The following is a 72,089-nucleotide window of genomic DNA, read 5'->3' on the forward strand; positions in this document are numbered from 1 at the left end:
ACCATAGGCTGATGTGTAACAATGCTGTCCTGTGATATCATAGGCTGCTGTGTAACAATGCTGTGCTGTGATACTATAGGCTGCTGTGTAACAATGCTGTGCTGTGATACTATAGGCTGCTGTGTAACAATGCTGTGCTGTGATACTATAGGCTGCTGTGTAACAATGCTGTGCTGTGATACTATAGGCTGCTCTGTAACAATGCTGTGCTGCGATAATATAGGCTGCTCTGTAACCATGCTGTCCTGTGATACCATAGGCTGCTGTGAAAAGTCCTGTATATGATATGTGTGTAACCCATGCTGTGCTATGATACCATATGCTGCCCCCTGCACCAGACAGGAGATGTAGGACTGGCAGCAGATTATAATTGGGCAGCTAGGGCTTTCCGGCAAGAGACACATATATAATGATTCCCTCCCCTGTGGGGGCACCATGGCTGCGGGTAACTGTGGGAGGAATAGGAGCAAATCAATCTGCGTTTCTCGGAAAAGCCTGCGCTTAAAAGAAGGAAGCTGAGCTGTGGCCCCGCCCACCTGTGGGTAACTCCGCCCTACTGGCTGTGGGTGTCAGGGGTTGGGCGGGCTCTGACTGTATTACATGGTAGTAGGGTGTCAGAGGTCTGCATTCAGCATACAAGACTGAGGACAGCACTGGCAGAGGTAATAATGCACATTACACTGCAATACGGGCTGGAAGCCTCTGTATATCTATCACTGGGTCTCTGTACTATAACTGTTACAATGTATCACTGTAGTGTTACAATGTATCACTGTGCCTCTGTACATATCTCTCTAATCACTGTACAATTATCACTGTAGCGTTACATTATATCACTGTGCCTCTGTACATATCTCTCTCTAATCACTGTACATTTATCACTGTAGTGTTACATTATATCACTGTGCCTCTGTACATATCTCTCTAATCACTGTACAATTATCACTGTAGTGTTACATTATATCACTGTGCCTCTGTACACATCTCTCTCTAATCACTGTACAATTATCACTGTAGTGTTACATTATATCATTGTGCCTCTGTACATATCTCTAATCACTGTACAATTATCACTGTAGTGTTACATTATATCACTGTGCCTCTGTACATATCTCTCTCTAATCACTGTACAATTATCACTGTAGTGTTACATTAATATCACTGTGCCTCTGTACATATCTCTCTCTAATCACTGTACAATTATCACTGTAGTGTTACATTATATCACTGTGCCTCTGTACATATCTCTCTAATCACTGTACAATTATCACTGTAGTGTTACATTATATCACTGTGCCTCTGTACACATCTCTCTCTAATCACTGTACAATTATCACTGTAGTGTTACATTATATCACTGTGCCTCTGTACATATCTCTAATCACTGTACAATTATCACTGTAGTGTTACATTATATCACTGTGCCTCTGTACATATCTCTCTAATCACTGTACAATTATCACTGTAGTGTTACATTATATCACTGTGCCTCTGTACATATCTCTCTCTAATCACTGTACAATTATCACTGTAGTGTTACATTATATCACTGTGCCTCTGTACATCTCTCTCTAAGCACTGTACAATTATCACTGTAGTGTTACATTATATCACTGTACAATTATCACTGTAGTGTTACATTATATCACTGTGCCTCTGTACATATCTCTCTCTAAGCACTGTACAATTATCACTGTAGTGTTACATTATATCACTGTGCCTCTGTACATATCTCTCTCTAATCACTGTACAATTATCACTGTAGTATTACATTAATATCACTGTGCCTCTGTACATATCTCTCTCTAATCACTGTACAATTATCACTGTAGTGTTACATTATATCACTGTGCCTCTGTACATATCTCTCTCTAATCACTGTACAATTATCACTGTAGTGTTACATTATATCACTGTGCCTCTGTACATATCTCTAATCACTGTACAATTATCACTGTAGTGTTACATTATATCACTGTGCTTCTGTACATATCTCTCTCTAATCACTGTACAATTATCACTGTAGTGTTACATTAATATCACTGTGCCTCTGTACATATCTCTCTCTAATCACTGTACAATTATCACTGTAGTGTTACATTATATCACTGTTCCTCTGTACATATCTCTAATCACTGTACAATTATCACTGTAGTGTTACATTATATCACTGTGCCTCTGCACACATCTCTCTCTAATCACTGTACAATTATCACTGTAGTGTTACATTATATCACTGTGCCTCTGTACATATCTCTAATCACTGTACAATTATCACTGTAGTGTTACATTATATCACTGTGCCTCTGTACATATCTCTCTCTAATCACTGTACAATTATCACTGTAGTGTTACATTATATCACTGTGCCTCTGTACATCTCTCTCTAATCACTGTACAATTATCACTGTAGTGTTACATTATATCACTGTGCCTCTGTACACATCTCTCTCTAATCACTGTACAATTATCACTGTAGTGTTACATTATATCACTGTGCCTCTGTACATATCTCTAATCACTGTACAATTATCACTGTAGTGTTACATTATATCACTGTGCTTCTGTACATATCTCTCTCTAATCACTGTACAATTATCACTGTGGTGTTACATTATATCACTGTGCCTCTGTACATATCTCTAATCACTGTACAATTATCACTGTAGTGTTACATTATATCACTGTGCCTCTGTACATATCTCTCTCTAATCACTGTACAATTATCACTGTAGTGTTACAATGTATCACTGTGCCTCTGTACATATCTCTCTCTAATCACTGTACAATTATCACTGTAGCGTTACATTATATCACTGTGCCTCTGTACATATCTCTCTCTAATCACTGTACAATTATCACCGTAGTGTTACATTATATCACTGTTCCTCTGTACATATCTCTCTCTAATCACTGTACAATTATCACTGTAGTATTACATTATATCACTGTGCCTCTGTACATATCTCTCTCTAATCACTGTACAATTATCACTGTAGTGTTACATTATATCACTGTGCCTCTGTACATATCTCTCTCTAATCACTGTACAAATATCACTGTAGTGTTACATTAATATCACTGTGCCTCTGTACATCTCTCTCTAATCACTGTACAATTATCACCGTAGTGTTACATTATATCACTGTGCCTCTGTACATATCTCTCTCTAATCACTGTACAATTATTACTGTAGTGTTACATTATATCACTGTACAATTATCACTGTAGTGTTACATTATATCACTGTGCCTCTGTACATATCTCTCTCTAATCACTGTACAATTATCACTGTAGTGTTACATTATATCACTGTGCCTCTGTACATATCTCTCTCTAATCACTGTACAATTATCACTGTAGTGTTACATTATATCAGTATGCTTCTGTACATATCTCTAATCACTGTACAATTTTCACTGTAGTGTTACATTGTATCACTGTGCCTCTGTACATATCTCTAATCACTGTACAATTATCACTGTAGTGTTACATTATATCACTGTGCCTCTGTACATATCTCTCTCTAATCACTGTACAATTATCACTGTACAATTATCACTGTAGTGTTACATTATATCACTGTGCCTCCGTACATATCTCTCTCTAATCACTGTACAATTCTCACTGTAGTGTTACATTATATCACTGTGCCTCTGTACATATCTCTCTCTAATCACTGTACAATTATCACTGTAGTGTTACATTATATCACTGTGCCTCTGTACATATCTCTCTCTAATCACTGTACAATTATCACTGTAGTGTTACATTATATCACTGTGCCTCTGTACATATCTCTCTCTAATCACTGTACAATTATCACTGTAGTGTTACATTATATCACTGTGCCTCTGTACATATCTCTCTCTAATCACTGTACAATTCTCACTGTAGTGTTACATTATATCACTGTGCCTCTGTACATATCTCTCTCTAATCACTGTACAATTATCACTGTAGTGTTACATTATATCACTGTGCCTCTGTACATATCTCTCTCTAATCACTGTACAATTATCACTGTAGCGTTACATTATATCACTGTGCCTCTGTACATATCTCTCTCTAATCACTGTACAATTATCACTGTAGCGTTACATTATATCACTGTGCCTCTGTACATATCTCTCTCTAATCACTGTACAATTATCACTGTAGTGTTACATTATATCACTGTGCCTCTGTACATATCTCTCTCTAATCACTGTACAATTATCACTGTAGTGTTACATTATATCACTGTGCCTCTGTACATATCTCTCTCTAATCACTGTACAATTATCACTGTAGTGTTACATTATATCACTGTGCCTCTGTACATATCTCTCTCTAATCACTGTACAATTATCACTGTAGTGTTACATTATATCACTGTGCCTCTGTACATATCTCTAATCACTGTACAATTATCACTGTAGTGTTACAATGTATCAGACTGCAGGAGACACATACTGTATAATGATTCCCTCCCTGTGTGGGGCACCACTATAGAATGATGCAGATGATCCCATCAACCCGACAGTTGCTGCTGTTGGTTCAGTCTGTTATTGGGTATGGGTACCTAGGTCGAAGGCATGTGGTCTGTGGGTCTGTAGCTGGTGTGGAACTAAAAGTCCCAGCAGGTTGCCTAAGCCTGAAGAGTAGTTCCATTAAAGTTTGTACTTTGCTTATGGCAGAACCTTTCTGTTGTCACTGCTGCTCCTGTTGTCTCCCCCATTCCTGGCGTGTAATACTAATACTAATAATATTACTACCATATGGGAACAAGTCTAATGTTCTGAATTTTATCCCGAATTGTACTTTACTTAAATATGTAATTTCCGTGCAAAAGGGAAAGAAAAATCAATTATTAAAGATTGACTGGATCAGGGGAGGAGTACTGAGGCCCAGCAGAAGAGATATATATGTAGTTATTGGTAGGGGATATTATAATATACATTTATAATGTACATAAAGTTGATTTAGATTTTTGCTGCGATATTTGCACAATCCTATCTACATCCTTCAGATATTTTCTGCATATTTTGCATCTGTCTATGACCTTTGGGGTCTTCAGTAACCAAGATGGCTCATTAGCTGGTGTGGAACTACAAGTCCCAGCAGGTCTGTTTAGTGAGCCACAAGTTGCCTAAGCCTGAAGCATAGTTTTGTGATGATACAAATGTGTATTAATCAGTATTTAGATGTTTAGGAAACAATGTGATGTGTAAAATAGAAAGGTCCAGAACAATCGTTTATTATGTACTAATCCAGTGACATGAAAGTGTAAAGACAGGGCCTGCTGGGACTTGTGGTTCTACTGGAGAGCCACAGTATACCTCTGATCTGAAGCCCAAAGTACAGCGGATCACATTGTCTATTAGGAAATAATCGTCATCACAGTTTTATCATTGTTTTCTCTGCATGAGAAAGGAAGACAGATATCTCAGCTATAGACAGTAAGCTTGCCGGCAGCATCCTCTTACATATCTCAGCTATTTAGTGTAAGCTTGTGGGTAGCACCCTCTTACATATCTAAGCTATAGAGTGTAAGTTTGCGGGCAGCACCCTCTTACATACCTCAGCTATAGACAGTAAGCTTGCGGGCAGCACCCTCTTACATATCTCAGCTATAGACAGTAAGCTTGCGGGCAGTACCCTCTTACATATCTCAGCTATAGACAGTAAGCTTGCGGGCAGCACCCTCTTACATAACTCAGCTATAGACAGTAAGCTTGCGGGCAGTACCCTCTTACATATCTCAGCTATAGACAGTAAGCTTGCGGGCAGCACCCTCTTACATATCTCAGCTTTAGACAGTAAGCTTGCGGGCAACACCCTCTTATATATCTCAGCTATAGATAGTAAGCTTGTGGGCAGCATCCTCTTACATATCTCAGCTTTAGACAGTAAGCCTGCGGGCAGCACCTTCTTACATATCTCAGCTATAGACAGTAAGCTTGCGGGCAGCACCCTCTTACATATCTCAGCTATAGACAGTAAGCTTGCCGGCAGCATCCTCTTACATATCTCAGCTATAGAGTAAGCTTGCGGGCAGCACCCTCTTACATATCTCAGCTATAGAGTGTAAGCTTGCGTGCAGCACCCTCTTACATATCTCAGCTATACCGTAAGCTTGCGGGCAGCACCCTTCTACATATCTCAGCTATAGAGTGTAAGCTTGCGGGTAGCACCCTCGTACATATCTCAGCTATTAAGTTTGCAGGCAGCACCCTCTTACATATCTCAGCTATAGAGTGTAAGCTTGCAGGCAGAACCCTCTTACATATCTCAGCTATTAAGCTTGCAGGTAGCACCCTCGTACATATCTCAGCTATTAAGCTTGCGGGCAGCACCTTCGTACATATCTCAGCTATTAAGCTTGCAGGCAGCACCCTCTTACATATCTCAGCTATTAAGCTTGCGGGCAGCACCTTCGTACATATCTCAGCTATTAAGCTTGCAGGCAGCACCCTCTTACATATCTCAGCTATAGAGTGTAAGCTTGCGGGCAGCACCCTCTTACATATCTCAGCTATTAAGCTTACAGGTAGCACCCTCGTACATATCTCAGCTGTTAAGCTTGCAGGCAGCACCCTCTTACATATCTCAGCTATAGCGTAAGCTTGCGGGCAGCACCCTTCTACATATCTCAGCTATAGAGTGTAAGCTTGCGGGTAGCACCCTCGTACATATCTCAGCTATTAAGTTTGCAGGCAGCACCCTCTTACATATCTCAGCTATAGAGTGTAAGCTTGCGGGCAGAACCCTCTTACATATCTCAGCTATTAAGCTTGCAGGTAGCACCCTCGTACATATCTCAGCTATTAAGCTTGCGGGCAGCACCTTCGTACATATCTCAGCTATTAAGCTTGCAGGCAGCACCCTCTTACATATCTCAGCTATTAAGCTTGCGGGCAGCACCTTCGTACATATCTCAGCTATTAAGCTTGCAGGTAGCACCTTCGTACATATCTCAGCTATTAAGCTTGCAGGCACCACCCTCGTACATATCTCAGCTATAGAGTGTAAGCCTGCGGACAACACCCTCTTACATATCTCAGCTATAGAGTGTAAGCTTGCGGGCAGCACCCTCTTACATATCTCAGCTATTAAGCTTACAGGCAGCACCCTCTTACCGCTTTGTATGTCTGTTAGTATTCAGTCTTGTTTTCCTGCTGTTCTTGTCACATATTGCAAAACTCTATTGAATATGCTGACGCTGTATAAATACATCTATGCCTCAACTGCTCATTACACACCAGTCTCCATCAATAGGGCAGTGTGGTCAATTCAGGACTGAAGATAAAGTAAAGTGAAATTGCTAAGTAAAAGCCGTACGGGTACACGGGGCCATCTTAACCTAAAGGCACACTGGGCAGCTGCCCAGGGCTCCACGATTCTCTGAGATTTCAAGCAGGGGCAGGCTGGACCGGGGGGCATCTACATGTAATGTGCGTCCGCTGGCTCTGTACATAGGGCAGCTGGCTGAGAGGCAGACAGAGAAAGATGGTCCCCGGCCACTCTGATTGGGCGTTACACACAATAAGAGCGGTCAGGGAGATTTCTATACCTGCAGCCACAGAGTCAGATTGAGGGGGGGCGGGGGTACAGGGGAATCCGTAATCCCTGCTTTACATCATGTATTTTAAGAGTAAACATTGAATTTGTTAAAAGTGCCAATAAATCTAAAGGTTTAATTTTATTGACCGTTTACATTTGTATTCCCGAATGGATGGGTAGGGACCCTAGTGTATTTCGTATTGCTTTGCCCAAGGCCTACAATGCTGATGGGACGGCTCTGTGGGTACTCCGTTTCTGTGTAGTAATGACATTCTTGCAGTTACTGTACATTTTATTTCCAATGAGAAATATAAATGTGCCATAATGTCATTCTAACACGCGGTTTGGGAGGAGGTCGTATTCCTGGTTTGATAGATGTCTCAAGTCCCTTTTCTTACATTTCTTGGCAATCGGGTGACGGGTCCCATCTTCAGGAGTACCGGTTATCTGCGCCCAGCGGACGCAGCCATATCGAGGTGGCATTAATATTAATGTCAATGAGGTCTATCCATTCACTGGGAGCCTCAGTGACATAACTACATCCCAGGCACTTTATAAGTTGCATTCTCCTTAATATTAATGCTGCCCAGAGAATGACTGAAGCTATAGAGCAAGGCGATGGGTGCACTGGGGCCATTTATGCTTAAATTCATATTATTCTTTATATATGTGTTTATACAGCATGAATGCACATTGTTATTGCCTTTCACATGCTGTCTTGCTTTTGCTAAATATAATTCTCTTTATCTCTACTTCCTTCCTTCTACCATGCAATGCTGTAATGCATGCAATACTCTCATCTGGCAGAGCTCTCTATTTCCATTGCCCATGGATATGACACAGAGCCGCTGCCTGGAGATTGTCATATCCAATGCAGAGGCCACAGCGAGGTTGTGTCATATCCCAGGACAATGTATAAGACATAGATTTTCCTGATGGTATACATAGAAGAGACACAGTGGGAAATCTGCTGGAGACTGGCCTGGGAAGTGTTACAAGTGCTTTGTGTGGTGGCAGCAGTAGCTGCATCGTGTCAAAGGGACAGTGCAGAGATCAGAAGAACCCAAAGGTCCATCTACCCTGCTCTTTTTATTATGGGGAGTGGTTTATTTTTGGGGTGGAGGACTATACGAACATTCCCCTGTTACACACCACAGAAAATGAAAATAAGAACACTGCTGTCACACTTCTCTTGTTTCACTCTGACGCTGTCACATAAACTTTCCCTCAGAGTAATCTTACATAGCACCCAGTGTAGGAAAACCTCAGCGAGAGGACCCACAATGGGGACACAAAGACGCTGTCTCTCTGCTATCTGGTGACGCCACCGGTACCCCTATACCTGACAGGGGTCCTGCTGTCCGCACAGACCCTGCACTATATTCCCAGTCACGTGTGATTCCTGCACTACCTGCCTAATAACAAAGTCCACGCACAGAGAGCGGCCCTGCGTCCAGCGCAGACAGTTAAAGAGACTGAGCAGTACTGATAAATAGGGATATTCCTGAGGACAAATCTTTAAAAACTGGGACTGGCCAATCAGAGGGGCAGTTGGCATATATGAACCCCAACATGTTGGCATGAGACATCACTACACCCAGGTGACCTGAAGTGTGGTCAGAGCATAGGATCCACTGTATACTTCTTTCATAGTCGCCGACTATTCAGAGCACTCCTCTGGGAGATGATGATGATGATGAGGGGTGTGGATCATTAGGTCTACAATAAAAAGGTAGACAATGTTTGCATAGACAATGGAAGTTAGACAGGCAGTAGGTCAACAGGGTCTGAAGGCCGAGAGGGTCATTAGGTCGACACACAAATAGTCGACACAGACACTGTAGACCTAATGACCGGATACTGATGATGAGAGCTGCAGGGTTCCACCCATGGGCGTAGCTATAATGGATGCAAGGTGTGCGGTACACATGGGGTCCTGGGTCCAGGGGGCCCACACTACACACTCTGCACCCACTCACAATACTGACCCTGCCATCGGCACCACGGATATCACCGGGAACATGGAGCAGATGTCCGGGAGATCCACGCTACTAAAAAATCACAGGGAAAATGGCCCCTGCACCATTTTATTGGAGATCGACGCATGCGTGGTAGATCCTGACACGTTATCAAAGTCTCCTGAGGACATGCGCCAGCAAGAGAAGGGGGACTGCATGGGGGCAGCACGCAGGCCCTTCCCTGTCTAGATCCGCCCCTGCTCCCACCCACCATCGATCTCTCTGGCCCAGGTTTAGAGAAAGTTCCTGTCTCTATTTTGAGTCTCGGAGATCACCCACTATTTTGGGAATCTCATGGACATTCCGGGAGAGGCGATAAGTATGACTTCATTTTATGATACTGAATAATAATCATAGTAATTAATACACATAACACCCGTTCTCTACTTCCCTCATGGCTGCCTGCAAGATGGCGAATCTTTTTCATGACTGGCTCACTGACAATAAAAGCCCAACATAGCCAGGGTCCAAGGTACCCAGCGCAGCGTCTGAGTCTTTACACCCCCCACTCACTTACTTCCACCTGCAGATGAGGGGCTATTAGCAGTACCTACAATCTCCACACTTCATCTGGGGGTCCCGCTTTCAGCTTTGTGGCTCTGACTCTCTGGAACTCAGAGACCCTTTTATCAACGAGTTTTGTCATATATGCAACAAGTTTTAAAATTGACATATGACAATGATGTTCCAGCCAATCAGCTCCTGGCTGTCATCTGTTTGCAAAATGACAGTTGGGAGCTGATTGGCTGGAGCACCATTTATCATTACTCCCTTGCGCTGCGCAGTACGAGAAGCCTCCACACTAGAATCCTTGAAAGCAGACTCATGACTGACCTGTTTGCTCACGCGTTTCATTAGTGCCCCTTTTAGTTTTTATAAAATAAATTACAACCCAAATGCTTAGCTCTCTTTTCTGTAGATACTAATTTAATTTATATTCTATCTTGTGTGGTTTTTGTTTTTTTTTAAATGTAAATCACTTTGAGTAAATCTGGGAGAAAAGTGCTATATAAATAACATCATGATTATTAATAATGATAAATGAGAATCCCATGCTACATGTAACCCATAATTAGTGAGAGTCTTGTCTTCCTCTGTAAGATGTGTGACCGTAACGGGGGCAGGCGCCTGCGGCAATGGCTGATTGAGCAAATCGATAGCTCGCTGTACCCCGGGCTTGTGTGGGAAAATGACGAGAAAAGCCTCTTTCGTATCCCATGGAAACATGCCGGGAAGCAGGATTACAACCAGGCAGTGGACGCCTCTATATTTAAGGTAAGTAAATGGCTGGGAATTATTTTATTGAGATTTTCCTTTTAACTAAATAAAAATCAGGAGCTGCTTAGTGAAAATATCCCATTGGTGGAGCGCAGTAATGTAAAGGTCTCCGGCATTAATCACTTGGCACCACATAGATGGAATGAGTCACTAATTATCAACTGATTTTTTTTCCACCACTATAAAGTAGTATCTTGTAATTTTCACAAATATATGTGTAAATGTTGTAACACCAGGATATAGCATAGGATGTGATATTTTATGTGTCTGGTCCTCAGAGCTGACTGTAATACATACTAGCCTACTTTTGAAAAAGCATTTCAGGGAGATTGTAAAATCAACACCTACGAGCGCGGTGGTAAAGTGGGCTGTACTGCTACATCTGAGAGGCGTGTCATACATGTGATGGACGTGTACTGCTACATCTGAGAGGCGTGTCATACATGTGCTGGGCGTGTACTGCTACGTCTGAGAGGCGTGCCATAAAATTGATTTAAATCCAAATGTAAATGAGCCCCAAAGCAGTTAGTAAGATCTACGTGTTGATGAAAACACACTGATACATTACAGAAAATACATGTAGCCATAGGGATCACTGGGCCTGATTCAGAGCCGGACGCTATGACAGAGCGCTCGCTGTGAATCAGGGCCATCCTTCTTGATTTTTAGAGCGGCCTCCTGGCCGCTCGTATAGCTGTGGGTGACCACCCACAGCTATAGCGAGCGACCAGGAAGATGGTCGCGATGGTCAAGACCATCGCGACCGTCGGGCTTGCGACGAGACCCTTGTGGTAGGGTCTCGTTACCGCAAGCCCAGGAGTGCTTTCGGCTCAAACAGTGCCGAAATCTCTCCCACTGACATCACAAGTGATGTCAGTGGGACTGGCCCCAGACGGTAGGCGTTCCCATGGGAACGCCTTTGTCTGGGTAGCCACGCCCCCGGCACGCACACCAAAGGGGGCGTGCTGTCACTCAACATCAACAACATGCCCCCTTTGGTACGAGACCCGGAGCGACTGTTTGCCCGTCGCTATCCGGGTCGTGCGCATGCGCACTGGGCCACCATCGACCTGCTTGCGAGCGCTCAGCGCTCGCGAGCGGGTCTGAATCAGGCCCTCTGTGCCTTATACCCAATGCAAGGAAATTATACTAATGATCCTATTGGAATGTAATTATATATCTATGTTTTTTTTTTTTTTTATAACTACTTCATAATGGGGACAAGGTGCAATCAGGGAGATTGTTATCCTCTTCAGGGAGTCAGGGAGATTGTCATAGAGACTCCCTGAAATAGCAGCAATCAGGGAGGGCTGGCAAGTATGCTGTAATCTATATTTTCTGTTGCTAAGTAGGGCCTCTTCCATGACACATAAAGACAGGAAGTCTAGAGTCCACTGACATAATGCTTCCCCACATGACCGCAGCTCTGCCATTAAATACATTCTTGAAACATTGACATATATGTCTGTGAAAGGACCAATAACTAAATGACATGTTTGGTTTAGAAGTCCGAGTGTTTGCCTGCGGGAGGGGTGGGTGGAGGGGGGAGGGGGGTGTGGGGGGTACTGCTGCTGATTTATTGCTGACCACACACCCAAAATAACATAAGTCGACATTCTCATGATGGCGTTATTGTCGACAAAATATACCACACCCCAGTTTATAACTCCTAAGAATGACACATGTAAGTTCGTTGTCATTGACGTGTTGTCTGGTGATTTGTCTGGCGTGTAACCAAGGTTATGCAGTGCCGCAGAGCGTACAAATCACTGCTCGGTGTAACAATGGATGGAGAAATGGGCGTATCCCTACCTGTTACCTGCTCAGGCCACGGCGACTGTAATCTCAGCAACAGAGAAATATAAACCACTTCCTCTATTAGTTTTAATAGGCCACTCAAGTTAAAATACATTTTATCATATGCGTACAAGGGCTACTAATGTAATTCACACACATATATTAAAAATAAGAACATGAGATAATTAAAAAAAACTATTTACGTTTGCAAGGTCGGCTGAGCTGTTATTATTCTCTGTTATCAGCTTGCTTATTCAAATAGTGGTTAAAAAAGGCCAACTGGAGTCTTTCATTGGGGTCACTTCCAGGGAGTCAGCTGTATGCAGGACCGGCACCATTAGACATTTTGGGCTCTGGTTCCTGGGGGAGAACCAATTGGCCCCACCACATTGCAGATAATGGGCCCCTCTGTTCGCGGCAGCGCATTGCTGAATGTGGGGTGACGGCTCCCTTGCCGGCAAATTCGATTAGCCCTGATAATTTACCGTGTGTGAAAAAGGGTAGTAGCCCGGGGCTATTCGGTTAGAGCCCCTATTTCTCGCCTGGTAAATTAACGGGAGCTAACGCATAGAGGGGAAGATGTATGAATGTGCGTTAGAGGAATAGCTGGTAACTGCGCACGCTATGTGCTGCAGTTACCGTTCCTCCCCCGTGTAGTAATGTGTTCACTTGTGCATAATGGCAGGGGCGTTCTGCGCTCCATCATTATCGGCGCTCCTATCTTCAAGATGGAGCACCGATGTGCAAATAAATGTATGAACGGTCGGTCAGTGGCACTGACCCATTCTGCAATGTATCACTCACTTTTCCGTCCGTCCAGGGTTGGACTGTCCCACAGGGGTACAGGGGAAATCCCCGGTGGGCCTCACTGCCTGGGGGCCCCACCCCCCTACTTTAGGTGTCAGGTTCCAGACCTCAAATCATACATTGTTACGCTATTAGATGGTCAGTTACCTGGTACCACTGATTAACATAGGGCTTGGTTCCTTTCTATAGAAACTACAGTACAACAAGATTTGCCTATTGGGTTAGCCAAGCGCCCATTAAGCATGGGCCCCTACCACTGCATTTCCCCGGTGGGCCCTTCATGACCCAGTCCGACACTGCGTCCATCCTTGGTTGTGTTTTTTGTTTTGGATAATAAAGTTTTTTCTTCAACAAAGTTGCTGGTACCGCTGGGTGGAAAAGACCTTGCACCTGCGCAGTGTAACAATACACTAAATGGGAGCCTGGGACATCTGACAGGGGGAGAGCGGAATGCGCCGGGCAGGTGAATTTGCGCTCTCCCTTTTCAGCAAAGCAAAGAATAATACATCCTGCCGAAGTCTGGACCTGCTTCACCACCATGAATGGGCAAAGCAGGTCCAGACAAATACCGATGGAAAGCCACCTGATAGTACATCTACCCCAGAACCTGGGATAAGTTCCCGGCCCTATGTGTTATCATGGTGGCGGCACCCAAAAACAGGCTATTTATTGGAGATATCTTCTTGGGCCAGCTCAGGCTAAAAAAAAAAAAAAATCCCCATTAACTGCAGCCTGCGGGGCTAATTGACTAGTCTAGGGGGATCAATTAGCCCGGGGTCATTTACCGCAGTCAATGGAATCCCCATGTCTTCCCTCCTATCACAGCTCATACAGACCCAGGGCCTGATTCAGACCCGGACGCTAAGCTGCGGACGTACGCTATGGGCGATTATTGCCCGTATGTGTATGCATCGCAGTGTGCGTGTGCACAAACCAATCACTGCGATCGGGAATCCTGCGCTCGTAGCACAAAGGCTGAGCGCTACTTTGAGTGACAGTGCCATTTGTGGGTGGTGACAGGGGAAGGTGCTTGTGAACGGGGGAGTGGATGTGCGAACGCAGGTGTGTCTCTGCGTCTAAACGGCGTCTTATGGGTGTGTATAATTAGCAAAGATGCGTCATTGTACACGTCGCTTGGTTGTATTTTAGACAGCACTAATCGCAGTGCTTGCGATGGGGTAGGGGCTACCTCGAGCACTGCGTGCAGCTCCGATGGCTCTCGATGTCACCAATTAATCATACACTTCCTGGAGATGACGTGTGGTAAGTAAGAAAGGTGGGCGTCTTTAGACCGGCGTACGTTCGCTCTGCCGTCGCTCTCTAAGGCATAGAGGGCGTCCTTCCACCAGACAGTGCGATCGCGGCATTTGCATACCCGGCCCCTTTTGGCTGCGTTTGTTCGCGGCTTAGCGTCCGGGTCTGAATCAGGCCCACAGAGCTGACAAACTCCTGAAACATACATATTTGTGAATGCTGTTATTAGCTCTGTTATACCTGCATTCTAGGTTTAATAGTTCTCAAAACAGAACTGAGAGGCAGAATAACCAGCTGCCGTTGTTTGCATACTGTGCTTGTACGGTGGCCGGCATTAACAAGGAACAAATTCAGCTACTTCCCTATTGCTGGGTAAATAAACATTACATTCAAATAGTCTGTGTCAGGCCAGGATTTCTGTATGTTCCATATTTACTCTGATAGTTTTACATCACTGCTTCCCAAATACCATGATAGTAAAAGATAAAATAAAATAAAAATCAACAACCATGAATAAGGAGCAGCTTAGTGGGGTGCGCAGGGCTTACTTCCCGAAAAATGGGAGTGGAAACATTCTTCCCCCCCCCCCCCCCCCCCCCCTCGCCTCCCTCTTATTGACAGCCCCATCACACTGCCAGGTATACACTAAGCAATAATCGGGCTGGTCATCTGATTTCCAGCTGCTCGGCCCGATAATCCCAGATCGTGTGGACGCTGCACCACGGGTGATTATGTTCCCTAACCTGTCAGATCAGACAACTGGATCTGACCTGCTGCACGACATTTGTCAGAAACGATGAGCCGACATTGTGCACAAGTGTGTATGAAATTCCTATTGTCAGTCCGATATGTCTGCCTGTAGTCGTGCCGGGCAACAGGACAGATAATCGTTGGGATCGGACTGATAAATTAGTGGCGTGTACACTAGAAATCGGATAATCGCTTCATCACTGAGAAAATGATAACGTTTGTGGAATCATGAGTGATATCGTTCAGGTGTGCACCTAGCGTTAGGGTCCCACATGTACCTGCATCGCGCTGCTGCTGCCTCCCCGGTAATTCTCACCCTGATGTTTGTACAGTCACATCTGTACTAGTACCAATTCCTACATATATATATAGTTACCGAGATTTCCCCTCCACTAGCTCATCATTAGTGGGTCTCCCTCCTCTCCTTCCCCGCCATTCAGTAATACCCAGCATACACCGGATCCTCAGATATTTATATATCAGGGCGAACTTTTAATTGATGAAAAACGCCAGTAACCATTACTAGCATTTATTTTTTTTGACAAACTCTAGATTGGGGTGACACAGGATTTTTATGTGGTTGTGACCCTGTAATATATTGCACATAATTATACAAAGACAAGTCTTCTGCTCTGTCGCTGCTAGCTGTGAGTAGGATATGGGGGAGCAATGTACCATCACAGCACCTGCTTGTCCTCATGCACACAATCTACAGGCCCTGCTCTGTCTTTATAGGCCTGGGCGCTATTTAAAGGGAAGTTCAAAGAAGGCGACAAAGCGGAGCCAGCGACGTGGAAGACCCGACTGCGTTGCGCTTTAAACAAAAGTCCGGACTTTGAGGAGGTAACAGACAGATCCCAGCTGGATATATCTGAGCCCTACAAAGTGTACAGGATCGTCCCAGAGGAAGAGCAAAAGTGTGAGTACGAGGGCAGGGCAATATATTGTACATGATGAAGATACCCCAAAATAGGGGCAGTGTACACCCCACCTTCTTATACCTTCTATACTACCCCCCCGCTTCATTTACAGGTAACGGGAAAACAATAATATATAATGTAATAGGAATCCTATTCCGCCCCAGCCAGGCGTATAGACGGCCTATAAAATGAATAAGTTCTCTCTGTATAAGTGCTGGGGTCAGTCACTTTATATACAGTCTCACTGATCAGTGCAGGCTCTATATAAAATGCATGGCCCAGTCCGTCTCTGTCTGTCGTGGAACTTATCATTACAGCATATGTAATATGCCAGCTGGAATGTAATAGGCTCCACAGCCCAGCAGTGATGACATACTGGTCCCATTGGCTGTGTAAGTAATTTGTTGCTTTGTCTCTGAAGGTAAGATGGGGTCCGGCTGTCTGAACGAGCTGCCGGAGATGGACTGCAGTTCCTCGGAAATGGAGGTGAGCAGGACGGGACTGTACATAAAAACAAGGCCGTCAGCGGATTCTACATACATATAGGAAGGAAAATGTCCTTGGTCATTAGACATTGGTATAATGAAAAATTAAAAAAGACAATTTAGAGTTAAACACCTCCCTGTATATGTCTTACATCTGGGGTCCATCAGTTATTATGGCGGAGCCGGCATATCTCTGGCATGACTGTGGTGCAGAACCGGCTGTTCTCATGCTGTGAGACCTCTGCGCTCAGGACACATGTAATAATACTACAGAGCGGCCCAATATGCTGCAAAATAGATGGAACCCATAATAGGGAAATGGATATTTTATTCTCGGGAAAGGTAGAAATCATTAATGCAAGGACTGAAGTGGAGTCTGTGAGTTCCAGCCAGAAGATGTAAATCATCCGCTTACACTAATATCTCTTTTACCCACTGTGGTCTCTTATTTCAGACATCTACAGAAGATTATTTGGCTATAATTAAACGCAGCCCATCCCCAGCAAAAGACACATGTCAGAAGCCTCTTCTGCAAGATTGGTGCATCTACCCTCCGAACACAGGTAATTGTACTTACTGAGGGCATAACCCACGATGACTGCACTTTGAGTAACCCACGCTGACTGCATTCCGAGTAACCCACGCTGACTGCACTCCTTGTAACCCACGCTGACTGCATTCCGAGTAACCCACGCTGACTGCATTCCGAGTAACCCACGCTGACTGCACTCCGAGTAACCCACGCTGACTGCATTCCGAGTAACCCACGCTGACTGCATTCCGAGTAACCCACGCTGACTGCATTCCGAGTAACCCACGCTGACTGCACTCCGAGTAACCCACGCTGACTGCATTCCGAGTAACCCACGCTGACTGCATTCCGAGTAACCCACGCTGACTGCATTCCGAGTAACCCACGCTGACTGCATTCCGAGTAACCCACGCTGACTGCATTCCGAGTAACCCACGCTGACTGCTTTCCGAGTAACCCACGCTGACTGCTTTCCGAGTAACCCACGCTGACTGCTTTCCGAGTAACCCACGCTGACTGCACTCCGAGTAACCCGCTGACTGCATTCCGAGTAACTGCCTTTACACTGAGTAAATCACGCTGACTGCACTCTGAGTAACCCACGCTGACTGCACTCTGAGTAACCCACGCTGACTGCACTCTGAGTAACCCGCTGACTGCACACCGAGTAACTGACTGCACACTGAGTAAATCACGCTGACTGCATTCTGAGTAACCCACGCTACGTGCCCTCTGAGTAACCCACGCTGCGTGCCCTCTGAGTAACCCACGCTGACTGCCCTCTGAGTAACCCACGCTGCCTGCCCTCTGAGTAACCCACGCTGACTGCACTCTGAGTAACCCACGCTGAGTGCACTCTGAGTAACCCACGCTGAGTGCACTCTGAGTAACCCACGCTGACTGCACTCTGAGTAACCCACCCTGGCTGCCCTCTGAGTAACCCACGCTGACTGCCCTCTGAGTAACCCACGCTGACTGCCCTCTGAGTAACCCACGCTGACTGCCCTCTGAGTAACCCACGCTGACTGCACTCTGAGTAACCCACCCTGGCTGCCCTCTGAGTAACCCACGCTGACTGCCCTCTGAGTAACCCACGCTGACTGCCCTCTGAGTAACCCACGCTGACTGCCCTCTGAGTAACCCACGCTGACTGCCCTCTGAGTAACTCACGCTGACTGCACTCTGAGTAACCCACCCTGGCTGCCCTCTGAGTAACCCACGCTGACTGCCCTCTGAGTAACCCACGCTGACTGCCCTCTGAGTAACCCACGCTGACTGCCCTCTGAGTAACCCACGCTGACTGCACTCTGAGTAACCCACGCTGACTGCACTCTGAGTAACCCACGCTGACTGCACTCTGAGTAACCCACGCTGACTGCACTCTGGGCCTGATTCAGAGGTGCATGCTATTGCGGCCTTGACTGCGTCTTTTGCTGCCACGCGACTGCGTCTCTATGCTAATCCGCCACTGAAATGCCTATAAAATTGCCTGTCTCTGCATCCAAATTCATTCTTCAGCTCTGGGGCGGGAAGCATGACGCATCGCACTCGGGATGCGATACATTCCGCCAGTCATCGCAAGCATACCGGCGTTGGTAACGCCGGTATGCATGACGATCACCGCAAAGGTCTGCTCTGTCGGTAAAAGCGGCTCTTTGCGATGGAGGGACTTCTGGGTCTATGACCCAGCAGTCCCTTCGGAGTCCTTCTGCGCATGAGCAAAAGGACGCGCGTGCCGCAGGGGGTGCTGGGAGGGATTCGATAGGAATCTTCTATCAGCACTTTGCGGAAAGAGGCCCATAGGCTTCTGTCTCTGCTGTTAGGGCCCCCCGAGTGTTTCATATGGCTAATCCTAAATCTTCCCCTTGCATGCTATGAACGGTGGCTTTCCGCGGTTTTAGCGTTTGTACAAGTGTGACGCAGAGTTGACTTTTGATTCCTCATCTGTTCAGGAGAACGAAGCGATGCTTAGGCCCCCGAGCAGCCTTGAATCCGTGATCCAGTTTACGTGCGCTGTCCGTTGATTGGTACTGAAGGTGCTAATCAGAGTTTCCATAGAATCTTCCTCAGCCAGCCAGGGATAGTCCTGTACAATAGTATAGACTTGGAAGAGCTTATTAATGACACAGAACTGTTGAGCTGATGTCTCCTTTTCTCCGTCAGGCCCGCACGGAATGGACGGGTACGCCACGTATATGAGCGAGCCAGTGTCACACGGTAAGACCATTATATAGTCTATGCAGCTTCTCCAGGCGTAAAATTACACAGCCTCAATATATTTGTTTCTTCTCAGTTATTTAGTACAAGTCTGTTCATTTTTCTTTTACAGCCATTCTGACACGATGCTTTTATATAGTATGTGCCTTTATATTCCACATATTTAGATTTTCAATCATAAAAAAAAGAACTAGAGTAAAGATTGTTTATCCTCCGCGAACGCCCATCTCGCCCTCTTGGATGGTGCATGCACTAAATCAGTGTTGGCTAACCTTGACACTCAGCTGTTGTGGAACTATATATCCCAGCATTCCCTGCCACAGTTTTAGCATGCCCTAATAGCAAAACTGTAGCAGTGCATGCTGGGTTATGTAGTTCCATAACAGCGGGAGTGTCAAGGTTAGCCAACACTGCACTAAATGGTAATACAGTCCTAGGGTGACCTGTCCTTTCCCTCGCTAATCAGTATAACTGGAGGTAATGTAGAAACTAAGGGCCATGATTCACTACGGATCGCTATTGCGATCGCAGCTGCGATTACGCACGAAGAATATGCTAATGTCTGCAATTGCAAAGCCAGCATAGAGACGCCCACTACCGCTTTCGCACATCCGTATTACCTCGCAATCCGGCGTATACATCGATAACATTGAGTAACATCGGCCCCTCGCGCACAATTACAGCAGCTCTGACCTGTCTCAGACATTGCTAACTTCGCCGCACGCAGTGAGTACACAAGCTGCGTATGCCGTCACAGTGACTAATTTATGCACGCCCGTGCAACGGCGTTCAAACAGATAGGCACGTCTGCTTTTCTCCGACCACTCCCCCGTCTCCAACCCCAAAACGCTGATGTCCCGTCCATTGATCTGCGATGGCTTTGTATCTGGGTAGGTGATCGCAATGCCAACTCACGCACGCGCACTGCGGTGAATATGCATGTGCAGCACGCACCATCGGCCGATCTGCGTGCGCTGTTGCGATCTGTGATGAATCAGGCCCCCTGTGTTTGTCATTTAAGAGTTGGTTGCTATGGGCAACTTCTCTTCTAAATCTCCCTTCTAAAAACTCTCATTTTAGTAAATTTACCCCGGAGTCCCATTTAATATTTTGCTGCCAGGAAGTTAAATGGAATCTGTATCTGAATAATGAAAAGCTGATTTGAACATCAGTTTCCTGTGCGTTACCATGAATGGATTATAATGATGGATTATAGAGCACAGTATATTGTTTTACTGCAAGAATACTTATATTCCTTCCTTTACTCAAACACTCAGAGCTGACTTTTAATACTGAATTAGCTTTTATACAGCTCTAGTGACCTTCTATTGTAATAGTTTCACATACATTGTACAATCTGGCAGCATTCTGGCATTTTCTAATTTCTTTCTTCAAAAATTACAATTCAAAACTGTTACCTTCAGTGGTACTTGCGGCCTGCATTCCCAGCGGTGCTGTACTTCTTCATTTATTATTACCCATTAGCTATAATATTATTATACCATATACTCATATAGCGCCAACATAATTTATTACCCATTAGCTATAATATTATTATTATACCATATACTTATATAGCGCCAACATAATTTTTTGAGTTTTACAAGTGGGAATAAAACAGTAATCAGATGAGACTTGCTATTTACTAAGCAGTGTTAGGAGACAGAGTGAAAAGTGATAAGGTACCAGCCAATCAGCTCCTAACTGTCATCTCACAGGCTGTGTTTGAAAAATGACAGTTGGGAGCTGATTGGCTGGCACCTTATCACTTTTCACTCTGTCTCCTAACACTGCTTAGTAAATAGACCCCTATGTAATATAACACATAAGACAGTGAGGTGATAAGGCCCTGCTCGCAGGCTTACACTCTATAGGGATCTGGATATTCTTATATATAAGTATGATCTGGTGTCATTAGTACATTACTGAGAATTTATGGAATGGTTTCACTTATTGCATTGCAAATAAGGACAGCAATACAATATACAGCATTGAGGTGACTTTGGGGTAATAATGCATAATGCCCCCTGGTAACCTCCACCCTAAATGTTGCTATCCACACCCACTGCAATATCACATGTGTGACATGAAAATGACCGAGATGCCCAATATTTATCCACTGAGATTATTACACAGATTTGATACACACCGTACCTGTATGCCCCCCTTCTGCGGTACCAGGCCCCAGTCATACTCCAGGAGTCAAATGACTAAATCTCATCCAATCTAACCACTGTATGTGTGGCCAAATTGTATAATGAGCCTACTACTTAGAGCTGACGATTATATTATTACCGTCTGTGTATAGATAATTATTTTATGTAGTCTGGACTATCACTGACACTGTCCCAGAGCTCAAACTGTAAATGAATTAACTTAGAATTGAATTTGCTAAAGGAATATAAACTCTCTTATCTACATTTATGACAGAACGTTTCTGGTAAGTGAGGCTGTTGGATGATAAGACAAGAAAGTGAAAGTTATTACAGCTCCTTACTGGAAGTTGTGTGGACATTGATAAGCAGCGAGCCAAGGACACACAACAACATTTTATTATTATTATTATTATTATTATTATTATTATTATCCTTTATTTATATGGCGCCACAAAGGTTCCGCAGCGCCTTACACAGTACATAAATGAGCACACAAGAAAAACAGTTAATAGTAATACAAAACAATGCAGGACAAGGACAAGGTTATAAACTCAGCTGCAAAACACAAGCAGCAGGACATGAGCAACCAGGTGGTAGGTGCCATTGTAGGGAGTTAGGAGTAAATTATACTATAAGTAGGGGGAGGAGAAGCACGTGAGGATGAGGGCCCTGCTCGTGAGAGCTTACATTCTAAAGGGGAAGGGCAGACAGACAGGGGCGACACAGAGGGGTAGATAGTGAAGAAGGAGCATGGAGCAGTGGGTTAGGAATGGATATGTGCTGCGGAATGTGTGTGTATAAGACGACCTGATGTTATGTAAAAATTAAGTCCTTCATACATCTATCTCTATGATAGAAAATAGATTGTTTGTGTTATTTACATGAGAGATGTACAAAGTAAAGTAGAAGCACTTTAATTTGTGTGTTACATTTTAGCATCTATATACAGCCTGACAAGAAATTCAGCTATTATGGGACTGTCCCGCCATCCTAATACAGTAGTGACTACTTTAGTTCCAGCTGCTGGGTGCTATGCCATGCTCCTGTGAGTGGGTGCATCTCACATGCTAGACCCACTCACAAATGGGTGCAGCCATACATGATGTGGTCCCACAGGATGTTGCAGTACCCGGGCCCAGAATTTCTCTTGGCAGCCCTGGAGGTGACAGACAGAACGAGGAGGGAATGGGGCTTAGTAGTGGGGTAACAAGACCATGGAGGGAGGTGGTTGAGAGTGGAGGTATAGGAGAGGTGGGGGAAAGAAGCAGAGGGTTGGAAGCAGACTGATGAGAGAAAAAAAGGAAGAACAGCAAGTGAAGGAAACAGGAGGGGGAAGAGAGGGACGGATAAAGTAGAGGATTATGTGGACATAGAATATGGGGGTTGTGTGAAGTAAGGGTGTTCATGCTGTGGACAAGGTAATAATTGAGATGTAAACTGGAGTGGAGGCTGTGAGCTATAGAGTCAGTGTGATATAGAGACAGTGTAATGTGGAGGCTGTGTGATGTAGAGACAGAGAGATATAGAGTCAGTGTGGATTAAAGTTGTTAAATGTTCAAAAATACATGTAAAGAACAGTGCTGCTAATGTATGAGCGCAGCTCCAAAAGTGATATATAAAGGAGAGGTATGTGAGTAGTGGGTGCAGGAATTAGTTTATAAACAAATGATTAATGTGGATAGATGTGGCACAATTGGAAAAGGCAATACAAAATGAATGAGGACAAAATTACAATGTACCCGAGCTGATCCAGTCCAAAGTGTTCTGATCAACAAAGATCAATCAACAAGAGCAGTACACAGACAGGGGAGCACTTGCAGTGTCCAAGCAGTGAGTGCAGTAAGTAGTTGCCTGGATACAGCAGAAGATGTTGATTTTGTTCATTCACATAAGTATGTTGCTTCTTGTTGTTCAGAAAGTGTTCTGGTTTTGAGTTTCGTTTTCCTCCAGTTCCTCCAGAATATCTAAGTATTCATAGTGCTAGATGTGGGGGTAGAATATAAAGGTTGGAGGAGGTACCTGCACCTAGGAGCTTCATCATTTCATCTCATTATTCATAGTGCTAGATGTGGAGGTAGAATATAAAGGTTGGGGAGGTACCTGCACCTAGGAGCTTCATCATTTCATCTCATTATTCATAGTGCTAGATGTGGGGGTAGAATATAAATGTTGGGGGAGGTACCTGCACCTAGGAGCGTCAACATTTCATCTAATTATTCATAGTGCTAGATGTGGAGGTAGAATATAAAGGTTGGGGGTGGTACCTGCACCTAGGAGCTTCATCAGTTCATCTCATTATTCCTAGTGCTAGATGTGGGGGTAGAATATAAAGGTTGGGGGATGTACCTGCACCTAGGAGCTTCATCATTTCATCTCATTATTCATAGAGCTAGATGTGGAGGTAGAATATAAAGGTTGGGGGAAGTACCTGCACCTAGGAGCTTCATCATTTCATCTCATTATTCCTAGTGCTATATGTGGGGGTAGAATATAAAGGTTGGAGGAGGTACCTGCACCTAGGAGCTTCATCATTTCATCTAATTATTCATAGTGCTAGATGTGGGGGTAGAATATAAAGGTTGGGGGAGGTACCTGCACCTAGGAGCACCAACATTTCATCTCATTATTCATAGTGCTAGATGTGGGGGTAGAATATAAAGGTTGGGGGAGGTACCTGCACCTAGGAGCTTCATCATTTCATCTAATTATTCATAGTGCTAGATGTGGGGGTAGAATATAAAGGTTGGGGGAGGTACCTGCACCTAGGAGCTCCAACATTTCATCTCATTATTCATAGTCCTAGATGTGGGGGTAGAATATACAGGTTGGGGAGGTACCTGCACCTAGGAGCTTCATCATTTCATCTCATTATTCATAGTGCTAGATGTGGAGGTAGAATATAAAGGTTGGGGGAGGTACCTGCACCTAGGAGCTTCATCATTTCATCTCATTATTCATAGTGCTAGATGTGGGGGTAGAATATAAAGGTTGGGGGAGGTACCTGCACCTAGGAACTCCATCATTTCATCTAATTATTCATAGTGCTAGATGTGGGGGTAGAATATAAAGGTTGGGGGAGGTACCTGCACCTAGGAGCTTCATCATTTCATCTAATTATTCATAGTGCTAGATGTGGGGTAGAATATAAAGGTTGGGGGAGGTACCTGCACCTAGGAGCTTCATCATTTCATCTCATTATTCATAGTGCTAGATGTGGGGGTAGAATATAAAGGTTGGGGGAGGTACCTGCACCTAGGAGCTTCATCATTTCATCTAATTATTCATAGTGCTAGATGTGGAGGTAGAATATAAAGGTTGGGGGAGGTCCCTGCACCTAGGAGCTTCATCATTTCATCTAATTATTCCTAGTGCTAGATGTGGGGGTAGAATATAAAGGTTGGGGGAGGTACCTGCACCTAGGAGCTTCATCATTTCCTCTCATTATTCATAGTGCTAGATGTGGGGGTAGAATATAAAGGTTGGAGGAGGTACCTGCATCTAGGAGCTTCATCATTTCATCTAATTATTCATAGTGCTAGATGTGGGGGTAGAATATAAAGGTTGGGGGAGGTACCTGCACCTAGGAGCTTCATCATTTCCTCTCATTATTCATAGTGCTAGATGTGGGGGTAGAATATAAAGGTTGGGGGAGGTACCTGCTAGGTGCGGATTAGGGGCACCGGTCTGCCTAGTAGAGCACTGAAGTGGAAATACGAAATTCCATTTTGCGGGATAGGGTTATAATATACATTACCTGGTGCAGGTTGTAGGTGTCCCCAAATTGGTTTAAGGGCAGGGGAACCATACTGTCATCTCCACAAAAGGACTTTGGGAGGGATGTTTCAAACCTTCTAAAGAGAACCGATGGAAAAGTTATAGCAACAAATCAGCTTGTAGAATGTACTAGTGTAATGATAGCCATAAGATGATTGGTTGCTGTCGGCAACGTCTCCCCGTCCCACTTTCATTTTCTGACTGTCAGATGTGCTGGAATCCCAACCAGGTTGGACAGTACTTTGTAACATATGAATGATAAATGTAGGTGCAGGTTGTACTTACGTGGAGTTTGTAAGGCGCGGGAAGTGGGCGTGGGAGGAGGAACACTTGGGGAAATAAAGAATACTGTAGCTGCTGGTCCACATATTTTGCAGTCTGTAAATTAACAGTTTTAAAGAGCAGAAAGTGTTTTGTGTGGATAGAAATGTGCACAATCCCCTTTGTTGTCCCTTTGTGATTAGTCAGTAGGTAATTTCTTATTAATATTTAACTAGCAAAATAGTAAAACATAGAGAGACTCCTTAAAGTCACAGAAAATCCAGATTGGTGGCTAATTTGGCCACAAACGAGGGGATCTCCAGACTCTGCAATCTCATTGCTCCCAGCTGACACTACTCTATAGTTTACAAATGTAAAAACCCCGCAGTGTCCATAATAATGCCCCTGAGAATGTCAGAGGGTCTATGGAATGCCCAGATACCATTGTGTCAGTCTGAGGAAACACCTGTTACTCTGTGAAGGAAGAAACGGTCCCTGATCACTGGAGCGCGGCTGAAGGAAACATCGTGCACACATGGCAAGCGAGGCTTAAAGGGGAAACGCACAGCAACGTGTAGGAACTTTTATACCATGTAAGAGAGACTCTGTGTCTGAGCTGTGCTGTGTACAAATAGACAAGCTAGAATTATATGGGTTTGTGTCACATTTATGCCACTAGGGGCACTGCGGTTCATATTATAGCAGCAGTATTGCAGGAAGTAACAAGGCAACTCCCAATCGTGTTATTGGAGACAAACATACTGAGGAATAATGTTTTGTGTCTAGAAAGACATGTTTTGTGTTTTGCTGAATGGTCAGTATAAAGACAGCTAAATTAACCCCACTTTTATATATTATATATACTATATTGAGTCCTTAAAGTGAAAAACATTTCCTATATGTTGTAAGTCAGTTACGAGTGACATGTGCGTTGTTGGGGGGGGTTAGGGATCAGCCCTCATTTTTATTTAATGGACAGGTAAAGCATTGAGGACCTCATTCAGAGTCGGTCGCAAGCACCGATGCACTCGTAACCGATTCGATGGTTAGTCCTGCGCACGCGCAGCGGCCGCACTGCACGTGCGCAAGCCCCGGAGCAACAGAGAAACTCTGTCGATGTTGATCGACAGTTCACCCCTTTTTGTAGGCGGGCCGGGGGGGTGGTTTCCAAAATGGAGGCGTTCCTTTACGAACGCCTACCGTTTTGTGGGCGGCCGCACTGACATCATCAGTGATGTCAGTGGGGAGTTTCCTGCTCTTTCAGAGCAGGAAGCTCCCTGGGGCTTACGAGTGCCCAGACCCAACCTTAGGGTCTGGTCGTAAGCCCCGATGGTCGCGATGGTGATCACCATCGCGACCATCAACCTGGTCGGTCGTTAAGCTGTGGGTGGTAGCCACAGCTTACTGACTGACAAGGAGGCGGTCGCTCAGGATGCAAGCGGCTGCCCTGATTCAGAGCGACCACTTGCATCTAACGACCGCCTGTGAATGAGGTCCTGAGTCCTATTTGGAGAAAAGTGCTATATAAATAACATTATTATTACAAATAAGTACAGTGACAAGTTGAACTTTTATGTTACAATAAGTGCCAGATCCTCAGATAACCGTAACATCGCCTCCAGTATGTACAAACGTCCATGGCGGTAACTAGGGCGACGCAACGTGTGCCATGGCATAGAACCCGTGTTTTATTATCACCCACAGAAACAGTAACTGGGTCCTGTCGCTTCTGCCTCCACAGCGTTCTCCCAGATCATCATTCAGTTTTACTACAGCGGGAAAGCCGTCAGCCAAGTCACCACGTCGCGGGTGGAAGGGTGCCGCCTCTCTGTAAACCAGCCCGTTGCCGGCGAGAAGAATTACGGGACGGAGAGTTTAGAGAACATCAGGTTCCCATCGGCTGACTTCATCGGCAGCGAGCGCCAGCGGCAGATCACCAAGAAGCTCTTTGGCCACCTGGAGAGGGGGGTTCTCCTGTACAGCAACAGGCAGGGACTTTTCATCAAGAGGCTGTGCCAGGGGCGAGTGTTCTGGAGCGGCAACTGCATGCAGTACAAAGACCGATCCGCCAAGCTGGAGAGGGACGAGGTCATCAAGATATTCGATACCAATCAATACATAAGAGGTGGGCAGCTGGTATCTCTGTGAATTAAATTCCTATCGTGATGAAGATTAATGTGCTTATAACAACGTATTTCAGGGGCAATATGTCAATATTCTCCCTCTGGCAGCCCACGTGCGCAATGGCATCACTAGGGGGGCTACAGACGCCACCAGGTGTCACCAGCCAAAATGCCGACTCCTCCTCAGTGACAGGGAGCCGGGCGCTGCACGCTAACGTCACCAACCGCCACTGCATTTGCGTACCTCCGATATTTGCAAAGTGATACATTTGTAATGAAGACAAATGCTAATAGATAAAATATAAATGGAATAAAAGCACTAATTATCCCCTAAATCTCCCACCCCCTCCCTGCTATTACAGAACATGTTTGGCATACCCTTGAACGTCATAGTGTACCCACGATTTTTCGGGTAGTCCCACAGAATCCGGGAAACGTGGGTGGATCTCCCGCAATTAATACTGGGAACGGCTGGAGGGGTGGTGCTGAAATGACACAATTTGCATAATTTTAGCTTTTCCCCTTCCCCGTGGACTTTTATTTACGGCATTTTGCTGCAACAGGGTTGTGGCCCTAATCATGCAAAGAGCCCAGCCACCAATAATGGTCGGCTGCATCTCCTGTCCGGGATTTTCCCAGGAAGGAGCAACTAAAAGTCGATTGAGAATCACTGATCTGGTTTTAAGTTTGTGATTGCTGACAAAATATCATACCCCTGTATACTGTACTGCGTCCTGGAATGGGAACAGTCACTCCTGGTTATTATTCAGCTTTAGTGCTACCTTATCTTTCGAACTTATTTGGTTGGAATGAGTTAAACAACATGTGGCGTCAATCCACAGCCCTCAACCATCTGGGGTGCCTTTGGTATGTGGCCACACTTTTTAAATAAAAAAAATCATATAAATCTCTCTCTTTCTATACAATACTGTGCAAAAGTTTTAGGCAGGTAAGGAAAACATGCTGCAAAGTAAGAATGCTTTCGTAAATAGTAGTGTTAGTTTATTTTTATCAATTAACAAAATGCAAAGCGAATGAACAGAAGAGAAATCTAAATCAGATCAATATTTGGTGTGACTACGCTTTGCCTTCAAAACCATCAAATGCATCCTGCCGCAGGACAACGTCCCCAAACATACAGCCAATGTCATTAAGAACTATCGTCAGCGTAAGGAGTCCTGAAAGTGATGATATGGTCCCCACAGAGTCCTGATCTCACCATCACCCAGTCTGTCTGGGATTACATGAAGAGACAGAAGGATCTGAGCAAGCTACATCCACAGAGCCCTGATCTCAGCATCATAGAGTCTGTCTGGGATTACATGAAGAGACAGAAGGATCTGAGCAAGCTACATCCACAGAGCCCTGATCTCACCATCATAGAGTCTGTCTGGAATTACATGGAGAGACAGAAGGATATGAGGAAGCTCCATCCACAGGAGCCCTGATCTCACCATCATAGAGTCTGTCTGGAATTACATGGAGAGACAGAAGGATATGAGGAAGCTACATCCACAGGAGCCCTGATCTCAGCATCATAGAGTCTGTCTGGGATTACATGAAAAGACAGAAGGATCTGAGCAAGCTACATCCACAGAGCCCTGATCTCACCATCATAGAGTCTGTCTGGAATTACATGGAGAGACAGAAGGATATGAGCAAGCTACATACACAGAGCCCGGATCTCACCATCATAGAGTCTGTCTGGAATTACATGGAGAGACAGAAGGATCTGAGCAAGCTACATCCACAGAGCCCTGATCTCACCATCATAGAGTCTGTCTGGAATTACATGGAGAGACAGAAGGATATGAGCAAGCTACATCCACAGAGCCCTGATCTCACCATCATAGAGTCTGTCTGGAATTACATGGAGAGACAGAAGGATATGAGCAAGCTACATACACAGAGCCCGGATCTCACCATCATAGAGTCTGTCTGGAATTACATGGAGAGACAGAAGGATCTGAGCAAGCTACATCCACAGAGCCCTGATCTCACCATCATCCAGTCTGTCTGGGATTACATGAAGAGACAGAAGGATCTGAGCAAGCTACATCCACAGAAGGTCTGTGCTTAGTTCTCCAAGATGTTTGGAACAACCTCCCTGCTGAGTTCCTTCAAAAACTCTCTGCAAGTGTACCTAGCAGAACTGATGCTGTGTTGAAGGCAAACGGCGGTCGCACCAAATATTGATTTGATTTTTCTACTGTGCATTTTGTTAATTGATCTATCTATCTCATATATATATATATATATATATATATATATATATATATATATACATACACACACAGCACCAGCATATTTAGCTGCACTATACAGTAAACACAGTAATTGAACGAGACTGGGTATTAACAGACACAGAAAGCAGCGAGAGGGAGCTGGTCACAATATTAGATACTCAGCAGCCAGCTGGTGCCTCTAGGAACCGTGCAGATAGTACATGAGCTGCAGGAAGTGTCACTGTTATCTGTCACTGATCTTTATGTTTTGCCAGTATTACAAGTAACCCATGGCTAAGCGTGACAGAGGTGGCTTATATAGGGCATTAGGGCAAAGGTGATTCTGTAACTAGGATACAAGAGCGTTTATTTACACTTCTGTTCGTGTTTATACCACATACGGCTAGTAAAAGCTCTGCCCCTTTAATTATTGGGCATAAACACAAGCAGAAGTGTTGGGATTTACAACCTGACACTTCGTAAATAAACCCCAAGGTCTGTAAGTTGTGGGTGTACTGGTGTATGGGTACTGTCGTAGCTATAGTTACTGGTGAGCAGGGATGATATATTATAGTACAGTTTTACAGTATATACATATATTTACCTTATTACCTGGCAGGTGCAGTGACACCCAGGGGCATCTTAAGAGAGGAGGGGGCCCGTGTGTATTCCCCCTGCTGGGCCCCCTCCTCTCTTCCCGGCGGCTGGCCGGCCACCGCAGAATCGGTAGACTCTGGGCACTAGAGTGTGCCCAGAGTCTACTGCGCATGGGCAGAACACCGGAAAAATGGGCGCGGTTGTGTGGCCCGGGGGCCCGTGGGCACCGCACACCCCTGGTGACGCCTGCAACTAAAGCAATCAGACAGGAAATAAGTGCTGTCTGGCTTCTAAGTGCCGTATAACAGAGTTACTATCCCCCAGTAATTTAGGATATTGACGGTGTTATTTGTTTCTAGCTGTGTGTAGTACAGCATGATCTATAGGCCTGATTCAGATTTGGGAATAGAGTAAGAAAGAGCAAGTAACTGTGCATCTTGGTGTCTTTACTATTATCAACAATTAATGTAGCAGGCCAGATTAGCAGGATGCAGCTGTTCAGCGCACAGACCGCAGGTGTGGCGAGCATTAGTCATACCCAGTAGTGTGAATGATATCGTCATTTACCAAGATGCCCTATATAATCCCCTTTACTTTGTTCGGCTGATCATCCGGTATCAGTCCTGTTTGTGGTCCCCACACCCTGCGATATTGGGTCAGTTGCTCATTATCGCTGCATGTGTGACCAGCTCATCGGGCATCAGCTTCCTATATGGCTATGAGTGAATGCAGCAAGAGATATAATATAATATCACAGTGATACTTGGCTCCTCCAATGTCATATTGAGGAACTGCAGACACTGTGATTCCAATCTATGAAACAGAGATAAAAGCTTTAAGTTGTCTCGCTATAACATTAATTACAGAAAGTACTCCCAGAGGTACCCAGCTCCACTACCCAGCCGCCAAAGTGATGAAACTTTGTACTGTGCCCTCAGCAGCGCCAGGTTAAGACGCCATGGGGCCCTAGGCAACACACTGGTTTGGGTCCCAAACATAAAGATGGGTTAGGGGAATCTGGGCCAAGCACCAGCTTGTAGAAGCAGACATTTATATTATCTTCTATTATCTTTCCAGAATTCCAACATTGTTACTCCAACCAGCTGAGACTCCCGGACAGCAAAGTCACGTTGTGCTTCGGCGAAGAGTTTCTGGATGCCACCCCTGTGCACCTAAAGCTCATCATTGTACAGGTGAGAAGATGACAGGTGGCCTGACTACATTGAGACACTGCTCACAAGTCCTCGTATCGATGGGGAAGGAATCCCACCTTCCACATAGGCTGGGCATGATGCTGGCATATGTACTTTACCACAAGGGTATGCTGTGCCAACTATATGCCAGCATCAGGGCTTAGTTATTAGTATGGTATGGCCAATGCAATTCTGTGTGATATTCGGCTGTGCACATATTTGCCTACACAGCAGGCCATGTACTGTAAGATATCCTGCGCACCTCGGTGGGGTGTGAGGTAAAACGTGCGATGTTGATTTCTGCAGTGTGAGTAGCGCCTCTCAGACATTGCGCAAAAGTAAACTGAATCCAAAGAGTCTGTGAGAACCAGAAACCAATTGCACTGTAACCATCATGTAGGTTGTGCCCGTGTCGGCTGGGCATTTTCTGTTCCTCAGTCTGGGAGTGTACCATGTGGCTATGACATCATAGCGCTACGCTCACAGACCATCACATACAGGGAAAAGCAGCAGGCGGTCACTTGCTGTGGGGGGCATTGAAAACAAAGTATGAGTTAGTGGTACTGTGCCAGATTCGGTGGTGCACGTAGCGGCCGATGCTTTCAGTCTGCGCATGGTTCAGTCTCACGCTGCGTCCTGATGGTTAGTGAAGTGACGGGATATCGGCTAAACCCGTCTAAAGTCCTGGGTAGCGCGCCCAAACAGCAGTTTGGGTGCACAGAACCAGGACTTTTCTCTGATTCCTGCTCACCACCTGCGGAGGAAGAAATCTGTGCACCCGCAGTATTTGCGCCCGAAAGGGGCAGCAATTGAATTGCTCCATCGGGCACCCATTACTCACAGCCGCGGGTGAAAACAAATGAATTCTCCTCTAAGATGCAGATCGAAATTGCACGCAGAAAGATGCAATGTCTGTGGGCGTTTCTGGGGGTAGCAGGTGGTGGCTAGCCAGAGGGGGTTGCACCGACACAGGCGGCCATGTTCAGATGGAGATTCTGTGCCGCCGTAGGGCTGGTGAAATCTCCGATGGTGCGATTGATGGTCCGTCTTAATACGCAAAGCGATGGATTAGCGCTGGCAGGCGTCTCAGTAGGAAGACTATCGGCCACTGCATTAGCATAGACACGCAGTCGCACCTGTATCACTGTTTGTAGTGGAGGGTAGTGATGTCACACATGACTCAGCGTGACATCACAGATATATACTGTCAGTGAAGCAGAACGTACCTGGATGGCAGAATCCTCTCATGCGGGCATCCTGCTTAGCTTCACCTGGAAACTGCTCTGCGACTACGCACCATTAGGCTCTAACCAGCAGATGCGCGGCACACAGATAGGTGTCATGTCTGAACTGTTTATTCCCAGTTCTGCCACAGCCCCCCAGCCCCTCGCCACCCCATCTATTGTGTGTGATGTGACGTCTCCTCTCTGCTCTCTCCAGATTGAACAGCTTGGCCTGAAACAACTAATAGATAACACGGTAAAGAATTACAACACAGCGAGCCTGCATTTACTGCCAGACCCCCAGATGGATCCCGTCCAACGCCTCCTCCCGGACCCCTGCACATCGCACCAGCGGGCCTTCTACAGAGAGACGCCGCAGATCACCGTCTGAGCCCGCACTATATGTGACCAATTGTACATAATAAATGTTTATTTTTATAGTTTCTTTATAAAAGTACTGTGTATAGGGGGACGTGGGAAAAGGTAAAGGGGCATCAGTCTATCCCATCTGTAGAGAAATATTATGTGTTGCTCTCTGACTTTGCTCTTCTCAAATCTCCTTAGTCTTCCTTATATCTGGAGAGTTCAAGGGGATGTAGCTAAATTGCCAACACTTCTGCTGTTGTCAGTCGACAGGAGAATGCTGACAGGTAATAATGTTATTTAAAGCATTTTACACGTGTCAGCATTTTGACTGTCGACAGCACCAGTGTTGGCAATTCGTATACGTTCCTTTGTTACTGTAAATGTATATTTCCCCGTATGTAATACATATCTGGATTATCGGTCCAGCTGAGACGGGTAGAGCTGGAAGTTGCCACAGACGGGGCCCCTGACAAGCCGCCTTTTGCCCTATAAATGACTTTGTCCAGCAGCAATAGCCCAAGTTTCACAGCTCAGTCTATTAACAATATGACATTACATTTACAAATCTGTTTTTTTTTTTTTTACTTTATACACTCAGTTATTGTCCTCTGTCATCAGAGATTTGTCAGGGAGCTATCAGACGGTGGCCAGGACATGGTCACCACTAATTGTCCAGAAATAGGTCAGACAAGAAGCTACAGTACTTTGCCTCGGGGAAGTACACACAGAATAGGTACCGGCTCTCTCTTGCAGGGAAAATTCATTATCCAAAACTTATTTGGATTCGCTTGTCCCTCAGTCATCTATTATTTCTTTTATATTGTTGGGATGAGTTGTTTGTTTTGTTGCCCTGTAATATCACCGCATAAAGCTGCATCCTGGATACTACTGTGTTCACATGCAGAGATCAACAACAGAACATTGCCTGATACTCTATAGACCTGGCTAAAAAAAATACAGGCGGGAATCAGGAATGTGCAGCAATTAGTAAAAGTTGATGAAATTTGCATCATCTGTGTGATGCCTTTGTGGGTTACATTGTGTTTCATAGTCCAGATACGCAGAGATAAGGAGACATCGGTCCGCACGTTAAACCTGAGCCTATTGTTCTGTGTTGAGATCCGTTTTGCATTTTGAAAGTAATACACAAATTCAGAATTCAATGTTTCTCTTGATTGTGAGAGACTGATAACTGACCCCCAGACATGACATGTGTACGCCTCATATGTAACTAATGAACGTGATCTATGTGTTTCGGGTGATATTTCTGTACGATGCTATGAACTACTGAAGATGGATTCTGTAAGTCTATGTCAGACATTATTGCTTTATTTGACAGATAAATGATATGTTTGGTTGGAATATTGGGACTTTATTGTTGAACATCAGCGAAACGCGTTGTATATCACTAATCAATGACTCTCTTGCTAGTGTGAATTGTTTGAACACATTTTCTGTTTTATACTAAGGATGCAGCAAATCTTGGATTCAGTTCGGAACTTGTCTAACTCCTATGGATGCTTGACAAGGCTCTGGTTTGGCCAAGTCCTAATGTTAAAATAAATCTATATGGGCATTAGATGTTCAGTAGCTAACATTACAGCTGAGATTTCATCCTGCTAAATTGCAATATGCTTATTATGGTTTAAATTCAACAATAGTCACATTTCAGATTTGATCCAGAGCATCCTTAGTTTATAAATATATTTTCCTGTAAAGACCTTATATATCAAGGCCCTACTATTTGATGCAGATATATTTATTTGTCACAGATAAGGGCACATTTCTTATTTATTTTGAATATTGCTTAAATAAAATAAAATTTATTAATTCTTATTACAGAGACTTTTATTTATTAAAGTAAACCAATGTAACCATTAACTTCACTCATAAAGCTTGATATGCGTAACAGTACTTAGATACTATCCACACGGAAGTTGGGATTCGCAAGAGTTTATCCAGTTTATTGAAGGTTATGCATAATTGTGGTAGATAATAGTTAGCAAGATACAAAGGAATAGGCAGTGTACAAGGTCAAACAGATCCCAGGTCAGGACAGGCAGCAAACAAACAGTCAAAAACCGAGTAGCAGTCAGCAACACAAGAGCAGTATAAAACAGCCGAGTCCTGGAGCAAGGAAGAACAACTGAGGCTGAAGCTATCAACAGCACTGTGACCCAATGAGAGACTGATCACACAGCAGTGTGTGATCAGATTCAGTGTTACAGGCGACAGCTACATACTAATGCAGAGCATCTCACTTGTTAGTCAACTGTCCGGGACATAGCACTGCAATCCGTGACTCACTACTAACGAGCCACCTCGTTCTAACAGGAATATACAATTGCGTGTTGCTAATACTTGACAGACAGTACAGTAATTTCTGGGTGAAGGTCTTAGTTATCTCAGGCCCCAATATTGTCTATACTACGAGTCTGAAGGGCTGAAAAAAATCTGGTCTATTTCACTCTCCATTCTAGAGATATCTATCGAATAGATAGATCTAAAAACATAATCTTTGTCAATTATTATATTGATGATCATATAATTGGCAGAAGCACCTCACAAGTTGTGGATGACCTAAACATTTATTTGAATATATATGCAACTAAGACTTGTTTCTACTTCGGGGTCCATAGGGTATCCACAGGATACCTTGGGTATAGGTGTGACGTCAGTCATCGGGCACCAAAGAGTTAAGCTTTTAGCCTCCCAGGATGCACTAGGTCCCTCCTATACCCCGCCCCCGAGCCAAGGCACCTCAGTTTAGTTTGGTGCCCGGCCGGAGTCGGGTGCACCTGTCGGAGTGGGGGCTAGAAGAGCCCCTGAAGCTTTCTTCTATGCAGCTGTGGCTGCACATCTGGATGTACAGCATGGACAGTCAATCCTGACGTCCATGCCGTCTTCCCTACACCCCCGCCGGTACCGATCCGGGGATGCTGGTGAGCATCTGGGGTCACAGCTAGCGTTGACCCCAGATGTTCCGGACCATGGCCGGATTCAAGGGGGACAAAGGTAAGCAGCGGGGTCCCGCGGTGGGTCCCCGCTGATCACATGGTCCTGAGTCCCCAGGCAGGGGGCTCCCTGGGGACTGGCTGCAGCGTGGAGCCAGGCGACCAACCTGCGCTTCCACTACCCCCTGGGACAGCGGACCGCAGCAGAGGGGTAGCGCTGCGGCGTCCCAGGGGTTAAATGCATGCCAGGGGAGCGCGCCTTCCCTGTCTCACAGCTGGCGCCTCCCCCGCTGCACACAGCCCTCTCTGCACGCTGCCGACTGGTCCTGTGGCAGCGCTCCTCCTCCAGGCCAGCCTCCTCTCTGCTCCTCGGCGGCCATCTTCCTCTGAACGCATGGTGAACGCTGCTGGAAGCCTGGACGGAAGCATCGTGGTCTGGGTCCCCCCCGCATACCTCTCCTCCGATTTGGGTCAGGTCTGTGTATGCTGCGCTGTGTCCTACCAGGCCCTGTGTCTGCGTAGTTGATTGATCAGCGCTGTTAGTGCAGGAATTGATATTTCTTTGCATTCTATGTGACTGTGCTAGCGCTGCTGCCTGTAACTTTTCTTCTAAACTGTCAGCTTTATTACTATCCCTGTTCTTTCTGCTAAGCCCTTGCGGTGCGGTGCGGTGCTGCAGGGTGGTCTCTCGCCTATTTGATATATAATTGGTGAGAGGGGTCACATACTTGGTGCCATCATGTCTGAAAGTGATTTTCCTCTCCGTCTACAGTGTACTACGTGTAAAGTACCGTTAGCGGAGGGGGAGGGTAGTGCGGAGGGCCTCTGCCGGCAGTGTTTGTCCATGGCGCAGCCTATTACGGTTACAGCACCGGTACAGGAGCCGCCCTGGGCTTGTTTCGCTCAGGCGCTTACAACCTTAGTGGGCCAGTTAGCTCTGCAACCCGCATTTACACCGATGGGTTTGTCCCAGCAGTCAGTGGTGTCGTCACCCATGCAGGGTTTCCCACGACAATTGGTGGTACCCCACAGTCTCCCTATTTCCCCGCTCCCGGTTTCTCAGGAGCCGGCGTGGGTTAACTCCCTGACGAGCTGTACAGCACTTGTCGGATGTGTTGCAAGGGGAGTCTGTGATCCGGCCACATAAACGGCCGGTGGCGTCTCTGTCGGCTCCTTATGAGGATGACGAGGGGACATCTGATGATGGGGAGATTCTGGATCCTTACGATCAGGAACCTCTCCATACTAAGGACGCTGAGTCCAAGGTATATATTCCTGGACTTATTCGGGCAGTCCGCACAGACTTGGTGATTGAGGACGAAGTTCCCCTAGCAGCTAAATCCAAGTACGCCTTTTTTAAAGATGTGAAGGGCGATGCCACAGTCTTTCCTCTTTCGGGTCAGTTGGTGGACCATTTAGAGGCGGCGTGGAAACAGCCTGGCAAAAGATACCAGCCGCAGAGGCGCCGGGCGGTGGCTTATCCGTTCGCGGATAATTATTTTGCGAAGTGGGAATCCCCTCCACAGGTGGATTCTCACGTGACCCGTCTTGTCCGTAGTGCCACATTGCCGATGCCATCCATGTCCTCCCTTAAGGATGCTACGGACCGCAAGGTGGAGATCTGCCTGAAGTCCGCTTATTCCCTTGCGGGGGGGGGCAGCACGACCGGCTATGGCCATTTGCTGGGTTGCCAGAGCGATGGAGTACTGGGCGGATTAATTAGAGGCATCTTTTGATTCCGACTGTCTGGCCGAACAGGCGGAGTTGATTGGTAATCTCCGTGATTCGGCCACTTATATCAACGAGGCGGCCTTAGACATTAGTACTCTGGTGTCTAGAATTTCTTCAGCAACGGTGGCTGCTCGTCGCACCTTGTGGCTGCGATCCTGGAAGGCGGACGCAGATTCCAAAAGGGGTCTGGAGGCGTTGCCATTTACTGGAGAAGTTCTCTTCGGTCCGGATCTGGATCTGGATAAGATTGTGGCCACGCTGGCGGCAGCCAAATCGGCTTGTCTCCCGTCGGCCGCTGCTCCTTCTGGTTCTGGACCATCGTCCTTTCGGTCATCTAGGGCCCAGGGCAGGCCCAAACCACAGTCTTTTCCTCGACAGGCTGGCCCTAAGAAATCGGCCAAGCCCCGGAAGCAGGCATGGAGTACCAGACGTCCAGCCCCCAAGCCAGATGACAAGCCTGCAGCCTGACGGTCCGGGCCTCCCTTTGGGGGATCCCAAAGTGGGAGGCCGCCTGCTGCAGTTCGCCCAGTGTTGGTCGGTCACTACGACAGACACTTGGGTTCTCGAGGTGGTCTCCCACGGGTACGCCCTCTCCTTCCGGCACAGACCCCCAGCTCGATTCTTCACCACGGGTCTACCATCAGACCGGAACAAGGCTACGGAGCTGCGGAAGGTATTGCACACTATGCTCCAGGCTGGAGTTATAGTGCCTGTTCCATTCTCCCAGAGGGGCCAGGGTTTCTATTCAAATCTTTTTTTGGTACAGAAACCCAATGGGTCGTATCGTCCGATTCTCAACCTCAAAGCTCTCTCTTTGCGGGTACCGAAGTTTCGGATGGAGACCCTACGGTCCATCATTCTGGCACTGGAACCTGGGGACTACATGGTGTCATTGGACATACAGGACGCTTACCTGCATGTCCCTATTCTTTTGCGCCATCAATTCCTCAGGTTTGCAATCCGCAGCGACCACTTCCAGTTTCGGGCGTTACCTTTTGGCCTGGCAACAGCACCACGTGTTTTCACCAAGGTGATGGCGGTCATGGCGGCTTCTCTGCACTGCAGGGAGTCCGCATGTTGCCGTACTTGGACGACCTTTTATTAGTGGCAGGATCTCCAGAGCTCCTTCTACGCCACTTGGGCCTGACCATTGCACTACTGCAACGGCACGGCTGGCTAATCAACTGGCAGAAGTCCACTCTAATCCCGTCTCGGAGGATTCTGCACCTCGGAGCCTTATTGGACTCGGAACAGCAGAGGATCTTCGTGACGGAGGAAAAGATCTCTGCTTTACAGTCGAGGGTGCGCAGTTGTCTGCTCAGTCGCCGGGTGTCTCTACACTCGGCGATGAGGTTACTGGGCTCCATGGTGTCGGTGTTCGACATGGTGGAATATGCCCAGTTTCACTCCAGACCTCTGCAGCACCTGATTCTGTCCAAGTGGAACGGGCTGCCTCAGTCTCTAAAGTCCCAGACGATAGTGCTCACCCCGGAGGTTCGCCTGTCCCTTGCCTGGTGGTTACAGACGACCCATCTCAGCGGGGGACGTCTGTTCTGGGTTCCAAATTGGGTCCTGTTGACAACGGACGCCAGTCTTCGGGGCTGGGGAGCAGTTTCGGGTCCACACTTGTTCCAGGGCAGGTGGATGCCGACAGAAGCGGAGCTTCCAATCAATATCTTGGAACTCCGTGCGGTCTTCAATGCTCTCCAGCAGGCACATCGGGTTCTACAGGGTCGCCCGGTACAGGTCCAGTCGGACAACGCTACATAAACAGGCAAGGAGGAACCCGAAGTCGGGTGGCTCTCGTGGAGGTCTCTCGGATCCTGGTATGGGCGGAACGCAATCTTCCGGCCATATCAGCGGTCTTCATCCCGGGAGTGCTAAATTGGGAGGCGGACTTTCTAAGTCGCCAGGACGTTCATCCGGGGGAATGGTCGCTGCACCCGGACGTTTTTCCACTGCTGGTGGACAGATGGGGTCTTCCAGAGATCGACCTCATGGCGTCTCGGCACAACAACAAGTTGCCGGTGTACGGGTCTCGCACAAGAGACGAAGGGGCGTCTCTGGTGGATGCTCTGTCCGTCCGGTGGACGTTCCCGTTTGCATACCTGTTCCCTCCGGTCTCCCTTCTTCCACGGGTAATCCGGAAATTCAAACAGGAAGGAGGGACGCTCCTGTTGATAGCTCCCGCGTGGCCCAGATGGCACTGGTTCTCAGACCTTCAGGGTCTGTCCGTGGACAGTCCTCTGCGGTTGCCGCTATGACCGGACCTTCTGTCTCAGGGTCCTTGCCTTCACCCGGACCTGACTCGGCTGTCTTTGACGGCGTGGCTGTTGAGACGGCCATGCTGAGGTCCCGGGGGTTTTCCAGCTCTGTAGTGCGTACCATGTTGCGAGCTCAGAAACAGTCTTCCGCGAGGATATACCATCGCGTGTGGCATACGTTCTTCCAGTGGTGTCGACCGAGAGGTTATGCACCGCGGGAGTTTCGTCTGTCTCGGATTCTCGCCTTCCTACAAGCGGGACTAGATCGTGGGCTTCGCCTTGCTTCTTTGAAGGTACAGGTTTCGGCCCTGTGTCTGGTTTCACCGTAGGATTGCTACAATCCCGGATGTGCGCACCTTTATGCAAGGTGTTCTCCGCATTCAGCCGCCCTTTGTTCCACCTGTGGCGCCTTGGGATTTGGCTGTGGTCCTGAGGGCTCTCCAAGGACCGCTGTTTGAACCACTGGGCTCAGTGGATCTTAAATGGCTGACAGCTAAGACTGTCTTCCTTCTGGCTATTGCGTCGGCCAGACGTGTTTCTGATTTAGGGGCTCTTTCTTGTAGACCCCCTTTCTTGGTTTTTCATGGGAACAGGGCAGTGCTCCGCACTCGGCCCGAGTTTCTTCCCAAAGTTGTTTCCCAGTTTCATGTTAACGAGGAAATCGTTGTTCCGGCCTTTAACTCACCGGGTCTTTCCGTGGGTGAGGCCTCTTTGGATGTTGTGCGGGCCTTAAGGACTTATGTTGACCGCCCTTCTTCGTTTAAGAAGTCGGACGCTTTGTTCGTCCTCTATGGCTTCCGTAAGAAGGGTTGGCCTGCCTCAAAGCAAACTTTGGCAGCCTGGATCCGTATGGCTATTTCTGAAGCTTATCTTCATGTAGGCCTACCGGTTCCCCCTTCTCTGAAGGCTCATTCCACTAGGGCTGTGGGTCCTTCGTGGGCAGCTCGACGTGGTGCCTCTGCAGTTCAGATCTGCAAGGCTGCTACGTGGTCTTCTGTCCATACCTTCGTGAGGTATTACAGGTTTGACACCTTCGCCTCTCAGGATGCTTCCTTCGGGCGGCGGATTCTCCTTTCTGCACAGGAGCGTCCCCACCCTTAAAGGATACTGCTTTGGGACATCCCCAAGGTATCCTGTGGATACCCTATGGACCCTGAAGTAGAAAATATGAGATATGGTAAGAACTTACCCTTGTTATCTCTATTTCTACGAAGTCCATAGGGTTCCACAGGACTCCCGCCCTGTCGCACCTGTGCTGCAGATGGGCTTTGCTCTGGTCACCGGTTTTTCCGTCTCCCTCTGGTGAGAATGTGATTCTTGTGTGTGTCCAGATCTTTGTTCTCTCTTCCTTTTCCTCCTCCGGCCTATGGCTTGGTAACTAACTGAGGTGCCTTGGCTCGAGGGCGGGGTATAGGAGGGGGACCTAGTGCATCCTGGGAGGCTGAAAGCTTAACTCTATGGTGCCCGATGTCTGACGTCACACCTATACCCAAGGTATCCTGTGGAACCCTATGGACTTCATAGAAATAGTGATAACAAGGGTAAGTTCTTACCATATCTCATATTTTTTTTTGTTTTCTTGATTTGTTTGACATTCTTCGTAGCCTTCGGCGCTCAAAGTTAACGTCCGTAAACCATTTAACCATGGTAAATGCATGTGGATAAAACAAGATGCGTTCAGAAAACCACAACACCAGTAAATGCTAGCAACAGGGTACAGTGATACTAGAAACAGTGGTAAAACTTAGGTAATTAATGCCAGGGGGTTTGAGGCCAAAGGGTGTTGCAAAATCTGTCAGCTACATATACCAGGGTGTGAAAGAAATCCTGATTTAAATAAATATATATATTTTATTTATTTAAATCAGATTTTTTTTTTTAGGTTATTTAAATTGGATATTTTATAAAAAATTAGCAAGTAAACAAATAAACCAACTAAAAACAATACAAAATTCTTTCAAAATACTGTAACTTTAATATATTTAATTTAAATGACTTGACAGTGTCGCCATAAATCATGGCACAGCAGACTACACACAATCTGCAAAAGGAAAAAAACAGCAATGATGTTGAAAGTTACAATAGTTGGCAATTGCCTTGTCTGATTTGTAAATCTGAATAAGCCTACACATTAGGTTTATTGAATGTCTTAAAAAGTAACAAGTTTTGCAGCTTTTTCAGTACCCAAGCGATTTCTCAGTTTTGACTGCACCAAACCAAAATGGTGAAAATCTTCTTTGTACTGAAGCTGCAGCTGTTAGCAATTGCTCTACTGCTACCATGATATTTTCATTACCAGCTAGTCTCTGAACCATTGTGCATTTCCACCAATTTTAACAATACATTAAACACTGATTTTTTATTTAAAAAAAAAAAATCATGATTTAAAATCAATGATTTTTTTAAAACAATCATGTGATTTAAATCATGATTTAAATTAAGTTTATTTAAAATCAGCACACCCTGACATATATCACAACTAACACCATTACGTGGCGCAACCACTACTACTTTATTTGTAAAATCCATGCATACACTTTGATGACCACTATACAAAGATGAATTATATCTGTTGACCAGGTTACAATGGTGTGCCCCTTCGCCTGGCTGGCATACATAATACAGTCTGTTCTGGTGGCTAGTATGCAAAGCGAACATACATACATACCCTATTGTGTTGACCAATATGAAAAGGCATGCACCCACTATTAACCACCCATTTCTTACACCACTAAAAGTTGGTTCCAAACTAACACTTGATTTATTTCAAAATTCAATCACAAACTAATTTAAACAGTTATTGAAAACCAAACAATTATCTGCTTCAAATGTAAAATTACAACAATTGAGCCTAACTGTAATGTGAATTTAGAAACACAAAAAAAGTTATAATGCTTATTGTATAAAAAAAATACATACATATTATATACACACACACACACACACACACACACACACACACACGAATAAAACAGATACAAACACTGTAGCTTTCATGGAAAATGCGTGGGGAAAGTTTGGATAACGTACAGGACATCAATAGCAGATTGTTCCCCAAGAGCTGACCGATTTTTAAGAAAATGACGCTACCATTGAAACATTTTCTGCCGCCCACTAACCCACCTTCACTTTGAGATTACTAAAAGAAATGTCTGCATATATGCCAACTGTTTTTTTTATGGCCCTTTTAGGTTATGTATTTAAAACACATACTGTATCTAACCAGACATTCTTATAAATGAGACTTTGTTTATTAATTGCATTATTATAGTCTGATATGCCAGAGAAAGTAGCTTTTCCACACATATACAAGTTTGTAAAGAAATTGATAATACATAATGATGTCTCGTATGTATAATTTTTCTTTGTTCCTTTGATGGTAGTTATAGTTGCTAACATTGGATAATATAAGAAAGTGCTTTTCCAAGTGTCTTCCGCATAGGAAGTACTATAAAGGTCCTGAGATAACCCCGGGGTTCCCTGCTGGCACAGGATTTGCACGGTGCCATAAAGCACTCTGACCTGTACACAGACCTCTCTGAAATATATATAACTCAGCTATGTGATACAGTCACTAGCCAACAATGGCAAAAAATGTCACGGCACATGAGATTTATCCAGCTTTGGACAAATCTCCACCTTTCTAACCTGCTAACCCCATTTAGCAGATAACATGGGAACCTCAATACCTCTTTCATAGAATTAAATAGCTTTTTATACCTCCATTTTTGCACTCAGGAAAATGCAGGCTACACAATTACATGTCAGTTCCAGGCCACACACCAGCTTAAGCCTAACCTTAACCCTAACCTTAAGAGGTAATGCATACTACCATAAAAGAAAGTGCAGCAAAACATTTGAAACTGGTGGGCCTGCCCATTACAAAATGTTTTGTAAAAACCCACTCTTACCAGCCAGAATTGCCATACTGAACTTGGCACCACTCGCTGTTCCCCACCCTTACAGACCTCAGTGCCCCACCCAGCATTGGAACACAGTATGAATTATACAATCTGCAGTCAGAGTGTGGGCTTATTATAATTATACAATTACATTCATTTTAATTGAATACAAACAAATTACAGTCTGACTCTCACCCTCCCTCCCATACCCACATACTCACCCTCCCTCCCTCCCGTACGCACACATACTCACCCTCCCTCCCGTACGCACACATACTCACCCTCCCTCCCGTACGCACACATACTCACCCTCCCTCCCGTACGCACACATACTCACCCTCCCTCTCATATACACATACACACATACTCACCCTCCCTCTCATATACACATACACACATACTTACACTCCCTCTCATACACACATACTTACACTCCCTCTCATACACACATACTTACACTCCCTCTCATACACACATACTTACACTCCCTCTCATACACACATACTTACACTCCCTCTCATACACACATACTTACACTCCCTCTCATACACACATACTTACACTCCCTCTCATACACACATACTTACACTCCCTCTCATACACACATACTTACACTCCCTCTCATACACACATACTTACACTCCCTCTCATACACACATACTTACACTCCCTCTCATACACACATACTTACACTCCCTCTCATACACACATACTTACACTCCCTCTCATACACACATACTTACACTCCCTCTCATACACACATACTTACACTCCCTCTCATACACACATACTTACACTCCCTCTCATACACACATACTTACACTCCCTCTCATACACACATACTTACACTCCCTCTCATACACACATACTTACACTCCCTCTCATACACACATACTTACACTCCCTCTCATACACACATACTTACACTCCCTCTCATACACACATACTTACACTCCCTCTCATACACACATACTTACACTCCCTCTTATACGCACACACATACAGTACTTACACTCCCTCTCATATACACATACAGTACTTACCCTCCCTCTCATATACACATACACTCCCTCTCATATACACATACTTACTCTCCCTCCCATTCGCACACATACTTACACTCCCTCTTATACGCACACACATACAGTACTTACACTCCCTCTCATATACACATACTTACCCTCCCTCTCATATACACATACTTACACTCCCTCTCATACACACATACAGTACTTACACTCCCTCTCATATACACATACTTACACTCCCTCTCATATACACATACTTACACTCCCTCTCATATACACATACTTACACTCCCTCTCATATACACATACTTACACTCCCTCTCATATACACATACTTACACTCCCTCTCATATACACATACTTACACTCCCTCTCATATACACATACTTACACTCCCTCTCATATACACATACTTACACTCCCTCTCATATACACACTCCCTCTCATATACACACATTTACACTCCCTCTCATATACACACACACACACACACATTTACACTCCCTCCCATACCCACATACTTACCTTCCCTCCCATACCCACATACTTACCCACCCTCTCATACCCACATACTTACCCTCCCTCCCATACCACATACTTACCCTCCCTCCCATACCACATACTTACCCTCCCTCTTATACGCACACACATACAGTACTTACACTACCTCTCATATTACACGCACTTACTCACCCTCATCCACACACATTTACATTTCCTCCCATACACACGGACTCACTCTCATGCATACCCAACTCAAAATCTCTCATACAATTTGACTAATTCTCTCCCATATGCACCCACCCACCCACACACACACACACACTGTCTTATACACACCTAATCTCACTCCCTCAACCACACATACACTCCCACTCAAACTGACTCACAAACTCTCATACACACTGACTCTCACTTTCTCTCATATACACTGACTTATTCTTAAACACACACTGACTCACACTTTCTCTCTCACACACTGACTCACACTCTCACATGCACACTGACACACACACTCTCTTACACATTCAAACTCACACACACTGACTCACATTTTCTCCATGCACACTGACTCTCACAAACACTGACTCACAAGCTCTCTCATACACACACCTACCCACACTCCCCTCTTCCTTCTGTGGTGCCTCCAGCTTCCTCCATGGTTGGGCAGTGCACGTAAGAGACTGTTGTCTGATTGGTAGACAGACAGTGTAATTTCACTTAGCCAATCGGAGAATAACAGAGGCTGCTGAAGAGTCTGAGGAGGAAACTCCACTATTTAAAGACTTCTCCTCCACTTCCTGCCAGTTTGTGTGGGCCCCCAAGGCTATTGGTGTACATATTATACGAGGGATGGGGTGCTGCCTTAAACTAATGGGCCTGTTCTTTCCTGACAAGTACCAATTAAATAAAGCAAATAGATCACAGCAGCTACACTAATAGTAATAGTATCAATGAGAGGGATCAACACACTCAGCCAATCAGAAGTGGCTGGCAATCGCCATTATCATAATCAATGTATACTTTGCAACAGGGGTTGAACCAGGACTAGCTTGAGGAATGTTCAGTGCATGTGGCTGCACAAGGGCGACAGGGCCGTCACGGCTGCGCAGTGCAGAATCCACCAGCCACCGCAACCTGGCCAGCTCCTGACTATACACCCTGCCAGTGGTGTTATTGGTATAATCAGAGCCATAACTAGACTTTTTGGTGCCCTGTGCTAGAAAGAGCATTGGCGCCCCCCTCATTTTTCAAAGGGACATAGGGCCTCATTCAGAGGCGGTCGGAGGATGCAAGCGGTCGCTCAGAAACTGGGCGGCCACTTGCATCCTGACCGCCCGCCTCTGTTGCGGTCGTTAGAGCTGTGGGTGTAAACCCACAGCCTAACGACCGCTCGGGTGATGGTCGCGATGGTCAGAGACCATCGCGACCATCGGGGCTTACGACGAGACCCTAGGGTAGGGTCTCACCTGTCGTAAGCCCCGGAGAGCTTCTGGCTCTGTCAGAGCCAGAAGCTCTCCACTGACATCAATAGTGATGTCAGTGGGGCCTCCCCAAACGGTAGGCGTTCATGGGAATTCCTCCGTTTGGGCTGCCACCCCCCTCCCCCCGGCCCGCTTTCCAAACGGGGCGAGCTGTCAATCAACATCGACAGCTCGCCCCCTTTGGAAAGAGACCCGCTATGACCATCGCTGTCGGTTGTAGCGGGTCTCACGCATGCGCACTAGACAAACATCGAGGTGGGCCGCCTCTGAATACAGCCCATAATCCACTAAAAAAATGGCCATGGCTTCATGGGGAAGGGCCAGGGAAGAGATAGGGGAGGCCAGGAGATGCTGAGGATGAAATAAGAGGAAGCTACAAGCTGGAAAGATAATAAACAGAAATTTGACAGGCCCAAACGCCGCCCCTTGCCCTGTGGTGCCCTGTGCGATGGCACTGGCCGCACTACCCTAGCTACGGCCCTGGGTATAAGTTCAGAGAGAGGGAAGGGTGGAGGGCAGTGGTGAAAGGGTAGCACAAGATGGCGCTGGGTGCAGAGAAACCTAGCACCAGCCCCCACAAAATATATCCCTCCTGATAGGCTTTTCTGCAGCCGTGGTCTGCATTTGCAAGGTACGACTGGAGCAGTAATTCCCCCCTTTGTGCATGCACGAATAAGGGGCGTGACACGAGTCATGCCACTCTCTGTATGCCGGCCAAGCAGTATGCCGGCAGGCAAAGCTGCTCAGTCAGGCTTTCAGGTGGAGCAGCCCATTAGGCCATCGGGCCTCCTGGCATTTGTCAGAAGTGCCAGATGGCCTCTCCGGCCCTGCACATTTGCATGAACACATCGTTACTGTACTCAGGCTACTTAGTCCCTTCTTCTGCCTCTCTAAGGAGTCATCAGAGCAAGATGGGAATAAATCTGCGTAGAAGCGTAAGAGCTTTTGTGCCCCCCCCTCAGTACAAAAATGTGTATTTCACACCCAAAAAAGACAATTTAGGTCCAATGTGACTTGGGGGGGGGGACACTGATACTATAAGGACCTGTATAATCCCACAGAGCTCTTTCACATCTTGCCAACTGTCCCCGATTTCCAGGAAACAGAAACTCACTAGACACAGACTGAAAATAGATGCTGTACTTTTTGCTGAGTGTTTTCCCATGAAGCAATAGATAGCTTAGAAGAAACCGCACATCTGTGTGAGTAGGTGAAGGAGGATTTGCTCTGATTGGCCTATAATTATAATGTAAGTCTGTAATTATAAAAAAAAAAAAAAATGGTAAAAGAGACAATTGGAACAATTGACAAAAACGGCGACTTTAGTGTATATTGCTGCTTACTAAGAGTATTTTTTTTATGAATTAACATTCAGCGTTGAGCAGAAAATATGGCAGTGTTCAGTAAGCAATTCCAAACTAATTTTAAAGGGCAACCAGCTAAATCTGAAATCTCTGTTTTATGTGAAGTTCATGAAGTGAAACAATATGAAATATTACAATACTACCAATCACAATCCACTATATGTATATACACATTGGGACCGCCCCTTCCTTCATTTAAATATTCAGGCCCAGACTTATCAAAAAGTGACATTCTTGTTATCACTCGTTACTTATCTTAAATGGTGCTCTAACCAATCAGCTCCTAACTGTCATTTATCAAACACATGACAGCTAGGAGCTGATTGGTTGGAGCACCATTTAAGATGAGCAACGAATGATTACAAGAATCACTCGTTACTGATAAATCTGTTCCTTAAGGTTTTATTCTAAAATACTACTTGGTTTGGACTAATTTGCCTAAACTAATCATAAAACATGGGGATTATCTCTATTACACTTAGGGGTAAATTTACTAAAGTGAGAGTTTTTAGAAGTGAGTTTCAAAAGTGATGTTGCCCATAGCAACCAATCAGATTCTACTTAACATTTAACTAGCACTTTCTAGAAGATAATAGCTAGAATCTGACTGATGTTGCCCATAGCAACCACTTTCAAAACTCACTTCTAAAAACTCTCACTTTAGTAAATTTACCCCTAGGGATTTATCTACCTCCCAGCAGTCGCGGTTTGCTGTGACTGCCCCCCCCCCCACCCCAAATACCCTTCAGCTGATCAGTACTTGTGTCGCGATTTGGGGACATAAGTGGGAGATGTGTCCTACTAACAGGTGCCGTGTGCATGGCATGGAGAATTAGGGGGTGTAGGCAGTCCTGCCCTTCCGTGTGATGCCATCACACCCCTCTCTGGTACACTCCGCACAATGCCCGTCATGGTTTATATGTTTTTATTAGTCGCCGACCACCTACGAATGTGCTTTCCTGCAAATGAGCGACTAGGACGCTTGTCATTCTAAATATAACATTTGTGGAACCATCGCCCAGCTGTAGAATTCAGGTCAGTTTCCTGGTAATAGAAGGCTACCTGCCTACTTAGAATTGGGCTACACCTATATGAATGTGCCTCCCCCCTCCCCTTCCTAAATTGAATTCAATAATTCTGTCGCGTAGAAGGAAACCTAATTTTTTTACGTAATCTGTACTCAGCTAAGAAAACTCCGATCCATCCAGCTCCTGCAATATGCCCTCCGTGCAGTATTTAGACTTAAACGTGCAGGATATATTATGCGATTACCGAAACGATGGAAGAAGATCCTGGGGGATGTATCACGTCCTGGAGAGAGATAAAATTGAGACGTTGGCCAGGGGCGAGGAATAGGGCAGGTACTGATTTTCCAGGGCGGGGCCTTCCAGATTTGGCCATGACACACCCCTTCCAACAAGTTTGGGCCAAGTTCGGACCTAAAGTTGCCCAAATCAACCAATCAGATTCCAATTGTCAGTTGTATAAAAGCTCCAGACGTGCTGCATAATCTTACATAAACATTTATAGGGAATCAGTATGTAGTATTGCCGGCCGCATGAACCGCTGTCCCCCCTAGTGCCTAACCCTAACCCCCCTCTAAGTGCCTAAATCTAACCCCCCTTCCCCGCAGCCTAAACCTAACTCTCCTAGGGGCGATGCCTAACCCTAACTCCCCTTCTCCTAGCCTAACCTAACCCTAAGTCCTCCCCGGGAGCCTTAAAACCTAACCCTCCCCCCCCACGCGGCTGTCTGCGCCCGGGTTACCTTCGTTCGGTATGCCGGACTTCAGGCTCCTGGCGTAGGTCCAATAACAGGCATTGGGATTTCGACGCCTGTCATTAATACCTTTCCGGCATTAGACAGTCGGTAAGCCGGCGGTCGGCATTTCGACCATCGGCTTCCAAACTGCATCCCATTTATACGTGTCAGACATTCAGAGGCTGTTCAGTGGTGGTGGAAGTATAGGTCCAAGCCCGCCCTGCTGGTACTTGTAGTACCTGCAAAGCTTATGGTCCGCTGTTTGTCCGCCTCTGATTTGAGAGTTCCGCTCCATTGATCGGCGAGCATTTCATTCGGCAGTATTCTAATATGATTCAGTATTTTGCATTTTTTTTGTTTGTGATGATAAAAATAACGAATGAAATAATGAATTAGTCAAACATCTGCTTCCTCCCGAGTCCTAACCCCACGACTCAGCGTGTGAATTTCTTTTTGTCTGTTACAAAATAAACAGCCACTTCTGATTTCTGACGAGTGGTTTTCCAGCTATTTGTTGCCTAATAGGTGGTGGGGATTTTAGGGGTGGGGGGGTATATGCTTACTGCTGTTCAAAGGCAGCAGAACCTAAATCACTGTACGGCCGGCGACATTTGGAGCCCTACGTAGACACATTTCTAAAAGGGCCCATAACACCTGCATAGTACACAACATAATCATATACATAGACCTTATAGGTTTTATATGTCCGACTTATGTCATACATACTGTATCACTGGGAGCCACTTAGACCTAGGGGTACAGGTAGTGCATTCCCAATCTGCTGTGTTCATTTATAGCGCCCGTCCCAATGACACATATAGGGAAAATAGTGGTCTGCGAAGCAGCTGTATAAATAGCAGCTATATGAAAAAGTAACTGCGGAGTTTGTATGTTCTCCCTGTGTTTGCGTGGGTTTCCTCCCACACTCCAAAAATATACTGGTAGGTTAATTGGCTCCCAACACAAATTAACCCTAGTGTGCATGTGATAGGGAATATAGATTGTAAGCTCCACTGGGGCAGGGAGTGATGTGAATGGTCATAATTTCTCTGTAAAGCGCTGCAGAATATGTGTGCGGTTTACCATCCACAGCTTAACGACCGACCAGGTTGATGGTCGCGATGGTAATCACCATCGGGGCTTACGACCAGACCCTAAGGTTAGGGTCTGGGCTCTCGTAAGCCCCATGGACCTTCCTGCTCTGTTTGATTCAGCAAAGATCACTATTCTGCTTATATGCACACAACTGCATTGCTAATATCAGCGGTGATATGTAAATGTGCGCATTCACATTGCTTACGCAGCCTGACATTAGGACGCCCACTTCCCCTTACTCACATCCGTATACTAGGACAACATAGCGAAACAATCGGTAACATCGGACCCATGCGCACAGGTAAGGCACGTCAGACCTCACTCAGGAATTGCTAACTTCTGCGCATGCTACGAGACCTCAGAAGGCCTCATGCACGCCCATGCAACGGCATTGATACGCCTGCGTTCGCCCGACCACCCCCCATCACCACCCACAACGGCATTTCCTGTCAATCACTCTGCTCTGGGTCTGCGTAGCCTCTGCCGATGCAGTGCCCATTGCAATTGCTAGTTAGTGCACAGTGATGCATATGTGACAACCCTGAATGTGGGAAGGGGTCAGGGGTAATATGGTTAAAGTAGAATATCTATAGATAAGTAATGTAAAGCAATTAGTATGTTTATTTGGAGTTGTGTTACATATGTATGTTGGGCCAAGGAGGCATATGGTTATGCCGCGTTCCACAGTGAAGGAATTGCCTCATGCTCTCCAAAAGAAAGAACCACCCCATCATGGTGAATGCCTGTTTTGGGAAAAGGGGAACTAGAAAGGGGAGCCGCTTGTCCGCGAGTCGGAGCCACTGGCAGGCGCGCGGAACCAGCAGGAGACGAGCCGCCGCGAGGGTAACACCCGCCGCGAATGGGGAACCCGGACAGAGGGTATAAAAGGAGATGCCTAGTGACAGTTGGGAGTTGTGGTGAGCGGTTGGCAGCACAGTGTTGAGGGACAGAGAGGCGCACTTACCTGATTGCGGGGTCCATTGTGGATCCGGAGGAGGCTGTCGTCAGGAAGGAGCTGCAGGGCCTAAGGAGCGCAGTCTTGGCTGACGGAGGGAGGCCGAGCAGCAAGGAGGCGGAGCGGCCAGAGGGGAGGAGATCCAAGGCGGTGTCTGTGGCTGAGTCCTGTAGAGAGGCGCCGGCCCGGACGAAAGGGGGCGGAGATTTCGGGGCTGAGTGACAGTCCTGTCCATCCGGAGGTGTCACAGGAGAAGGTCTGTAATAAAACACATTATAGACTTGCATTAACCTAAATCCACTCAGAGGAGGAAACACACCACCTACCGCCTAGTAAGATAATAACTTTAACAGTCTCCCTGTCATCCTCAACAGCGCAGTTAGACCATTCTGGATACTTAGGAAAGAGACTAGCCCTAGTAATCAGCTAATGTTACCCCATCGATAGGGAGCGCCAGCAGATCGCATACCTCCTCCGCCTCCTATTAACCCCATTTAAGTCAGATCCCCTTAAAAAAGGGTGATTTAAAGCCGGACGGGATTCCCGCGATTGACTCCAAATTGGTCCAAAAGACTACTACTTTGCAGAGGGAGAGTAAACCAGGGAACCGGCTATGCCGTGTCAGTCCCACTGACAGTTCAACAGTTAACAAGTATTGCACGGGACCGATATAAGAAAGCTAAAACTGGGATTGAAGTCACTGTCACTATCGTACTTTGCAAATTTCAGAGACAGTGACATAGGAGGATCGCTGCATTGCATCGTAGAGATTTGGGGAGGGAACGGGACATATCAAAGGGAAAAAGGTACCTCAGGACCCACGTGCACCACCGATAAAGAGATATCTGGCCAGCAACGTATGAACTACTTTAGCTAAGGTAGATAAAAGGTATTGAGATAAATGATAGGATAGACAGTTAGGAATTTATGTATTGTGATAAGTCATTTTGTATGCCATATGTTAACTACTTTACCTCTACAGACGTACAGTCCGGGAGTGGAGTGGTTCCTGTATAATAAAGTTGTAGTTATTTGATGTTTGTGAGAGACGTTAAACGTAATAATTTGTGTTCATTGGTCTGTTATGTAATTGGCATCTAAAACTACACTTTGTGCTATGTTCTCCCAAAAGTGTTAATAAAAGTCACGTGTTTGGCTAATTGACTGATGATAAGTGTTAATAACCACTAGAAGGTGTACCTATCACGTCAGGAGAGATGACCCGACCCAGCCAACTCTGGTATAGTGGCTGACGGAGGTATCAGTCACCATAGGTCGGGGTGTTACAAAAATTGGCGTCACGACGAACAGGATCAAGATCCAAATTAAATAGTAAAGATGTCACGAGAACAGAGTTCAGCTGGAGACTCAAGCCACCAAAACCCAGTTATGTCTCAACTGAACCCCATAACCTTGCCCTATTATTTCGGGGCCCCATTAAGCCCACTTATACTGGAGATGAACGAGGAGGAGAGCCCGATGGTAACTCGTTAAGAGAATTCAAACACAAGATGCAAAGTATGTTCAGGTTATATCCCTTGACAGAGAGTCAGCAGGTGGAGATATTGATCGGCCAGCTCAAGGGCTCGGCTCTGAGAGAAGTCACTTCGTGGCCCAGAGAAGAGAAACAAAATGTAAATCAAATTATGCAGAGGTTAGCTGACACCTTTGATTTACAAACAAAGTCAGAATTGAAAATGAGATTCTATGCTAAAAAACAGCAAGCAGGCGAAACCCTTCGTAATTTCGCATTGGGTCTACAAGAGGCTCTACGCCATATACAGTCAGTAGATATTAATGAGGTGCGGAACCCTGATGAGACTCATTAACCAGTTCATCGAAGGTTCAAGAGGGGAGGGTACCAGAACCCAGTTGCATCTCTTACGACTACAGATGCCTAGAAATTCCTTTTTGGACTTTAAGGAAGCATCAATCAAGGTCGTGGGATACACCCAAGATGATGAAATTTCCTTAGTAGAAATGCCAGGGTTCCAAGAAATAATCCAGGAGTCTGCAACTTCTATGGGAACTCCTAATATGACAAAAGGAAATGCAGTACAAAACACTCAAAATAGCTCCACCCAGCTGCATAATCTGACAAGCCAGATGGAAAAATTGGCATCAGGGGTGACAGATGTGCCAGGAGATAAAAAAAAACTCTCCAGGAAAAATAGACACCGCCCCCGCCGAGAGTTCGTGGCGCACAGAAAGGAGGAGGGCAACCTCCGAATGGTGAACTCCGCCCCGCACTAATGGACGTCGTCCAACTGATCGATTTGACTTCCTAGGGCACCCAATCTGCCGTAAATGTAACCAGGCTGTGCATGTCGAACGGCATTGCAATCAAACCCTTTAAACGCCAATTCCCCGAGGATGGACAATCCTCGGGGAACGTCAGCAGAATAGACCCTGCCCCTGAACAATGGTGGCCTAAGTTTGTGGGGAAGTGTCCTGTTGTACCCATCACAATAGGGGGAGTAGAAATGTTGGCCATGCTTGACACCGGTTCCCAAGTGACCACTATCAATTTGACACCTACCAGAAATTTTGGGACATTAAACAGCTTCTCCTCCCGCCACCCACATGGCTACAGCTTATTGCCAGTAATGGGCTAGGAATATCCTGTCGGGGATATTGGGAGGTAGATGTCAGGGTTGGGAAGGCAGTGTTACCTGAACAGGGGTGTATAGTCACCAATGTAAATGACCCTCACGCTATACCCCTCATTATTGGGATGAACATTCTCCGAAATTGTCCAGAGGAACTTATAGCAGCCCTAAAAGTCGAGCTTGCTCGAAAGAGTTCTACAGAACGACAAGTGTTGCAACATACTATTAAAATCATTCAAGGCCACCAAAGATTTGCCGCACCGAATGGAGAAATTGGAAAAGCCAGGGTAGCGGACTTAAAGCCCCTGATTTTACAACCAAATTCAGAAATGGTGATATGGGCCAAGGCACGCTGTGGGCCACAATGGACTGACTATGAAGCCTTTATTGAACCAAATGAAAGTATCGGTAAAGAGGCTATTGTTGTTGCCAGAACCCTAGCGGAAGTGGTTGGTGGCCGAGTACCTATACGAATCCTGAACCCGCATAACCATCATGTCCGGCTATTTCGTCATTATCCAGTTGCTAAATTATCACTAGTCACCTTCCAAGATGTAATTCACCCAGGTTTTGCTGCAGAGCAGCACCATATATTGACAGGAAGCGCCTCTCCGGCAGAGGAAGAGGTGTGGTGGAAAGCTATACAGATAGGGGATGAAGAAACATCGGAAGAAAAAAAAGAATGGAGTTCTCCGCCTGGTCCAAGAGATTCCCCTAGCCTTTAGCGCTAATTCTTCCGATTTCGGGAAGGTCGATTGTGTATTGCATCGGATTCCGACTGGCACCAATGCACCCATTAAAGAGAGACACCGACCTTTAGCCCCGGCCTTGTATCAACCAGTCAGAAAGATGCTGCAGGAAATGAAAGCGTCTGGAGTAATTAAGGAAAGCCACAGCCCGTGGGCGGCACCCATGGTTTTAGTAAAAAAAAAAAAATGGACAATTGCGATTTTGCGTCGACTACCGCAAATTAAACAACATCACTCATAAAGACGCCTACCCACTTCCGCGAATTGAAGAATCTCTGGCCGCCCTTAAGACCGCTAAGTACTTCTCCACCCTAGACCTGACCAGTGGTTACTGGCAAGTGCAAGTAGCTCCAGAAGACAGGGAGAAAACCACTTTTACTACTCCCATGGGGTTGTTAGAGTTCTTAAGGATGCCCTTTGGGCTCTGCAATGCCCCGGGAACATTTCAGCGACTAATGGAGCATTGTTTGGGCCACAGGAATTTCGAAATGGTCCTTCTGTATCTGGATGATGTAATTGTTTTCTCCCACACTTACAAAGATCATCTTAACCATCTAAGAGAAGTCCTGGAGCAGCTCGTCAGATACGGCTTAAAAATAAAACCGTCCAAGTGTCATCTACTTAAGCCCAAGGTGTCCTACCTGGGATATGTCGTAAGTGCCGAAGGAATTTCTCCTGATCCCGACAAGATCAGGGCAGTGCGAGAGTGGCCTGCCCCGCGTACCATCCGTGAAGTACGGCAGTTCTTGGGTTTCGTGGGGTATTATAGGTGCTTTATTGAGCACTTTGCCAGCATTGCTGCCCCTATTCATGAATTATTGAGAGGAGTCCCGAACTTAGGTCGCACTCGGAGCGTCCCAGTGATGTGGACTTCCTCGTGCCAAGAAGCATTCGACCGTCTGAAGATACTCCTCACTGCAGCACCATTACTGGCCTATCCCGATTACGGCAGTCCTTTTCTGTTATATACGGATGCCAGCAGCCAAGGGTTGGGAGCAGTACTTTCACAGCGGCAGGATGGGAAAGAAAGAGTAATAGCCTACGCCAGCATGAAACGAACGACGCTAATTATAGCGCATTCAAGTTGGAACTGTTAGCATTGGTTTGGGCAGTCACTGAAAGATTTAAAAATTATCTTTTAGCCACCCCTTTTACCGCCTACACGGACTGCAACCCTTTGGCTCACCTACAAACAACTGAACTAGGAGCCCTCGAGCAACGCTGGGTCTCCCGCCTGGCTAACTTTCCGATCAACATCCAATATAGAAGTGGAAAATTAAACATCAATGCGGATGCCTTATCTCGAATTCCTCACCAACGAGAGCAGTTAGAAACAGAAGATGTGGAAGAGTCAGTAGAGATGCCTTTATTTTCCCCAAAGCTCAATTCGGCCCCACAAAAAGTTACTCAGCTCAGAGGGGTCGATGGGTATAAGGACGACACTGCGACTCCTTGGCTGAAATGGCAAGAAGACGATCCCAATATCCAGCTAATCAAGAGACAGATACAAGATCACAGTCAGTTGACAATCGAAGAAAAGAAAACAGCCCCAATGGAGTTCTTGAAGTTATGGAAACAACGGGAGCGACTGTCGATGCACGGTCGCCTCCTGGTTCGACATAGCATTGATCCTAAGACTCATTTCAAACTAACGCAAATTGTGGTACCTAGTAATACAGCAACTTATATCTTGAAGGCCTACCATAACGACTCGGGTCACTTCGGCTGCAAGAAAACGGAGAACAATATCCGGAAACGGTTTTATTGGGTCAACATGCGACAAGACATTGAGAATTGGTGTGGCAAATGCATTCCGTGCACCCTGAAGAAGAATGCTCCAGTCTCGCAGAAGGCCCCTTTGCATTCGATTAGAACCTCTCGGCCATTGGAAATTGTTACCTTGGATCATGTGAAATTGGAACGGAGTCGGACAGGTTATCAGTACGCGTTAACCATAGTAGATCATTTCACGAAGTACGCTGTTATCCTACCGGTACGAGACATCACGGCAAAGACTACTGCCGAAGTATTTTGGAGGGCATTTGTACGGCCTTATGGATACCCGGAGAAAGTTCTGACGGATCAAGGGTCAGCCTTCGAATCTCATTTATTTCAAGAACTGTGTGCGTTATATGGCTGCAAGAAAGTAAGAACTACCGCCTATCACCCGCAAGGGAACAGGATGTGTGAGAAAATGAACCGAACTCTTATAAATCTTCTCCGAGCTATCCCGCTACCACAACGAACCGAATGGCCTGCCCTTCTGGCTGAATTAGTATACATTTATAACAATACAGTCCATCAATCCACCGGGTTTACTCCCTATTACTTGCTATTCGGGAGACAAGGTCAGCTCCCTACAGATGTACAATAGGGCATCTCATTGGAGGAAGGATCGAATGTCACTGTACAAAACGAATGGGTCCGCGAGCATCAACGACGTCTGAAAGTAGCACATGAATTAGTCCAAGAAAACAGCAAAGTGGCCCGACAATGGCAAAAGGAAAACTATAATCAGCAAGCAGAACCTTTGGAGATCGGATGCTGTGTGTGGAAGAAAAAGAATCAGCGTGTTAGTAAACTGGATCATTACTGGGAAAATATCCCGTACGTTATAACTGGAAAACCTAAAAGGAGACATGGCCTTATATCACATACAAAGAAAAGACGGAACTGGCCGACAGCTGGTTCATCGGGACCAACTTAAAAAATGTCAAGGTCAGATCGATAACCCCACGGATGAAGTGAATCCTGTAAACAAAAGACCCAATCTTCCTTCCAGTGAAGGCTCAGACAATCATATGAACTTATTAATGAGTATGTATTGGCCTATTTACTATGGTGGCCACCAGCCCTTCCCCAGTTGGCCTCACAGCGATCCTCACAGCGATCCAATCCTCTCTGAGGTTGCAACCTCAAATCTAGGAAGAGAGGAAGACACGACAGTAGTCAATTCACCCTATTTAGAACCAAGACGGTCAACTAGAAGTACGAAAGGAAAGGTGCCGCTGCGCTATCAACAATAAGATTTGTTTGATAGTGGAGCCAATGTTAATTTGTTGGAAAATTTAATTCTGTGTGATGTAGAATGCGTGAGGACACGCATAATTTAGAAGGGAGGAATGTGACAACCCTGAATGTGGGAAGGGGTCAGGGGTAATATGGTTAAAGTAGAATATCTATAGATAAGTAATGTAAAGCAATTAGTATGTTTATTTGGAGTTGTGTTACATATGTATGTTGGGCCAAGGAGGCATATGGTTATGCCGCGTTCCCCAGTGAAGGAATTGCCTCATGCTCTCCAAAAGAAAGAACCACCCCATCGTGGTGAATGCCTGTTTTGGGAAAAGGGGAACTAGAAAGGGGAGCCGCTTGTCCGCGAGTCGGAGCCACTGGCAGGCGCGCGGAACCAGCAGGAGACGAGCCGCCGCGAGGGTAACACCCGCCGCGAACGGGGAACCCGGACGGAGGGTATAAAAGGAGATGCCTAGTGACAGTTGGGAGTTGTGGTGAGCGGTTGGCAGCACAGTGTTGAGGGACAGAGAGGCGCACTTACCTGATTGCGGGGTCCATTGTGGATCCGGAGGAGGCTGTCGTCAGGAAGGAGCTGCAGGGCCTAAGGAGCGCAGTCTTGGCTGACGGAGGGAGGCCGAGCAGCAAGGAGGCGGAGCGGCCAGAGGGGAGGAGATCCAAGGCGGTGTCTGTGGCTGAGTCCTGTAGAGAGGGGCCGGCCCGGACAAAAGGGGGCGGAGATCTCGGGGCTGAGTGACAGTCCTGTCCATCCGGAGGTGTCACAGGAGAAGGTCTGTAATAAAACACATTATAGACTTGCATTAACCTAAATCCACTCAGAGGAGGAAACACACCACCTACCGCCTAGTAAGATAATAACTTTAACAGTCTCCCTGTCATCCTCAACAGCGCAGTTAGACCATTCTGGATACTTAGGAAAGAGACTAGCCCTAGTAATCAGCTAATGTTACCCCATCGATAGGGAGCGCCAGCAGATCGCATACCTCCTCCGCCTCCTATTAACCCCATTTAAGTCAGATCCCCTTAAAAAAGGGTGATTTAAAGCCGGACGGGATTCCCGCGATTGACTCCAAATTGGTCCAAAAGACTACTACTTTGCAGAGGGAGTGTAAACCAGGGAACCGGCTATGCCGTGTCAGTCCCACTGACAGTTCAACAGTTAACAAGTATTGCACGGGACCGATATAAGAAAGCTAAAACTGGGATTGAAGTCACTGTCACTACCGTACGTTGCAAATTTCAGAGACAGTGACATAGGAGGATCGCTGCATTGCATCGTAGAGATTTGGGGAGGGAATGGGACATATCAAAGGGAAAAAGGTACCTCAGGACCCACGTGCACCACCGATAAAGAGATATCTGGCCAGCAACGTATGAACTACTTTAGCTAAGGTAGATAAAAGGTATTGAGATAAATGATAGGATAGACAGTTAGGAATTTATGTATTGTGATAAGTCGTTTTGTATGCCATATGTTAACTACTTTACCTCTACAGACGTACAGTCCGGGAGTGGAGTGGTTCCTGTATAATAAAGTTGTAGTTATTTGATGTTTGTGAGAGACGTTAAACGTAATAATTTGTGTTCATTGGTCTGTTATGTAATTGGCATCTAAAACTACACTTTGTGCTATGTTTTCCCAAAAGTGTTAATAAAAGTCACGTGTTTGGCTAATTGACTGATGATAAGTGTTAATAACCACTAGAAGGTGTACCTATCACGTCAGGAGAGACAACCCGACCCAGCCAACTCTGGTATAGCGGCTGACGGAGGTATCAGTCACCATAGGTCGGGGTGTTACACATATGCATGCGTAGTGTGAATTAATCGAATGATTGCGGGCGTATACATAACTGCGTTCCTTGCTGAATCAAGTCCTGTGTCAGGAGTGCTCCCATTTTTTTCTTTATCTAGTTGTATATGTCCAGGGCAGAATTCAGATCCACATTGTCGGAGCAGCTAGACAAGATTATGTAAATTTACAACTCACTGTAAGAACAGAGTTTTACAAATTTTTTTTAGCGCCCAATGTTTATATATATTTTTTACCTTCCCTACAGCGGCAGCCGGAGGCTGGAGTTTATACCTGAGCTCTGCATTCCAGCTCCTGTTGAAGGGAGACATCATGACGCCTTTACCATAGTTCCGAGGAGCAGTTGGACGGCAGCAGATGCAGGAGCGGGGCTTAAGGTAAGTATTGTGCGTTTATTTTTGTGTAAGGGGCACTACTAATGGGGACACTACTACCGGGGGCACTGCTACCGGGGCGCACTGCATAAGGGACACCACTACAGTGGGCATTGAATAAGGAGCACTACTGCTGTGGGCATTATGTGTAAGGGGAACTACTGCTGTGGGCAATGTATAAGGGACACTACTACTGTGGGCATTGTGTATAAGGGGAACTGCTGTGTGTCAACAGGAATCATGGGCACTACTGTGTGGTGTAATGTGAATCAGGGGCACTACTGTGTGGTGTAATGTGAATAATATTGTGCTACTGTGTGGCGTAATTAGAATTGGGGATACTATTGTGTGATCACATCCCTTTCTTGTGAGACCAATTAAAAAAGGGAGGGAGGGTGTGGGGCGCCAAGGACAGGGGAGGGGGGGGTGGAGTTCCACCATGTCTTTAGGACCACTTTAAGCACTGCCTTCCACCATTCTCATATCAGCTGTTCCAGCAGTCTGGTGGTCTCTCTGCTGCCTATTATGTACCTGGTCCTCCCTCCTTCCCCCTGTCACATGATATCACGTAACTTTCCTAATACTGGTCACCAATTTGCAGAGGCACACAGCAATATGATAATCGGAGACACAGAGAGGGGGGGGCTAGCAGCTGACACAGAGAGGGGGGGGCTAGCAGCTGACACAGAGAGGGGGGGGCTAGCAGCTGACACAGAGAGGGGGGGGCTAGCAGCTGACACAGAGAGGGGGGGCTAGCAGCTGACACAGAGAGGGGGGGGCTAGCAGCTGACACAGAGAGGGGGGGGCTAGCAGCTGACAGAGAGGGGGGGCTAGCAGCTGACACAGAGAGGGGGGGGCTAGCAGCTGACACAGAGAGGGGGGGGCTAGCAGCTGACACAGAGAGGGGGGGGCTAGCAGCTGACACAGAGAGGGGGGGGCTAGCAGCTGACACAGAGAGGGGGGGGCTAGCAGCTGACACAGAGAGGGGGGGGCTAGCAGCTGACACAGAGAGGGGGGGGCTAGCAGCTGACACAGAGAGGGGGGGGCTAGCAGCTGACACAGAGAGGGGGGGCTAGCAGCTGACAGAGAGGAAGGCTGGCTGGAGAGAGAGAGGACGGCTGGCAGGGTAGACTGTGGGCTGACTGGAGAGACAGAGGGGCGCTAGCAGGTGAGAGTGGGGTCTGGCAGAAGAGAGAGAAAGAGGGACTTGCGGGTGAGACAGTAGGGGCTGTCTAAAGAGACAGATGGAGGCTGGCTGGAGAGGCAGAGGGGAGCTGGCTGGTGAGACACTGGGGGATGCCTGGAGAGACATTGGGGGCTGCTAGAGCTAGAGATGCATGTAGGTGGGGGGCCAGAGCTTACGAGGGGGTGCACCACCATCTATTTTGCCTCCAGGCACCTTGCATAAACCTACACCAATGAAGTCCAGGGATCTGATACACGAGTAATCCAGCAGGCAGTGGTTTAGCCAGAGAAAAGTCCAGCAATAGCCAGGTCGGTACACACGAGTTCTCCAAGTGAGACAAGCAAGGTCAGGGATGACAGCCACAGGTCAAGCTGGTAATCAGGTGAGAGCGAGTTGCACCACCATTCCCAGACCAGCCATCCCCATGGTCTGTTGGTCTCGCAGCTGCCTGTGATGTATCTGCGGTTCCCTCTTTCCAGAATTCACAGACCAGCCGTTCCCAGGGTGTGGTGGACACTCTGATGGTCTGCGAGTTACCTGCGGACCCCTCCGTCCACAAGGCATCTTCGCGCTGCTGCACTTTGTTGTTACCTGCGACTGCCAGGCTCATCCACTTCTTAGCGAGACAATGGGCCACTCTCCTTGCATGTCAGGCCTAGGATGTGTCAGCGCCATTTCCTGCTCTTTCAACACATAATGGGCGATTCAATTCAACGGGAGTTGAATAGCGCCGGGAGGCAGCACCCGGAACTATTTAATTCACAGCGATGTTTACTCTGACGGTAAGTAGTAAAGTCGGAGAATGGCGATTCTCACAAATTAACCTGGGTGCTTAGTTGCGAAAACCGTCATTCTCTGACTAAAGTGCCAGCCGTGAGGCTGTTAGTGCCACGCTAAGCTGGAAAACTGCCTCGAGGTCGGCATATTAGTTGGATTTCTCCTGCAAACCGAAGGAGTGAGAGAAAATATCATTAGTCCGACTAAACCGTGCACTGAATTGAATAGAGGGAGTTCCCGAAGCTTTTCAAGTCCCACTGAATTGAGTCACCCCCATTGTTTAGGTCTCTTGGTGACATTAGATGATATGGAATAAGTTCCGTCATCACCCCAATGAGCCTCACAAGGTCCCTTCTTTCCATACATATGGGTAGTTTTCACAATGCGTCCAATAATAATTTATTTAGCAGATGTTTCCGTGTTATATAGGGTCTCTGTATATTGGGGATCTCCCAAGCCACTGCCCTCCAGCTCGGTGTAACACCCCAGGTGCGGAGACAAGCAGCTGCAGCCAGGGGCGCCGAGAGGGGGGGGGAAGCGGGTACAGATTACCCGGGCCCGGGCTTCCTGAGGGGCTCGGCACCACTCTCCCCCCCCCCTCACAGCAGCCCAGCACACAGCATGTGCTGAGCTGCACTGGGAGACTGCTTGTGGCTGCTGAGGGGGGCGATCACACTGATCCCACACCCCCCGGCTTTGACTAGGGCTGAGGGGGCTCAGAGCGCCCCCCCCCCCCCTCCCCAGCGGCGATGCAATTTTTTTTTCTTCCTTGGGAAGGGGGCTTGGCCACGCCTCCTAATGAAATGGGTGGTGCATGTTTATGCAACTCTAGGCGAGCTGCGTTACTGTAGTCCCTCCACCTCTGGGCAATGCCATAATTTGCAGCACAGCACAGTAGGGGGGGGCATGACGACATGATTCGCATCACCCATGCCCCCCCCTTTCACCCCCGACACTCTTCTCCTGCAGCTCTTTGGATCATTTTTGTTGGTCACTTGTTGACCTTTTATCATAAGCTATAAATTACTGACACTAATGCTGCATACACACCTAAGGATTTTCTGTCCAACCAGCCAACTTGTTGATTGGTTGGAATGAAAACCTGGTAAGGGATGAAAGCCAATGACGATCAGCAATTTGCTCCCAAACGCCGGAAAATGGACAAAAACTGTTGTGTGAACAAATTGTTTAGATCAAACATTTAACAAACTTGTCTGACGCCATTTTCATCTGTTTTCTGGCATTTAGGAGCAAATTGCTGATCATCAGTTACTCCCATACGTTACCAGATTTTCATTCCAACCAATCAACTAGTTGGCTGGTTGGACAGAAAATCTTTAGGTGTGTACCCAGCTTAAGCACTATATTTCTCATACGCCGGTTTTCACTGCTTCCAAAAATAGTTTTGACTACTAAAGAGGGCCCTGGTGAAGTCCAGGTGTGACGAAATACATAATTGGCGTGGAATGACACGTACTGAAGTGTTTTCAGGCTGCTGGAAAGGCTGGTATCGTGTGTGTTTGGCTGCTGTACGATTGTATATATGTTGAAACCTACATCAAGTTTGAACTATGATATAGAAAATGTAGCTTCTGTTACCCATAACTGATTTTACATTGTTACAATGAAATGTATCACTCTTATGCAGTATGAAATAAATAGAGATAAGCCATTGACTCTTGTGAAATGAACACACACACACACACACACACACACACACACTAATATATATATATAATCTCTTACCTCTTACTTGCTGAGTAGTGAGGCTGCAATGCAGACACTGATGTCTGATGCAGATTGCTGTCAGGATCCACTGCTGCCCAGAGGCAAATGTAGATTTCTAGAGGGGATCAGAGACCAATTACTACATTATTATTTTCACTATAAACAGACACTTTTTATGATAATTTGTTTTAATCCCAGTCTATATAGCATTACATAAAGTGCACTTATTTTAAATCAGAAACCCCCCCCCCCCCCATGAAAATCTCTGTTCTGACCTAGTTAGGATGTTACTGGCATATATAAAGGACCTGTGGCAGAGGTCGCAACAACATTATGACACCACCATATGCAGACATGCCCCTATGCCACGTGTCCCTTACACGCCATCCACTGTACCAATTTTCCTGGTGTTCCCAATTGCCACATAGTGTCCCATATAACAATTTATTTACTATTTATCATTTAAATTCTGTTTTGGTTTTTTTGCCAATAACCTATATTTCCACAGTCTAAGAAATGGGAGAGGGCGTTGAATGAGCGTTTCACATGCACACCCTATAAATCAGGTACCCCAGTGGTCTATCTGAGGAGTGTGGGAGGAAACCAGAACACATGGTGGAAAGCCATACAAACCACGGGAAGAACATACAAACCCCAGATCGGAAATTCAACCTATGACCCCAGTGCTGTAAGGCAGCAATGTCGACCACTGTGCCATCCATAATTGAGCTATTGCCATGGACACTGCTGTATAAAGGGAATTGCATCCAGTGCTGCTCTAATGAGCACCAGGGACCCCCACCATGATGACTGAATATGTCATAACTATTGTAACGGATATATATTTATTACAATGTAAAGAGACAGAAAATACACCTCTTTGTGGAACTGTGTAATTCTCACAACTGTAGTAAGAATCAATTGTGAAGACCTGCGTCTTAGCGACTACGCAAAAATATGCAGAATTAGTAGTGAGACGGTCAGCGGCGGCTTCGCAGATCCAACCGATTGTGCACAAAGACCCAGCATATCAGTCGCGCAGAATGGCTGTCGGAACTGAGATAATGGCGCCTTTGCACCTGCATACAGGATCGCAGTCACAGGCTGACACCCTAAAAATGGTGAGGACACACCTGCACTCCACCCCCATTGTCACCCACAAATGGTCCCTGGTCATTTTGCAAATAAATCCTCACTGCGAGCGACAACGGTAATTCATCGGGACGTATGCGCCGTGCGACTGCGACGCATGAGCAGTGATAAAAACATCAGCCATTTGCGAAAACTTTGGTATTGCGTTAATCTGTGTATCAGGCCCATAGGACCGCGGGGATTCTGGCACCCACAATGCCAGCGCCGGAATCCCACCACCTGTCAGAATCCCGGTGCCGGCATCTCAACTGTTGGAATCCTGAAGGTAAGTAGCGGGGTTAAGGGGGAGGGTTCATTTTATAGTGCAGGGTGGGGAGGTTAGGTTTAGGCATTATGGGGGGGGGGGTTTGGGTCTGGCGGGGGGGGGAGGGGGGGTTGTGGGAGGATTAGGGTAGGGAAATGGGGAGGGTTAGGCACTAGGGTAAGGCACTAAGGGGCAGTGGCAGGCTGGGCCGGGGGGGCAGGGTGCCATGTGCCCCCCGGGCCGCAGCGTCATGCGGGCCGGGGGCAGTCTGTCACAGACTGCACTGCGTGTGTAGCGCTGACCGAACGGAGTTCGGTCAGCGCTACACAAGTGACAAACACACAGCCTCCGGCTTCGGCAGCTGTGTGTTTGTTTTGATCAGCAGCCAATGAGAGTCTGTCAGACTCTCATTAACTGCTGCTGCGCCCACTGCAGGGGCTCCATCTTCCGGCTCCCGCAGTGGGCAATGGGAGAGACATCATGATGTCATGACGTCTCTCCCATAACGCAGAGCGGCCCGGCCCGGGAAGGACAGATGGAGGAGCGGATGGCGACGTCTGGATTGGGGATTGAGATAAGTTTTTTTTTTTTTTTTTTTTTAATTACGTGTGTCTACTGGTGGAGGGGCGGGCACTACAAGGGGGAGACCACTACAAGGGGGTCTACTACTACTACTGGAGGCACTGCAAGGGGGGGGGGGGGGCACTGCTGGAGGCACTGCAAGGGGGGGGGGGGGACTACTACTACTGGGGGCACTGCTAAGGGGGAACCACTACAAGAGGGAGGGACTACTAGTGGGGGTACCACAAGAGGGAGACCACTACTGGCAGCACTGCAAGGTGGAGACCACTACTGGAGATTATTACTGGCGGCACTTCAAGGGGGGGGGGGGGGGACTACTACTACTAGGGGCACTACAAGGGAGGACTACTACTACTAGAGGCACTAAAAGGGGAGGGGACTACTACTAGGGCCGCCTCCATGCATTTGCCCCCAGGCTAAAAGTTGCCAGCCAGCCCCTGCTAAGGGGGGAGGGCTAGGTTTAGGCACTAGGGATGGAAGGATAGGGAGAGGGTTAAGCACTAAGGGGGGAGGGCTAGGTTTAGGGTGCGGGGAGGGGGAGGTTAGGTTTAAGCACTAATGGGGGTTAAGGTCAGGCTAGGGGGGGTGGAGAGTTAGGGTAGGGAGAGTAAGAATACTGACCAACAAGTTTCAGTATTCTAACCCTGATGGGGTGCCGGCATTTGGATTCTGACCACTGGGACCCCAAACGTCGGCATCCCGTACCCATCCCCCTCTGCACACCAGGAACCTTGGTTGGGGACACGGATTATATCACATAGTGCTTTGTAATTCACAATAGTGTTCATTTTGAACTTTGGCATGCATGATTGTGCAACAGTCTCACGTGCGTGTCCGGAGGGGTCACAACTGTTTACATGAGTTTATTCTGTGTGCGCAGAGTCAGCAACTTCTCAGCATGAAAACAGACAGGAAATCAGACGCCTATTTTCACATTTTTTTCCAGTGAATTTATTTCTCGCCTTTATGGCTGCTGAAAACGCGCCTTACACAGGCTCTGGTGTGACCATACCAGTGACCATACCAGGTGATAGACAGATACCATCATTATTATTATCATTTTGAGATGAAAAACTGATTTTAGGTTTCCATTGCAAACATAAAAGTACATTTTTAGCAATAAATATTTTGAATGAAGGATTTGGGGAGGGAAAACTGAGGGCTGCTAGGAGACCCAGAGCACCTGTGAGGTGCAGGAGTATTTGCTCTTCAGCCAAACTGGAATGCAAATGCACTTGTAGGGGTTTATTTACTGAGTGTCGGGCTGTAAAACGTGTCACTACTGTCCGTCATTATGCCCCATATTTATAAGGACCATGCTGTTACTAGCCGCGTCTTGCTAGTAAAAACACTTACACATCGGGCTTAGACACGGACAGAAGAGTCATGTTTTACAGCCCGACACTTCATAAATAAACCTCGTAGTTGTAATTAGACGTATTAGTGGTTAGACCCCTACTCACCATTACCAAATAACTCATATTAACACTTGTACACAAACACTGCGGATTTAGGGTGTACTGACACAACTTATTATGAAATAAACAATAAAGACATAACGTACTTGCCTATAGGCACTGGGTAAATAATTTCATACCCTATTATTTTATTCTCACAGCTGTAAAGAAGATTGTACCCTCCTAAATGAGAATAATGTAAAACAACAACAATTTACAGTGCCGCTAATGGACAATTTAATCCCAATAATAAACCTTAGCAGTACGTCTGTGGATATTATAAAAATCTTTATATTGTTCTAACCTATATCCTTCCCTACCACCCATCTATTATATCATACCCTATGACAAGCCTCTACACAGGTCACACAAAACTTACATGTGTTCTCTTTGTAGAGCATGTGACTGGATCATATAGACCCTTTAAGAAATTCTTGTAAATCATGTCTGTCCGTACCTTTAGTTAATATTTAAGTATTAGACTCCTGTGTGGAGAATCCATCGGCACATCCCGCGGTTATACAAAGCGCGACGATATCAGAGCAGTAAAACCTCACTTATTTATGCTGACAGCCCAGAGATTTCCCTCCTGTAATTATCCGCTGTGTGCGAAAGCTCGTGGCTAATTACATCTCCCATTGTTTGCCCTACACAATGTAAGCAGCGCCCTATTATTGCTTTGTCTGCCTGTTAACACCTTGGGCCTTATTTACGAATTGGCGAATTTTTGTCCGTCGCTGCTTCCCGGCAGGTTGGAGGTGAAAATTTAAATTGTCACTCGCAGTCAGTGTCAGCGTGTCTGGTTTTATTACTGTTCCCACTTGTAAAGCACCATGGAATATGCTGGCAATATATACAGTAGGTAAATGGTAATAATCTGTGAGACATCAAAACCAGTTATGCGAAAATACCCCTGGTAATTATAGGAAACAGTTTATATGAAATAACTTGTTTGCATACATTTGAAACATAGGGCCTGATTCAGAGCTGGACGCTATTTGCGCTCGCTCAGAAAAAAGGGGTGGCTATTCAAATGAACCGTTCGCTCTTTGCGGTCTGTTCTCGCCTCTAGGTCTGAACGAGCGAACCAAACATGCGGTCGTTTTTTGGAAAACTACGCCCCCTGGCCGCTCACATCCTGCGTCAAGTCCGCTATTTATTAGATTAATCGAGTACATCGACCAGCGTATGAACTGCTCGCTATTCTAGTAGTTGGTTTTTCATACCGCAATCATGCGAGCAGTTCTGCCTATAAAATAACCCAGTGACGTGGTCAATGACGCTGCTGTATTAATTATGCACACCCATAAAACGCCCGTTTTGACCTTTAAGCACGCCTGCGGTCGGATCTCCACTCCCCGTTTTCAAGCACCTTCCCCTGTTACCACCCACATACGCCTCCTCCTGTCACTCAAAATAGCAGGCATTAGCTATTTAGCGAACAAACGATTTTCGGCCGCACTGACCGGTTCGCGCATGCGTATTACGATCCGTACGCATGCGCAGTTGTGCAAACATCGCTCGGAACGAACGAGCGGCCGCTTACGAGCGGCTCTGAATCAGGCCCATAGTACATCCCAAATGTTATCCTAGGGCAGAATATTTTTTTAGGAGAACATTTAGAACCTTAAACACTGTTTTGTACATTTACTCATAATATTTGTCTAGTGTTTTTTCCTAAGTAACAGTATTTCTCTGTGACCCAAGGTCCAGCATGTTATATCACAGCACATCGTACAGAAAAAATGCATAATGTACCCTTAGGTCGTGTACACACCTGCACGATATCGGCCGTATTTGGCTGATTTAGCCAAATCACAACGACTAATTGGACATATCGTGCCCGATTTGCATGCTCCAGCAGTCGCATGTGATATCATGTGAATGGGCGCGCTGGTCGGTCATTAACACGATATCACATGCGAGGCTGTACATATTAATGAAGGACAGAGCAGATCATTCCATCGTTCATTAAGTATCGGCAATCATGCGATGTCCAGGGTGAAGGCAAATCGACGTGAACAACGGCACGATTGCCGGTCGTTCAGGTCTGTTCCCACTCTACATACTCAGAGGCTTATTCATCATCACTTATTTGTGAAAAATAAGTGTCAGCGACATTCATCAAGTTTTGATAAAGGATTTTTTTCGGAACTGGATGGTGTTACTGAACGCCACTCTGAGATGGCGTTCAGCCCCCGATAATCTTCACAGGCTGCTGTTTACATGGCAGCCTGTGAAGATCTATTCAGATTCCTCCCTGCTGTGTCTGCACTGCAGAGCCCTGGAGCTGAGAGCTTCGGGGCACTGCAGACATGAGACCACACTCACGGGTAGAGAGCCATGCAGCAGCGAGGAAATCCTTGTAGATACCTCAGCTGCATGCGGAAAAGTATCACTTTACCAAAAGCTGACTTTGCAAAAAGAGCAGATTTTCAGAAGGGATACTTTTGTGAGGGAGGCATGATGAATGAGGCATGATGAATGAGGCATGATGAATGAGGCATGATGAATGAGGCATGATGAATGAGGCATGATGAATGAGGCATGATGAATGAGGCATGATGAATGAGGCATGATGAATGAGGCATGATGAATGAGGCATGATGAATGAGGCATGATGAATGAGGCATGATGAATGAGGCATGATGAATGAGGCATGATGAATGAGGCATGATGAATGAGGCATGATGAATGAGGCATGATGAATGAGGCATGATGAATGAGGCATGATGAATGAGGCATGATGAATGAGGCATGATGAATGAGGCATGATGAATGAGGCATGATGAATGAGGCATGATGAATGAGGCATGATGAATGAGGCATGATGAATGAGGCATGATGAATGAGGCATGATGAATGAGCGAGTTTGAAACATAATTATCACTAGTGATTATATATATTGTCATGATGAATAGGCCCCTGATTCTCTTAAAGAGACATCCTTCCTTCAAATCTACAATAATGGATGCAAGTATCTATAAAGGTAATTATCCATTTAACTCTCAACTGCCCCAATTCCAGCGAGACAATCCTGTTTCTTTAAACCTTGAAAGGGGTGGACTTTACATGGAAGCTGGTATGATGTCACCAGAAAGTGGGAGGAGTTGGTGGACCTGGGTGGGGTTTTGAGAAATGGAGGCGTGCTTTGTGCAGACAGGGGATGGGGTCTTATTTTGTACAGATTTTGTCTGGATAAATGTGAGCATGTATGTTACATCCATATTACTGTATGGTATAGAGTTAAATGTAGGAAGGTGGTAACAGACCAGGGCCCGCTCGAGGCACGGTCGACCAGTGCGGTCAAACAGGGGTGCCACCCAATAGAGGGCGCACCCCTCCCAACCATTCCAGATTTCAGTGGCACTGTCCCGTTTTTCAGGCACTGCCCCGTTGTTCCACCCGCGAATGCGCGCCGCATCCATTCAGTGCAGGAAGAGGGCTGGGGACAGCCCAGCTACTGACGGAGTACTGGGCTCACCCCCAGCCTGATGTTAAAACGGGAGGCGTGCCATAGGGTACTCCCAAATAACGTCATTAAGGGGGCGTGGTCTGTCTTAATTAGGCCACACATCCAGTTTTGGTCGCCGTGCACAGGTGAGAGGCGCTTAAGTCCTGTTTCTCTTGGAGCTGGCCCTGACAGTCACACACATGAACACACACACACACGAAAACACACACAAATGCACGCATACACATGAAACCAACACAGATGAACACACACACACAGGCTAAAATGTTGCATCAAAGTGTGTGTTCATCTGTGTGTTTTCATGCAACATTTTAGCTTGCGTTATTTGAATAGCGGGTGAATTGGAACAG

General features: G+C 46.3%; 1 protein-coding gene across 1 annotated transcript; it reads left to right on the forward strand.

Annotated features, from left to right (window-relative positions):
* The first annotated feature begins 562 nt into the window (after positions 1-562).
* On the forward strand, positions 563-35,357 carry IRF8 (interferon regulatory factor 8). The gene is made up of 9 exons (XM_088447988.1): positions 563-662; positions 10,665-10,838; positions 16,185-16,368; positions 16,791-16,855; positions 17,309-17,417; positions 19,550-19,603; positions 27,536-27,919; positions 31,817-31,932; positions 33,373-35,357. The coding sequence occupies exons 2-9, from the start codon at positions 10,665-10,667 to the stop codon at positions 33,544-33,546; spliced, it is 1,260 nt and encodes a 419-aa protein (XP_088304114.1). The 5' UTR covers positions 563-662; the 3' UTR covers positions 33,547-35,357.
* Positions 35,358-72,089: the final 36,732 nt, after the last annotated feature.

The sequence above is a fragment of the Taudactylus pleione genome, unplaced genomic scaffold (assembly GCF_031769625.1).
Source record: "Taudactylus pleione unplaced genomic scaffold, aTauple2 ptg000447l, whole genome shotgun sequence".
NCBI classification, from domain to species: domain Eukaryota; kingdom Metazoa; phylum Chordata; class Amphibia; order Anura; family Myobatrachidae; genus Taudactylus; species Taudactylus pleione.

Coding starts and splice junctions, on each gene's coding strand:
- IRF8 (XM_088447988.1), top strand. CDS start 10,665: ATGTGTGACCGTAACGGGGGCAGGCGCCTGCGGCAATGGCTGATTGAG. Junction 10,839..16,184: donor TGGACGCCTCTATATTTAAG/GTAAGTAAATGG, acceptor CTGTCTTTATAG/GCCTGGGCGCTATTTAAAGG. Junction 16,369..16,790: donor CCCAGAGGAAGAGCAAAAGT/GTGAGTACGAGG, acceptor TTGTCTCTGAAG/GTAAGATGGGGTCCGGCTGT.